This window comes from Martes martes (genome assembly GCF_963455335.1).
Source record: "Martes martes genome assembly, chromosome: 2".
Taxonomy (NCBI): domain Eukaryota; kingdom Metazoa; phylum Chordata; class Mammalia; order Carnivora; family Mustelidae; genus Martes; species Martes martes.
This window is the reverse complement of record NC_137889.1, coordinates 74,013,922-74,086,010: the sequence shown is the minus strand read 5'-3', so window position 1 is coordinate 74,086,010 and position 72,089 is coordinate 74,013,922.

Here is a 72,089-nt window from a genome sequence, read left to right as displayed (position 1 = left end):
AATACAGTAAATTCCACCCAAACTTATTGAAAGAGGGCCACCACTGAATCCAATAAACCAAGAAAACTGTTAGGACAACTTTTTTTTTTTTTTTTTAAGATTTTATTTATTTATTTGACACAGAGAGAGAGAGAGAGATCACCGGTAGGCAGAGCAGCACACAGAGAGAGAGGGGGGGAAGCAGGCTCCCTGAGGAGCAGAGACCCTCTCAATGCAGGGCTCAATCCCAGGACCCTGAGAGCATGACCTGAGCTGAAGGCAGAGGCTTAACCCACTAAGCCACCCAGGTGCCCCAAGGACAACTTTCATCAAGTCAACCTACTATATTAAATCTAGGAAAAGAACACCAAAGTTCATTACTTTGTCCTGATTCAGTGTCACATTTGATTCACCTTGTTCTAAAACCTTTATAACATATTCTCATATATAATCTCTAGTTCATGCCAGTATAATTTAGGAAAATATTTTAATTCTCTTGAGGTATAACCTGTTTCTTCCTTGGTTGAGTTTTTCACTTGTCTCTATCAGAAGATGCTCAGATTTCTCTAGCTGTAGGACTAGATAGAATAAGAATGGTAGATCTTGAGGAGAATAAGCATCTCGCTGAAAGGAAGGCTCAGAGTAGATTCAAGATTTTCAACTTTCTTTGTGTCCACCTAGATATCTCTACTCCTTACCAATCAGTGTCTTAATTTTCACTTAGGACACTTGGAAAGTCTGCAAATAGATCTTCCATTGTAATTCTATATCTAACTAAATACTTAAATGTTGAGTTTAATTTTTAGTCATATCTGCCCTGCTGTATACAAATTTGAAAAATATACATTCATACAAAAATAAGAGATCCTTTAAGATAGTAAGGAGAAGCTCTGAGACTGTCAAACCCCTGAGCATGTCATTTTCCTTTTGTATGGTCCCCAGTGCAGTCAGAAATAGCCATTCTACCCCACAGTCATCATAGTTATCATTACCACTGTATCAGTCAACTGCAGCAGCCACTTGGTCCCCTAAGATATTTATTTCAGTAGGCACTTTATCCCAAGTAACTGCAGGTGGTAATTTAATTAAATAGTACATGCCATGGCAATATCAGTATCCCATTTTCTACTGACAAGGAACTTAGCATTAATTAAATTCAAGGTCAAGGACGTATCTCAAAGAATTCTATAATCCCATCTTTGAGGCTTTCCTGGGATTATTCTTGTTACCTGACATTGTAATCATCAAGAATGTAGAAACTACATTAAGCATTTTGGACAGAGGGCATTTAAACAGAGAACTGGTAACATAGGTGTTTGAAGGTAAAGAAACAAAAAAGGAACATTGCAGTAACCCAGATATTGACAGGAGGGATATTCCATCCCTAGGTCCTAGGGTAGGTGAGAAATGACCAGGACTGAGAAGGTTAAAAGAGGAATCTTATTGCATTGGTCTTCAGAACTCAGTCTGCGGCATCCCAAATGGCTCCTGCTAGAACCTTTCAGGAGGTGCCACAGGGCTGGTCCTGGAAGCGCTCTCAGAATGTGAAAGTTGAAGCCAGCAGCTGCTGTTGACCAATACAAAGAGAGACAGGGAAAACAGAAGAGTATATCTCTTTTCTTTTCCCCTTGCCTTCTAATCTCCTTCTGTTACCTTCTATCTGCAAAAGTTAACAGGAAGCCATTTGACTAATTGGGAAATGTAATTTACAGAGTCCCAGCTCCAGCATCATAGAGAAGAGTATTGAATTATATTTAGAATCAAGAGAAAATGGGTAAATAGCTGACACAGGGGTCCCATCTCACCCAGAGTAAATGCCAAAGAGGGGCAATGATTCTACGTTCTGCATAACCTAGCCCCTCGTTAACCTTCCAATTTCATTTCCTGCTCATCTCCTCCTAACTCCTGTTCTTACCACACAGACTCGCTGCTCATTCTTGATCACCCTATGAATGTTCTCATCTCACAATCTTCACATTTGGGCTCACTCTGCATGAAATTGTCTCCCTGAATCCTTCAAGGCTATCTCCCTCATTTCTATTCTCTCAAAAGCTACTTTCTAGGGGAGGCCTTTCTTAGATGTTCCACCTAAAATTTCAGCTCATCATGGCATTTCAAATTTCCCTCCCCTGGTTTATTTCTCCCTTATGTACTTACCATTCTGTAAAATACTACATATTTTCCATATTTATCTTATTGTATATCTTCTCCAGCAGAATTTTAGTTTTAGGGCACACACACTTTCACTTATTTTGTTTCTGGATAAATCCCCAGTAAAAGAACAGTGCCTGGCACATATTTGACATTCAATAAATCTTTTTTATTAGTGAATACCCACTAATGTAGCCCTGGCCAACTCTCATCTGGAAACATCCAATGGTCTAACTTCTATCTCTTCATCTATTCTCACTGTAGGTCCATTTTCAACTCCAGTGTTATAGTGATTTTTAAAAATTAATTATATATTACAGTATATTACAGGCAACTAGAGGATAAAATCTTGTATTATATATAATTATATCCCTATTTCTTTGATCCAGTCATGGTCCTATATCTAAAGTTGATTTACTTAGATAAATTTGACTCATTCAGAGTTCCTTTAAGTCATTTAGATAATGAAGATTTCTACACGTGGCAACTTTATCAAAAGGTTTTCACTTGGGGCGCCTGGGTGGCTCAGTGGGTTAAAGCCTCTGCTTTCGGCTCAGGTCATGATCCCAGGGTCCTGGGATCGAGCCCTGCATGGGGCTCTCTGCTCAGCAGGGAGCCTGCTTCCCTTCCTCTCTCTCTGCCTGCCTCTCTGCCTACTTGTGATCTCTGTCTGTCAAAAAAATAAATAAAATCTTAAAAAAAAAAAGGTTTTCACTTGACTTGTAGTTCTAATTTTCTTACTTATGAATCTCTGCAAAATCTCTCATTACTTAATTTGGTTTTTCATACCATAGAAACCAAATGGACCATTCTTAATCTGGTCTTTGTTATATAGACACAAGATAGGAATGTATATATTTTATCTAAGACAAATTACGGTCTTGAAGTCTTGCCTGTGGACAAACATACATGTTAAATTCCAGGTTTTTATTTCAAAGGAGTTTATAATAAATTGAATATGCATTCCTCTGGAAAGTTCCTTGGGAATGAGACATAATATAATCTCACTTAAGGTAAGCACTCATGTAAAAATCAAAAGTCCTCTAAGTCACAAAATATGAATGTGTATTTTATATTTAGCATAGTTATTTGAAGGTTTAAAGAGAATAATTGTTTAACAAAATGTCTATCAACTTTTCTCTTGTTTCTAAAATATAGTAACATGTCCCCTTTTTTTGTTGTCCAAACTCTACTTCTGTGATCTCTGTAAAAGCTGTATTCTTTTAGATATGAACAGGTTAGTAGAGTCTGATGGGAGGGTCAGATAGAAGAGTCTAGGCAACGATTCAGCATATCTGCCTGGTTTTTTCTCTTGATTCTGAACTACCATATCCTTTGAGTTTTGCTTATGCTAGGCTGGGTGTGTATACCTTCTCTTAGACTGTAATCTCCTGGAGGTTAGGTTTTATGCACTTTGTGTCCACAGAGACTTTTTATAGGGTAGATATTAAAACTAGTTGATACAATTAATTTAAAAATTGGACAGAGAAAGAAATAAATGAAGCAGCTCTACTGACACATCAGTGAAATTTATCAAGCATAGCAAAATCTTTAGATCTAATGCAAAAATTGAATGCCCAGATTTATTGATTATGAAAAATTTGGTGTTCTTTTCAATGAAGTAGGCTCATAGATCTCATGAGTGAGTGAGTGACTGAGTGAGTTGGTGTGTGTGTATACGTGTGTGTGTGTTTAATGGTTCAAGCTTAATTGAAAAGAGGGGTATCGATAATTCTCAAAACAATGCTGTTTTTTTCTGGTACAAAATACAAACTGCTTTAAATAATTCTGAATAGGGGTGCGTGGGTGGCTCAGTGGGTTAAGCCTCTGCCTTGGGCTCAGGTCATGATCTCATGGTCCTGGTATGGAGCCCTGCATCTGGCTCTCTGCTCAGCAGGGGGCCTGCTTCCCCCTCCCCTCTGCCTGCCTCTCTGCCTAGTTGTGATCTCTCTCTCTGTCAAATAAATAAATAAATAAATAAATATCTAAAAAAAAAAAAATTCTGAATATAAATGCATGCCTGTTCATTTCCTACCTTCATCTTCTCCCCTGCAGATCTTGGGTTATAGACTTTGCAGGGCTGTCTTTTCCTCTGGCTCATGCTCCCTTACTTCCTTTAGAGCATATATTATGCAACGTATTGAAAGGTAAATTGCCTATTTTGGAAAGGGTGATTTCTTTATGAGACCATCTTGATCTCCAAGGAAAATGCAGAGTCACACAAAAATATGCACAAACAGCTGAAGTACAGGTTGATGTTAGTGAAACCAAACTTTTTTTTTTTTTATACTGGAAAATGTGAGTGAAGTTACTTTTTATAAAACTTCCCTGCTCTTTTCACAGCACAGTGCATAGTTGTATGAGACTGCATAAGCTATATTTTCACAGAGACTTTTCTTAAAATCAGCCAGTAATGATGGTCTAATCCTTAGAAAATACTTACACCTCTGATGAAAAAAAAATTAGTCCTCAACATCTAATGGTAGGGTTGTAAAAGAAATAACATAAGGGCATTTATTTTAAATACTGTTTCCAAACATGTGAGTATAACAAATATTTACTTTTTATCTTAGAATTATTTTCACTAGTTTAATCTAATTAGTTTTTCTATAATGATTTAACCTTGGCTTTGTGGGATTTATCTGGTTGGACAGCAGTCAAAATTTATGTTCTTTTAATGTTTACTGAGTGCTTACATATATATTGTCTTACAAAGTAGATATTCCTCTTATCTGCACTTCACAAATGTTTGATGATTCAATTTGCAGGTGTTATCCAATGATGTTAAGGTAAAACCCAAAGATCTAAATAACTTGGAATATTTAAGAGTTATATTTTTAATAAACTATTGGATACTTATATAATAAAATAAATGTCTTCAAATTTATCATTGTAAGCCACTTAAAGTAGGAGGCGAAATAATAATGAATCTAATTTAACTGTTTATATGTGATGTCAGTATTTCATCATGAAAGAGTTGTTGTTAAGCATTATATTTACTGGAGTGCCTGGGTGGCTAAGTCAGTTGTGTACGATTCCTGGTTTGGCACAAGCCATGAGATGGAGGCCTGCGTCAGACTCTGCACTCAGTGTAGAGTCTGCTCAGAATTCTCTCTCTCTCCCTTTGTTCCCCCACTTCCCACCCGCTTACAAGTACTTTCTTGCACTCTTTCCAAAAAAAAAAAAAAAGAATTATATTTTAATGCTAGTGACAATAGTCCAAACAAAAGACATATAGCTCTGTCTCATGTTAAAGTAATCTAAATACATTATATGTTTATAAAAAATAAAAAAAAAATAAAGTAATCTGAAGCTAGGAAGCTCAATGTGGTTGAGGGAAAGCACATTTTACATATTTTATATATATATATTGTATACATACTATATGTCAGGGAACTATGCTCTTTCTTTCTGTTCTGCTGTACTCAACACATGTTTTCCATTTTCAAGGACACAGGGTGGTTTCTGGAACTCCAGTCATCATATCACCATTTCTGTTAGGATACAGGGGAGAGAGAAAGAAAAGTCAACAGGTTTTTTCAGAAGTCCCACCCAACACCTTCTATCTGTATCTGACAGGTTATCCTAGTTGCCAGAGGCATGGGAAAGTTAAGCTCTTCGCCAGCTCATCACTACAGGGGTAAAACTAGAGACTAGTTACTAAAGAAAGGGAGAATGGATTGGGCATACAATTTGCTATTTTTGCTACTCATCCATTAAGGAACATAGGATTTTCCTGCTCTTAAGGACAGTATCTATTTCATCCTCCAAACGATCGCCCTGTCTGTAAACAATGCCCCTGTAAGGCATTAAAAAGGATCACAGATTAACTTAATCCCCTGATTAAAAGAAAACAAATTGAGTTTGGTAAGTCAGGTTGACCGTTGAAAATGGGAAATCATCTGCCCTCATTCAAAAGACTGTATGATAGCACCAAAACAATGAACTAGAACTCAAAAATGTGAAATCATTAGTAATCGCCGAGTGCATGGTGATTTACTAAGAAGTCTGGTAAAGAGTAGAAAGTTTGGTTAAATTCAATTTTCTCTATTAAGGAGTTTGCAGTACTATTTGTTATCCAATAAAAAGCTTATATTATTTTCCAGAGAAAATAAATGGCTATAATTTCTATCTATTTATTTAAAAATCTATACTATACCTCTTTAGGGATCACTTGCTGAGAGTATCTTGGGACCATTAGGGAACTGTTTAAATTATGACTATTGTTTTCTGGAATTCTGAGAGCTAAAAGGAATCAAGTCATCTTTCCAGAGTCTTACTCACTCCTATCATGGGCATGAGTTAAAATATTAAATCCATTAGACTACTGACATCAAGCATTCAGAAGAACAGTAAATTATTAAAAATAACATTAACTCACCATCTCAAAATTTATGTAATAACATGTGAAAACGTGCTAGACCACACAATACAGCACAATTATATTAAACAAAACAGGATAGAATTTAATATATAATTTTATTGAGAACTGGTTAGGAAAAATGATATAAATATTGCCTTTCATTTCTTGGAGAAGAATAACTGGCAGAATGTTTTGGAAAGATACATACACACATAAATGCATTTTTAGCCATATGTGAGTGTGTATAAATAGACATGGAGAGTATTAAAACCGGCACATTCTTTAACACAGTAATTCCATTCCTGGAAATCTCTCTTAAAGAAATAATCCTAAATACTGGAAAAGAAGAAAAAGCTTATTACTTAGTCTTCATGGCGGCCATATTTAGAAGTAAAAAACTAGAAATAGTAGTTGTTCAATATGCGACGATACCTAGGTAACTAATGGTACATTTGCTTATCGAAATACTGCATTGTTAGCTTACTAACTGAAAGGCTAGGTAAGAACTCTAAGGTATCACCGAGGTACTAATGGCTAGAAGCACCTGTCACCCCTGGGGGTGGGAGCGCAAGGAAGGAAATTGGACTGACTAAATTTAGTACCTTCATACCTTCTCACCTGAAGTTCAGACCTCCGAAAAGGCAGCCCCGCCCGTCAACGCTGATGTTTTGAGGTGTAGCATGATGAAGCTTTGTCTGCAATCGTTGAAAATGCAAAAGAAAGCACTGCTGCTTGCAGCTCTAGAATGATATTCAGGGCTTAAGCAGCAGATAGGCTCTCAGGGAAGCATCTTTCTCCTCTAGCCTTCCGCCCTCCCTGTAGCGCCCCCTCTTGGCAGAGTTTAGCAGGGAAATAGCGGGCCGATCTTGTCCGTTGTGCTCCTTCCATCTCCCGGCTCACCCTCTCCTTCATCAGCTCCAATGGCTTCTGGATTCTGGAAAATCTAGAGGAGTTGAGGCAGGGTGGGGGTGAGTGGGTGCTCCCTGGATCTCCAGTGCTGAGCAGGAGCCTGTGCTCAGCTGCAGCGAGGACATTCCACTCTGACAAACGCGCCCGACAACAGGTACCCAGGGCTGGCTAAGAAAGGATGAGCTTGGGCCTCACCAGTGCCAAGCTGAGTGTAGAAGTGTGGTTTGGAGATGAGAGGCAGGAGCTGAATAACTGGCATGCTCTTTATTTATTGCCTGTTCCTCCATCTAGGAAATAAACGCTTAAAGGACGGGGTGGCTTCTGTTCTTAAAACAGTGCCTGGCATATGGCCGGTGCTCCATAAATATTGTTGAATTAATGAAGAGAAACTCTCTGCTATCGAAGGAAGAGGGAGAAATACGGAAAAAAAAAAAAAAAAGAAAGAAAGAAATTATGGCATCTTTATTTCTGCCTCTTAGATTTTCCTAGTCCAGAAATTAACAACTAAAAGGTATAAGCCAAGGGACACCTGTCTTCTCAGTCATCCTTGTCCCATCTTTTTTTCACCGTTTGTGACTTTGGGAAATTACTTAGCATTAGGAACTCCAGTTTCATAGTCCTAAAAGTAGAAACAACACTTACTGTAAGGTCTGCTAAGATGGTCTATGCAGAACACCTTCTACCACGCAGGGCGTGTTTGTTCAGTGGATTGTGCTGGTGAAATCCCAGTCCACGTGCCTACACCCTTCAACTCTTGTGTGTCTGGCATCATTCCCAAGTCGACATAGGTTCTAAGTAATAACAGAAACTAACATTTATTTGTGTCACACATTATTTTAAGTGTTTTGTCTGTAATAACTCATTTTATGCTTCAAACAATGTATGAGGTAGGTGCTTTTATTTTTTCCAATTTTGATGAAGAGAAAATGAAGGCATAGAAAGCTAGGTAATTACTCTTAGGTTACATAACTAGCAAGTGACATAGCTACGATTTGAACCCAGGTACTCTGACTCCAGAGTCCAGCCTCTTAGCCACTGTTACTTTGTTTCTTTAATAAGACTACTAATAATCTTTTTTTTTTTTTAGCTTTTATTTATTTTTCCCCCCAAGTTTTTATTTAAATTCCAGTTAGTTAACATATAGTGGAATATTAGTTTCAGGTGTAGAATTCGGTGATTCATCACTTCCATACAACACCCAGTGCTCATCACAAGTGCCCTCCTTAATAGGTGATGGGTAATAGTCTTATTCTTAATGCTGATTCTAGGTATTTGCAGACTATCCTGTGTGATTGCTCATAGGCTCTTCACCTAGTTGGGCCAAAATTTTTTTTATTATGAAAAAAATTTTAAATTAACATAGAATATATTATTTGTTTCAGAGGTACAAGTCTGTAATTTATCAGTCTTACACAATTCACAACACTCACCATAGCACATACCCTCCCCAGTGTTCATCACCCAGCCACCCCATCCCTTTCATTCCCCTCCCCTCCAACAACTAGTTTAGTTTGTTTCCTAAGATTAAGAGTCTCCTATGGTTTGTCTCCCTCTCTAGTTTCATCCCATTTCATTCTTCCCCCATGATCCTCTGCCTTATTTCTCAAACTCTACCTATCAGTGAGATCATATGATAATTGTCTTTCTCTGACTGACTTATTTCGCTGAGCATAATACCCTATAGTTCCATCCACGTTGCCGCAAATGGCAAGATCAGCCAAAAATTTCAAGATGAATTATTGGCTTTAAAAAAACCCCACATCTGAGTAGACTGGATATGCCAAGAATGAGGAGAGGTGGTGTCTCACAAGGGTGTCTGGGTAAAGCTTAAATTCTGTCAACCTATTTATAAACTGTTATCCCTTTATTATGGAAAAGCCCTATAATTGGGTATCAGAAGATCCTCTGTAAAAGCTTGCCCCTCAGGCAAGGTTTAACACTGGTCTTAGAAGCTCAATTAAATATGATCAAAACAGTATTTTGAAAAAGTTTTACCTTAAAAAAAATTGCAGGTAAACACTTCATAATGTTAATGCAGTTGATTTTGGATGGTAATGCTATGGGTAATGTTTTTCATTGTCTTTTCCTTTAAAAAATATTTTTCTGAAATTTTCTAAATGAGAATAAATTATTTTAAAAGGAATATTTATTTCTTAAGTATGAGAGGAAACATATTAAAAGCAGAAAATTTAGATTAATAAAAAGAAAGGAAATTATAAATAATCACACCATTATGGGCTAAAACATTTTTTATATTTTTGACACTTTTTCTAGTGTAAGGACACTCATATACCTGCATATGTATGCAGAAATTTTTAGCAAAAATATTAGGTCATATCATTCATACTGGTTCATACTCTGTTTTTCTTTTCATGTATCAGAATGCTGTGATTATCTTCCTCCATGAATAAGTGCCCGCATATATCATACTTCACAATATGTTTATGTATATTAACATAATTTTTAAACAGTCTTGTGTTGTTGGATATTTAGGTAGACATTTTATAAGTATCATAGCCTGAAATTTATACATTTGTTTGACCCACTTGTCTGGTGAGTTCCCCAGGATAAATTCTAAGAATTAAAATATTGGGTCAGTGGGCATATACTCTAAGTCTTTCATTGCATCTTGAATATTTGTCCTCCAGAAAGATGACCCCAAACAACCCTTTTGCCTAGCAGTATAGTAAGATGCCTGTTTTCTTAGAGACTCATCCTGCTCTTTATCATCTTTCTCAACAAGAAACGCTAAACAGAATCAACAGGCATTATTTTGTTTCTTTGATCACTGCTGAGTTTCACGTGCTTTTGTCATTTGTATTTTGTCTGCTCTGAATTACCTGTTTTTGTCCTTTGTCCATTTTATTGGTTGAATTTTTTTTTTTGGACTGATTTGTAAGTGTTCTTTATCTTACAGTATTTTTAATACATTGCAAAAACTTTTACCACATTTTTTACTCAAAGCTATGTGAATTAATTATACAGAAGTTCCCATTTTCACATATTTCATACATTGCATCTTAAAATAAGGATAAAATGCATATCCAAAGGAGTCCTGTGGTGAAGTAAAATCCCCAAGCAGAAACAAGAGCATGAAAATCCCTGAAATACAAGAGACTCTCCTCATTTGGCACTGAAGTTACAGGAAAAGACTATGCTGGGCTCATGACAGACTCTCAGGAAGAAAAGCCAAGAATTCAGTCTGGTTGGGAACTGTTCCTTTGGCCACAGGGAAAAAGTTTCTCTTCATCAGTTTCTTCATGAGACAAAACTAGAGATTGATATCAAACTCCACAGTGTATCCTTCCCAGTTCCTCTCTGCCTGCTCAGGGTCATTCATCCTTTAGATCTCGGCTTAAGACCACTTCCGCAAGGAAGTTTTCCCTGACCTTGCCCCCAGGTCAAACCTCTTTCTTGTGTGTTCATGAAACCTCTTTTTTGTGCGTTCTCCTCTGCAGCATTTCTCACCATTGTGATTTTACATTTATTTACCTGGTCGTTTGATTCATCTCTCCTTCTCACTCACAGGAATGGATACTCCCTGAGGGCAGAAATTATCTAGTTTTGCAAGTTTTCATGTCTCTGCACTTTCAGCCTGTCACATAGGAAATGCATGACTAAGATTTGTTAGGCAAATGGATTGCATATAAATATGCATTATAAATTATAATTAACATCCATGGAGAGAGAATTCGGCTATTCTTCATTAATGCTTGGGACATTTTTATGAAGTGCTGACTTTAAGAGCCACGTAAGATATTATTCAATAGAGAAATCTAACCTTGGGAGACATAGGTAAACAAGGCCTGTTTAAGTAGAATGACTTTCCATTAAACCCTTCAAAGGCTTTCACAAAGGCTATTGATTGATTAGACCCATAGAGACCTAGAGATTAAAGGAAAAATGTCCTCTGCACTATGCAGCCCCAAATGATAGCCACCAACCACATGTGATTATTGAACAGTTGAAAGATGACTAGTCAAAATTGAGATACACTGTGTGTGTAAACTGTACACGGTATTTAAAAGACTTACTATGAAAGAAAGAGTGAAAAAAAGCCGCAAAAATTTTTAGATGTTGAAATGATATTTTGGCTACATTAGGTTAAGTAAAGTATATTACTAAAATTAATTCCACCATCTCTTTCTACTTTTTTATTGGGTCTATTAGAAAATTTACAATTTAATATATGACTCATAATATATTTCCATTGGGTGGTACTGCTCCTTACCATAATTCACAGATACAAAAGACTTCACCTAAGTAAGAGTAGCTTTACACCTCTTTCCTATTTAAAATAATTGAAAACTCAGAATTCTGCAAAAGAGAGAAGTTTGAGTAATAAAAACATGTTGTAAAAATCTAAGTACTGGAGCTTACTGAATGGAAGTCTTCCAGTTGCCACCCAACGTTTATTTTCTCTTATTTTATCTGCAGTTTAATGAATTTCCCTATTCACTTTCTACGGTCTAAGAAATGAACTACAAGTGTTGAGCAAGGTAGCCAACAGCAAACGCATATATGTGAGGATTCAGACTCTTACTCCTCACATCTTATTAGGCTGACAACCTGGTACAAAGGAAAATAATAACAAATACTAGATAGAGCAACAAATCTAAGTCGTGAAGGGGGCAAGATGGCGTGCTTTGTGCAGGAACAAGAGTGTTACCCCTTCTGTGGTCTAGTAGAGCTTCGTGCACTTACTGATGTGAGAGAAAGCTAAATGACTGATCAAAGGGCAAGTTACTGATGTGAGAGAAAGCTAAATGACTGATCAAAGGGCATACTCCATTTAAGAAAATGGGATGAGTTCAAAATTATAAAAATAAAACCTGGAATTTTGGTGATGTTATCGACTAAGAACAGCTATTCACCTAAGAAAAAGGGGAACACAGTGACAGGTGGAGAGAGGTAGAAGGAGATAAGAAAGACAGAGTTTGTGCTCTGGTTAGTCATAGTTTTATTAAGAAGGAGCTGACTTTACAAATCAGTCACCTTTTATTGTATAACAGAAGGAATTTTAGGACAAATATAGATTAGATAAAGAGGGTTGTGAAACAATATCTTAATATTGATATCAGTTATTGTAGTCCACCTATTAGTAGGAAAATATTCTGCCCTGCCTCCTGTGTCAAGTACCATCCTCCCTGTGCTTTTATGACAAGATTCTAATGGAGCCTTTGGGTTATTATATGCTTTGGCCTGAGCGAGTGAATGACCGTTAGGACCGTTCACTGACTTCAAATCACATGTTATCAGTGAAACCTTCACTGCTGAGTTTCCTTTCATTGTATCTCCAGGCTGACCATTTCCTGTCAATGTCCTTAGAACGGAGAATATACTGAAAACTGGGGTCAGCCACTATGCCGCTAACTCTACACTTCTGGCTTTGAAAGATAAAGCAGTTTTTATTTTGTTTGGTTTCAAAATATTATTTTTTTCTTAAAAAAATTAGATTTTTCTGTGATTTGTTCCTTGTTAAAAATCAGCAAGATACATTTTAAACAACGTATAATGTCATCCAAAGATTCCCTCATTGCAAAATGAATTAATTTCTTGTTGTGTACAGTATGCTTCATTCAAGAATTTTCATGCTCTGTCCAGCATAGTCTTTGAGACTGCATGAAAAAGGAGCAATTCAAGTCTGAATATGACCCTTGTAATATGGGGACTTATGAAAACATGGTAAACTGTATAATGATGTGCTCCTGGAAAATTAACTAATTTTTTTAAAAGCCTACAGTGTACTAATTAGAAGTATAAAGCAATATCTTTTGGTTTTACTTTTGCAAATTTGTGTTCACAAATGTATGTTCTTTTAGGATATATTTCATAGGTCATTTATTTCTTCATGTTATCTTTAAAAATATAGTTGAGTCATTATTTTGACCATGTGGGGGGAAATGAGCATATCAATATGTAAAAGAAAGTAAACATAACCCCAAATATAAATATCAAACTAAGAGGACCGTAACTGTGCCTGGTGACCAAGGACAGTTAGCACAGCTGCTTGAAAGTGTGACAATCATCCTCCCCCTTGAGATTTCTCACATTATTATTAGACTGGCTAATGACCAAGGTGTGAAGGATTAGGATTCTGGGCTCTCAGTAATTAACAGTATACAACCTGTTTTTATTGGAATGACAGAAGGAGATGGAAGCTCCTTACATGTGGGAGGAAATGGGATGGCAGGGTACATAGTTAACTGCTTATTTTTGAAAGGGCTTGTTATTGTGGTGTTGTCATTCCTACTATTAAAGCGAGTTCCTTCCCTGTCAGCTTCAGAACACACTTCCTGCTCCGTGAAGAGAGAGCTATCTTCATGAACCATAAAATAAACTGAGAGTTGTATAAAAGGGAAAAAAAAATCACTTGAATCGAGAGGTAAAATGATTCAACAATTTTATACGGTCCTGTGGTGAAGGATGTTCCTCATCAGCATCTCCAACGTATTTGGCATTAGGCACAAGCAAGGCTGGATTCCCACACAGTAGATTAACATAATTCTGACAGGGATGAGGAAGGGCTCTTCTCTGGGGACAGGGCCTGGACAGGGGTCTCTGAGCAAGTCCAGCCCAAGGACACAGTACTATAAGAAGAAGAAAGATAGTAAATGACAGTAAGTGAAGGGCTGAAGAAAAGATGTCCTACCTTTTGTTTTAGTTTCAGTAGGCTCTTGAGCAGAAGTGAGAGATAGGGGAAAAAATATATCTGTTGTATGGATGTTTTCCAATTTATTTTTTGCTATTATTATTTTGTTTTTTTCATTTGTGCGCTGATTTGGGGTTGGTTGATATTTTAAATGAAGCCAGTCACTCTCTTTCCTCACAGATTGAATGCCAGTCGAACCACTTTAAGCTTCTAAATGGAAATTTTTGATTCTCTTGCAGTTATCCACACAAGTATGATTTTTCTTTCTTTTGCAAGTTCCAGGGTCTCTGCCTCTCTGTTACATGCACTCCAGGGACAGATGGCAGAGGAAGACACCACCTGTCTGACAAAAGACACTACCTGGTTGGTGCCCTGAATGTCATGCTGAGAAGCAGTAGCTGTCACTGAGGAAGTATCAATTGTTATATAATTGTACAGTCAAGCACTTGGTCCTATTCAGTTTTGCTGATAATTACGTAGTCCCTCATATTTTTAAACTTGATGTATATGTTTCAGCAAACTGTGAACTCCTAGGGAACAGAGATGCGCCATGCTTGTTTTATGGTCTCCAAATGACAAGGAACATAAGAGAATTGAACAGATATTTGATAAATTGTATTTAACAGCAGACTAGGATTTTCATGACTCCACCATTGTATCTCTAATGCTTAACACAACTCCTGACGTACAAAGTGCTTCATAAATATTTGTTTAATGGACAAATAAATGAATTTTCTAAAATCATGAATTGGGTTGTCAGCTGAGAGTAAGGTTGCCGTGAAGGACAAGAAGGTAGGAAGTAGAAAAAGCTTCCTGTTCATGGATGTTATGTCACACGAAGACCATGTTTTTGCCATTGGTTTTCTCTACCTTATTGATCGATGGTTAAAGGTAAGGGCAGATTCAGAGAACTCTAGTTGGGATCTAGTTACACTTTAAAATCTTTAGGGCCATGGGACGTCTGGGAGACTCAGATGATTAAGTGTCTGCCTTCAGTTCAGGTCATGATCCCAGGGTTCTGGGATTGAGCCCCAAATCTGGCTCCCTGCTCAGTGGGGAGTCTGTTTTCCCCTCTGCCTCTCTCCCCTGCTCATGCTCTCTCTCTCTCAAATGAATAAATTAAATCTTTAAAGAAATAAATAAAATAAAATAAATAAAATGTTCAGGGCCAGGATATATGCCACCAGCCTCTACCCCATTCCCACCTCCCAATTCCCTCATTGGAGGATGGACTTGGGCCGAATGCTTCACTTGGTTTTGGTTAGCTGGACCAGCTGATATTTTCTGGTCAAGTAATATTATCCTTTATGAAAGTCATAGCATATGGCTTTCATTATTTTACACTTTAAATTCAGAGGACAACCCCCCCCCCAAACCAAAAAAACCCCTCTTGTCTGTAACATTTTTTACAAGTCCAGCTATAGCTCCTGACTACCTGAGCACCTAGATTCATGCACAAGACTCACAGTTTCATCCACAATTCATTAGTTCGATTTCTGCACATGATTCCTTCTACCCTCTTCACACACACTAGATTAGAATTAATGCCATGCTTTAGTCATATTTCTGTATCCTGCTTGGCACGTGGCATGTGTTCATCAGCATTTGTTAAATGAATGAATGAATGAAAGATCTGGCATCTTCTCTTACTACTAACACATATTCTTCTCGTTGAGAGGAGTTGCGGTTTTTCAGAATACACCCATTTCTCCTCTGATTCATGTTCATGTTCTCTATTTTAAGACCTCATGCTGGGAAATCCCAATTTCCTATGTCACAAGGTTGATATGACTACTCAAAAGCTTCTTAACCTTGGTTTGTTACAGCAAGTTCCCAGCATTCTGATTCATGATCGCCTCATTAAAATCAGAACAAAATATACAGACACTCCTTAGGATATATTTTTTTTTAGCTCTCCTTCTGCCCACCAAATTGAAACTATAATTAGAATTTTTTTTTAAAGGCAGCTGAATGGGTATTTCAAATTACCATTTGACTTACCTAGAGATAAATAGGATGGAAAAAGCAGTCTAATCACAATCAAGTAATATATTTAGGAATATAATTAGGTATCCATTTTAAAAACACAAATGCAAATGATAAATATATTTTTAAATGCCCTTAGGATATAATGTCCAGCATGATGACTATAGGTAACACCGGTGGATGATATACAGGAAAGTGGTCAAGAGAATACATCCTAAGAATTCTCAAGGAGAAATTTCTTTTTTCTTTCCTTTTTATTGTATCTGTTTAAGATGATGGATGTTAACTGAGCATATTGTGGTAATTACTTCACAATATACATAAATCAAAACATCATGCTGTCTATCTTGAACTTATACAATGATGTGTGTTAATTACTTCTCAATAAAACTTGGAAAAAGGTCTTTAACCTTTGAGTTTATAACTTAGGTCTCTTATCATTATAATTATTTTCCATTACCAGAAAGATAACATTTTAAATTAATGTGCCCTTTAAAAGTTTTTGCTATCTTTCTTCAAAGTAGGTGATCAGATAAAGTAGCACAGGATTTTTTGCCTCGTGTTTAGAAGCAATTAGAACAAATGAACTGACCTGGGGAGCTCTCAAAGATACTATTATGGAATTTTCTGATTCTAATATTATCCCCTTTGAGGTCCCCAAGACCATCCTTTGAAATGATTGGAATATTTTTCTTTTAGAAACTTCCTACTTTTTGTTTTAATCTGCAAATCTGATTTCCTGAGGCAGTTTCTGAATACACTCTTTTTTGTTTCCAGGTTATAACAAGAGGAGTTGAAATAATTTATCTTGGAATAACTTTAAGAACTTTCACAATTATAACATAGGTAAAACTTGACCTTGGTCCCATCCCTCTGTCTATCCCATCTGTTTGGCCCCAACCCTTAAGGCCTCTCATGAGCCAAAGGACCTCACTCTGAGCTAGCTATTAAATAGCCTGGAAGAGATGTTGGCTGGTAACCTCAATTGTATCACTTCCAGTAAAGTATTTTATTACAGGATTTTATAAAAAGAATATCCTTGAATCCAGAAGAAACAGTTGCTAGTGATGATATTTCTTGGGGCAATATTTTAAACTATCCTACGATAGCCACCTGCTTCAGTCAGACCCTGTGAACAGATACTTCAGGAAGTGCTGGGCCGGTGGCAAGGTTGAACAGATGTAAAAACAGACAAATATTTTTCACAACAGGCATAATGTATGAAGAACAGATAATAGATACTCTAGTTCCCAAATTAAAAAAAAAAAAGCCCCTGAAAATTACCCACATTTATGTCTCAAGATCTTCAGTGGGTTGTTGTGTAGATCAATATGAGGGATAGGTTATAAAAGAAGCAAGAAGGAGAAATGGATTTTTGGTGTACATCCATTTACATACAGAACAAGTCAACTACCAGACTCTAGAAAGCTAAACAATTTTCTGATGGAGAGATGTCTTATGGCAAGGGTTCCCAAACATTGTACAAGTCATCACTAAGATTTACTGAATCAATAGCTATTAGCTACAGAATCACCTCTTGGACTAAATGCCCAAAGACTTTAGATTTCAACTCTTCAACTTTTCTAGTTGAAAACTAAAATTACCTGTAAAATATACACCTTTTAAATAATTTATATCATATTTTAAGAGGTAAGTTTTCTAGAATATTTTGTACATACAAAATTTTTCTGTCTGTATCTTTGTGTATATAATGTTTTAAATTTGTAGATACTCATGTTTATTTGCATTTTATTCATAAAAATTAAAAACGACTTCCACTTCATATATATACATGTTAAAAATACAGAAAAATGTTCATAAGTGTAAACAATAAGTACAATATACATGAAGTTAATGTTAAAATACCTAATATTTACAAATCCAGGTTATAATGTGGATATTTGACATCTGATTTGTTTCCCTTGTAATTCCACAAAAATGCTCATAAAAATCCAAAAGAGAGAAACAATGACTCGAAACTGTTTTTATTTTCTCAATTTTAAATTCTTCTTTTTGATTCATTTAAGCAGCTCTTGACGCTATTGTATTTTATTTTTCTTCTTTCTGCAAACAATGTATGTGATACAGATTTAATGTATAAAGCATACTAATAAAATGAATAACCACATGCTCTTTTCCTATCCCATCTCCTGCCTCAGCCTGTGGGCATAACCACTATTCTGAATTTTGCCATCATCCCCACCCTTTTTAGTTTTATTGCCTATGCACGTAGCCCTAAGCCCTATGTTGCTTTTTCTTTATCTCTTTAAGAATGTTAAAATGTTAAGCCACTGGGTGGCTCAGTGGGTCAAGCCTCTGCTTTCAGCTCAGGTCATAATCTCAGGGTCCTGGAACCGAGTCCCCCATCGGGCTCTCTGCTCAGTAGGGAGCCTGCTTCCCCCTCTCTCTCTGCCTGCCTCTCTGCCTACTTGTGATCTGTCAAATAAATAAATAAAATCTTAAAAAAAAAAAAAAGAAGAAATGCTAACACATAGTCTTCTGGAATTTGCTTTTCCCCCCAACAATATATCTTTAAGAATCATCTCTTTTGTATATAACTGATTTACAGTATTTTGTTGTATGCATAAAGCATAATTTACTTATCCATACTCCCACTGATGAACATTTGGCATCTCCCAGGTTTTTGATATTGTAAACTGGTGCTAGGCACATTCTTTTACTTTTAGTGCACATGAACAAGACTTTCCCTAAGGTAATGACCCAGGAGGGTTGTTGAATTGTAGTGTATGAATATCCTCAATTTTACTAGGATATGTTAATTACTTTTTTCTAAATCTTTTGCTGACACATCCTCTCCAATACTTGGTATTACCAAATTTCTTTTTCCCAGTTTAAGAGAGTAAAACAGAATCTCATGAGGTTCTTAATTTGCATTTCCCTGATCATTTTTAAGGTTGGATACTTTTTCATGCATCTATTTACTATTCTTGTTTCCTCTTCTGAGAAATGCATGCAAATATTTTCTTCCTATTTTTTCTGTCATATCTGTCTTTTACTGATTTGTAGAACTTAGTATTATGCATACTAAATATTTATTGGTTATGTGTTGCAAATACATTCTTCTAGAGTGTTACTTGGTTTTTTACTTCATGGTCTCTTGTGATGAATACAAGTTCTTAATTGTTAATGTAGTTTATCAGTCTTTACTTTTGTAGTGGTGTTTTTCGGACTTCTTTGAGAAATTCTTCACTACTCTGAGAAGACTGGATTTTCCCATGACAATGTTTTCCTATTTTTTGCTCTAAAAGTTTTGCCTGTCTTTCACAGTTAAATCCTTAATCTATCTGATAATTATTTTCGTATGTATTGTGAGATTGGGATCCAATTTCATTTTTTCCACATGGATACCCAACTGTCGTAGTGCTATTTATTGAATATCTTTCCTCTCCACAGTTATTAAATATATTTCCTGTATCACATAGTAAATGTGCAAATAAACATGGGTTGATCGTGGGTTATCTAGTGTGCCACACCATGCTTTCAAATTAGTATGGTTTAAGAGTAAATCTGAGTAAGTATGAGGCAGGTTCTCCCAGCTTATTTTTCTGCTGAATGAGTGTTTGTCTTCTTGGCTGTTTGCTCATCTGTGTTTATTAAAGTTATCCTGTCAAACTCTACAAGAAACTCCAAGGGATTTTGTTGAGAGTTATATTAATGCTATTGATAAATTTGAGTGAGAATTAAAACTTTTTGATATTGAGTCACCCTAGCAATAAATTCTGCTCCTCTAGGTCTACTTTTTTTTTTTTTATTTTATTGATGTGTATTTGATCCACAATGTTACATTGGTTTCAGGTGTACAACATAGTGATTGGGCAAGTCTATACACTGCTTTATGATCACCACAAGTGTAGCTGCCATCTCTCACCATCCAACACAATTACAAATCTTTTTGACTATGCTCCCTATGCTGTATCTTTCAGCCCTGTGACTTATTATTTATTGCATAACTGGAAGCCCGTATCTCCCACTCTACTTTACTCATTTTGCCCATCTCCATAACCCCCTGCCCCTCTGGCAATCATCAGTTTGTTTTCCGTTTGTATCGGTCTGTTTCTGCTTCTGTCTTTTTGTTGTTACTGTTTGTTTCTTCATTAGTTTTGTTTTTTAGATTCCACATATAAGTGAAATCATATGGTATTTGTCTGACTTATTTCACTTAACATAATACCCTCCAGGTCCATCCATGTCTGTGCAAATGGAAAGATCTCCTTCTTTTCATGGAAGAGTAATATTGTGTATATATACCACATCTTCTTTATTCATTTGTCTCTTGATGGACACTGAAGTTGCTTCCATATCTTGGCTACTGTAAATAATGATGAAGTAAACATGGGGGCCGGGGGACTGACGTTCACACCTTTCAAAAACTTTTATATTCTCTCAATAAAATGTTTTTCAGCTTTTGTTAGAATTATTCTTAGGCATACAATATATTTTCTTTCTACAGTAAATGGTAATAGTCTTAAAATCGGATTTCTTAGCACTTGGTGCTGATATACAAAAATACAATGGGTATTTTACTATTGATCATATCATTAGCCAGCTTGCTAAATTTTTATTTCTAATAGTTGGTTAATGTGTGGGGGAAGCTTTTTTTGTTTTTGTTTTTATTTTTATTTTTTTTTACAAGTAGTTATGTCATTTAAGAATAATGACAATTTTGTTTCTTTGTGTAATATTTATTTCTTTTTGTATTGTTATTCTGGCTAAGACTTCCGGTACCATATTTAATGGTATAGTAAAATTATGTGTCCTTAACTTGTTCATGATTATGAAAGGAATTTTCTTGATGTTTAACCATTAGCAATGATCTTTCCTTCAGTCTTTTGGTGGCCTGTTATCCTATTAAAGAAGTTCCCTTTTATTTCTAGTATCTAAAAATTTTTATCATTTGCAATGCTGACTTTTAACAAAGTTTTGGTCTGTCTATATTTGGTCTTCATATGGTAAATGATATTTATAGTCTTTTAAATGTTAAACTATCTTGGATTCCTAAGGTAAATAGAACATGGTCATTTATGAATTATGTTTTTTATTCACTGTTGTATTCCTTCTGGGCCTCTTGCATTTTTATTAATGATGGAAACAAGCCTATAATTTTCCTTTCTCATATAATTCTAGCCTGATTTTGGTGTCAACATTATATTAATGTCAAAGAAGGGTTGGGGAGAATTTCTTCCTCATCAGCTATCTTTGAAAACATATGTATATAATATAAATACATACAATAATAAATATATTGTATATAAGACCAAACAACAGGTACTTTAAAAATTTGGTCCAGTTTGTCTGTAAAACTATTTTGGCCTGGTGTTTATTATATGCATATTCTAACTACTGATTCAGTTACTAATATATATTAAAAATATTCTTTTTTGAATCAGTTTTGTAGGTGTTGTTTTTCTCAGAACTTGTTCATGCTACATATTTTCAATAACTTATAGTTTTTCTTGGTATTTTCTTACTCTCTTTGAATCTCTGCTCTAACTATAGTTTTTTGTCTTTTTAATTCCTCTGATTGGTTAGTTGGTTCTGCTTTCTCTTTTTTTTCTTAAATAACCTCTCTAGAGGTTTTCCTTTTCATTTGGTTGATCCTCTTAGGTCACTTATTTCTGACATTTAAAAAAGTGTCTCCTGACTTGTAAATTCTGTTCTGTTTTCATATGCGGGATGAAATTAATTTTCATTTTCCTTTGACCATAACACTTACACTATAAACATCTGTACTTTGAAGTACTATTTTCATAGCAATTCACAAGGTTTGATATGTTATATTTGTAAATTGTTGCATTCCAAGTACCTCAAAATTTCCATTATGATGTCTTTTTAACCATAAGGCATTTAGAAATGTGTTTTTAGGTTACAAATACTTGTTGTTATTGTTCTTTTGTTATCATATGCACAGTGTCCAGAGAACATGGTCTCATAAAATGACTTTTAAAATAAGTTTAGACCAGATTTGAGCCTAATGTATGATTAATTCTTATAAATGCTTTATATATACAGTAGATAATGTATGTTCTCTAATTATTGCCTGTAAAAATCAAACTTGTTAATCCTGTTGTGCAGATCTTCTCTGTATTAATTTTTGACAGTTTGAATTGTCAATGATTGCGTGGAATTTATTGAAATTTCTCTCCTGATGGTGGATTTGACAATTCTTTCCTTTTCTTCAATATATTCTTACTTCCTATATTTTAAGATTAAATTTTTTTCTACAGGGATCTGAGTTTAGATTTGTTAGATCTTCTTGATAAATTCAAATTTTATCATTATTTTATGTTTTTAAATCTTTGACAGTGGTTTGATTTTAAAGTCAATTTTGTCTGATAGAAACCTAGCTACCTTATCTTTCTTTCTTTTTTTTTTTTTTGTAAATATTTTATTTATTTATCTATTTGACAGAGAGAGAGATCACAAGTAGGCAGAGAGGCAGGCAGAGAGAGAGGGAAGCAGGCTCCCTGCTGAGCAGAGAGCCTGATGTGGGGCTCGATCCCAGGACCCTGAGATCATGACCTGAGCCGAAGGCAGAGGCTTAACCCACTGAGCCACCCAGGTGCCCCATACCTTATCTTTCTTTTGATGATATTATTTTGGTGTATTTTTATTGTAGCCAGCTTTCAAGATGGCCCCTAATGGTCTCCAACTTCTAATAATCACATTGTTGAATAGTCCCCTCCCACAATGAATAGAGCTGACCTGCATAGTCACTAGGGTGTTACATAAATGGCAGTGGGTAGCTTCAGGCCCAGATAACAAAAGACACCACGGTTTTGTGGATCACCTACTCTGAGGGAGGCCAGGTTGTGAGGGTACATCTGTCAGCCTCAGACCTTGAGATAACTGCAAGCCTAGTCTACATCTTGACTGCAATTCTGTGGGAGACTCTGAGTCAGTACCAGGCAGTTCAGTCACTTCTAGATTTCTGATCCTCAGAAAATGTGAAATAATGCATGTTTGTTTTAAAACCATTAAGGTTTTTAAAAAATATTTATTTATTTATTTAAGAGAGAGAAAGAGAAAGAGAGAGAGAGAGAAAGAGCGGGGGAGAGGAAGAGGGAGGCCCCACCATACACAAATTTTAAGACATCTGACCCCCAGAACTATAACATAATAATTTTGCATTCTTTCAAACTACTAAGTTAGTGATAATTTGTTACAACAGCTGTAGAAAATTAATACATAGCTGTTATATGTTCTGTATCTAACTACTTCAATATCTGAAGTACTTAAGAGTCAAAAGTGATTGTTTCCCACCTCTGCTGGCCATTACTTTTGTGATTTATTTCTTCTTCTTTTTTAAAATTTTATTTATTTATTCTTAAAGGGAGTGAGAAAGCCAGGGGAGGGGCAGAGGGAGAGGGAAAGAGAGAATCTCAAGCAGGCTCCATGCCTAGTGCAGAGCTCTATCCCACAACTGTGAGATCATGACCTGAGCAAAAATCAAGAGTGAGACACTTAAGCAGTGGAACCATCCAGGCACCCTGATTTATCTCTTCTTATTCTTGGTGATCCTTTTACTTTGAACTTCTATTTTCTTGATCTTAATTTGTAGAGATTCTGTAGGCTTCACTGAGCATGTTTTTCTCTGCTTCTACCAGGGTTCTAGGGGCAATAAAAACCTGAAAATTAATTTAATTCTCTGGACAATTGATTTTTATATGCAGATACAGCTATCAAATCATTTCTTAAAAATTTAAGGGAAAAATAATATACATATATATCATTTGGAAAAAAAAAAAGCTTTAACTCCTGACCCAGTTTCACACTGTAATGGTCAGAGGCAAAAACAAAAACAAAAAAATTTTCTCTTCAGTTGAAATGTTCATGCAAACAAGATTATGGATTGTGATCTTTGTCTATTACATGTTTACATATGTCAAAAGGAAAGCTTGAATGAGTTGGAAAGAATCAGAAAGTGTTGATCATGTGTATAATTATTGAGAAATCTTGCATATGATTATAAATATTTTTATTTTATTTTTAAAAAGGTTTTATTTATTTATTTGAGAGAGAGAGTGAGAGAGAGAGAGCACAAGAGAACACAAGCTAGGGCAGAAGGAGAGAGAGGGAGAAGCAGACCCTCTGCTGAACAGGGAGCCCGATGCTGGGCTTGATCCCAGGACCCAGAGATCATGACCTGAGCAGAACAGATGCTTTGACTTACTGAGCCATCCAGGTGCCCCATTTGTGAATTTTTTTTTAAATTAATTATTTTTATTAACATACAATATATTATTTGCCCTTGGGGTACAGGTCTGTGAATCGTCAGGCTTACACACTTCATAGCACTCACCATAGCACATACCCTCTGCAATGTCCATAACCCAACCACCCTCTCCATACCCCCTCCTCCCCCCAGCAACTCTCAGTTTGTTTTATAAGATTAAGAGTCTCTTATGGTTTGTCTCCCTCCTGATCCCATCTTGTTTCATTTTTTCCTTCCCTACCCATTTGTGAATCTTTTTGGTTAGGACTTAACACCACAGGACTTGGTTATTTAAATTATAGATACCTATTTATTCAATTTTAGCCAGTTGTTTTCATTTATAATTCCACGAGATTTAGATAATGGAAAGCAAAAACATGAAAGACAATGTAAGTCAATGAATTTTGCCATCACAAATTTCGATGAAAAACTTGGAAGGAATGAATTTAAAGCCAATGATGGAAATTAGATTTTATTACTTTCACTTTTTATTATTTATTATTGACGATTTTTACCAACCAATTACAAGTTACAACCAAGTTACAAGATACAAGTTCTTCATGTATCTTTTATTCACAAATAAGGTAGAATTATTTATATTTCATATCAAATGGTTGTTTGACTAATTTTTAAGTGTAGTTCTCTAGCTCTATTTAATTGCCCTATGGGAAACACATTAAAATTGTCAGCACCGTCTCTTTTTACTTATGTTATGGTCTATTGCAAATGCAAATGTGGGCGTCTGTGGGAAATAATTTATAAGTGTATGAGCTAGAATTTATTTTATTTATTTTAAAGTACATGAATTCACTTTAAGAATGAAATCATCCTGTTTATTCTTCTTCATTTCAAGATTTAAGTATGATTTTTAACTTGCCCTCCTTTTTATTAGTCATAGCACATGTGAACATGACGTATAAACCTTCCAAAAACTGGGTCAAGTTCCGAGGCAGAATGTATATAGAGATGTATGTTATGTGCATGTGTGACTATCAGACAAAATAGAAGTCCATGATGATTTTGGCCTCTACAGTTGGCATTTCGGAACGGTCTTGCATCTCTTCCTCTCTTGCATGACTCAGAACGCCTTCTCCTACAAATATCCTGAAGTCTCACCTACACTGACTAAACAATAAAAAAATTCACTAACTTTTTATAATAGGACTTCAAAAGGTCAGGCAAAGTTCCAGGATGGTTGATTCAGTGCTCACCAAGGTCATCAAACACCAAGGTTCTTTCACCTCTTGTGTCTGTCTTTCAGCTTCCCCTTAAAGTGCTGGGAAACTGCCTACAGCTGTTCCAGATATCCCTTTTGAACACGAAAATTTCAGGAGGAAGAAGAGGAATGAGATTTCCTGTGATTTTCTCCGAGGATAGAGGGAACATTTCTTAGAAGGCAGACATCCTTCTTGTCTAATTGGCAAGATAAAGCAAACTGCCTATTCCTGAACTGGCCATTGACAAGATGAGTGTTAACCTTGAAACAATCAGGCTCACTCTGAAATCAGATGGTGGGGTTAGTTTTCACTGAAGCTCTTGCAGGACTGGGAAGGTCCTATTAGCAAAGAAAAAGGGAGAAAGCACTAATGAGCAGCGGACAAGTGTCAACTACATCATAAAATACTTGTTTTATGCCTTTAGATTTGTGATTATTATAAGAAAGTCACTTAATCTTTAAATTAAAACTTCTGATTCATATTCTTAATAAAGATTTGTATTGTAAGTGGCCAGTACCTGAACTGCTAACTCTTTTGCTATATGATTGAAATAAGTTCTTACAGCTGAAAAAGAGGATGAATTGGTCAACCAAACAATTTTACAGTGAATAAAATCATAAGAATGGAACACCAGAAGTATATCAACTCTTCTGAGCATTGCTGTCATTGTCCAGGCAAATGTTCAGATGCAACTGGAACTAAAAACAACCTTATTTTCAAAACAGAGTATTGATTCTTCTGGAGGAGGGAATGAGGGAGCCGCTTTTAAAGGTGTGGTAGTATTTGTTTCAGGTCATTAACATCCTTCACAGTATGTACTAGAAAGTAGCTTAGAAACTGGGTCTTAAACTACTGAATGACAGAATATGAACAAAGAAAAAGCAAAAAGTCAAGGAAATGGCTGAAAAAATATGTCCAAACAATGGAATAAGTGCAGCCTCTAAAATCACATTTTAAGGAATACTAAATGACACGGAGGAAAATGTATAATGCAACATGAATTAAAAATTAGGATATAAACTATTTATTTTATGATCCCATTAGTAAACTAACTGGAAAGCTGCAGAGATTTTTTATTATTTTCTCTATGCATTTTATGCTGGCCAAAATTTCAAAGTTGTGGTAGGCTGTAGTGGTACCATGTATTCTCTGTCCTCCTTATCAAAGAATTGTGCTTGTGTACCCATCCCTTGGATGACTTGCTTTGATCAATTAAATGTGTGTGGAGAGATGTCCACCCTGTTTAAGCAGAAGCTCAGGACTCCTGTGAGCCTGTGTCACTGCCGTCATCTTCCTGCTCTGAGCACAACAAGACCAGATAGGGGTCATTTGTCATTCTACATCCATGAGTTAAGAACACACATGGAGCTCACATGTAACGTAGAAAAGATATAAACCTCTGTCATTAGAAGCCATTGACATTTGGGGGCTATTTATTACATCAGACTAACCCAGCAAAAACTTCCTAATACAGAGGTCATGAGCTTTGTGTTTTAATTCGGAAAAATAAAAAAAAATATAAAATTACACTATAAAATATGAATGTTCGTTAAAATTACACCATGAACACTCTCAGGAGAAGGAACATGAATATGGCATTGCATGCTGGACCTCAGGGAGAATAAGAAGAAGAAAATTTGTTCTAAGTCCATTTGCACACTCCTACTGGGCAATGTTGAAGTTTTCCTTTCTGTTTGATATGAGCATCCTTTGTTCTTTTGGTTCTATTCTTCCTTATGAATGCTTCCACTGTCCCCAAGCAAGTATAAATAATCCAGCAAAATATCTAGATTACCACTCATTTCTTCACTTGTCATCCCCCATTCTCTCCTACCCATTTCCATCTCTGATTAGGAAGTTCACAATCACTGCTAAATCTAATAGCCCTATTTAGTGGTCATTTTCTTGGTTTTCCTCCCCTCCCCTCCCCTCTCCTTTCTTTTCCTTTCGCTTCCCTTCCTAACCTTTGATTCTGGTGTGTATCCCTGTCTTTACTGAAACTTTTCCTCACTTGGTTCATGAGACACTGTAATGTTTTGTTGCTCCTTATTCTGCTGGGACAACTCCTCTTTATTCAGTTGGCATTTCCTTATTTTGCCTTCTCTGATAAAAATGTGTGCCTTAAATTCTGTCTTTTTACTTCTTTTCTCTTCCTTTTCCAACAATATCTTATTTGTTGCACATAACCTTTTGTCCTGGAGACACACAGAGGAATGAACAATGTTTCTGTGAGTTGCATTATCTGTTTCACCAGGAAACAGTGGCATGGCTATAGTGCATAAAGGCTTTGGAAGATTGTATTGCATTCTGAGATTTGTATAAAATTACACTACAGGAGTTAAACCTGTCTTCATTCATTAGTGAAAAATCTACTCATTGTTGAAATTATTCTAAAAATTGTCCCATGGCAATTTTAATATCTAACCTCATTTTCTGGGGCCTTTCCTGGTATGATATATGATCACTATTTTTCATAAACCACACTCAACAACAAGAAATAGTACTGATCTTGGCAAGATTTAATAAGTTATGTAATTGCTGGAGATTCCAAATATGAGTTCATGGACTGTTACATTCGTGTAGAAAAAGAGCCAAAATCTAAGCTAACAATTTTATAGAGCCTGCAGTATGCTAAGAGATGTTTATTTTCTGTGAGACAATGAAAGCTTCTGTAAAACTTTGTTTGTTTTCCCAATTGCTCTATTGGAATCTAATTAATGGATTTTCCCATCTTTAGTATTTTTGAAGAACTAAAAATCTTCCCTGTAGTCAGAAAAATTCATATTCACCCTGAAATCATGTACTGTGGTCATCCATCTCCACACACAGAGCTGTCCCGAAGATATGAGATGTTTTATGCTTTGAGGACCCCTGGAGAAAAAGATTTTAGAGCTTACTTTTGGTGACTTAGTCCAATGACGAAATCCCCTCTGGAAATTATTTCTCATCTAACCTGCGTGTTTCACAATATGCTTAAATGTTTCCTTTTACTATGTCGTCACTGGAAATATCTGTAAAGGAACCTCTCTAAACTGAAAAACCATTTTTTAAATTACTCCTTGCCAACTTTCTTTAATCTAACTCAAGTTGTTTTTTAAAAATAATAAATCCTAATTCACTTCTGAGATACTCTGAATGCTTTCCAATTAAGGTTCTCATTGAATCCCCAATTTTGAAGTTATGTTTGAGATACGTTTGTTTTCTTAATTTACAGTCCTATCATTCAGATTATCTGATACTATGTCCATTTAAATACACATTATCATAAAATGAGTGCTTTTAGTTAGGCTCACAGAGAAATGCTTTTTGAACAAACAGACCCTCCATCAAGTTCACACTAATAATTGTCAAAACAAAATGGTCTAAGAAAAAAAATTTTTTCTGTTAATTTTTTTAAACTTCCTGACTTTTGTGGCTGCTGTTCTCCTTAGGCAGGATTATCACAGTGTAACATAAATAGGAGATTAACTTTACAGTCCCTCTCCATTCACCATAAAACTCCTTGACCTACTCAAGTCCAGTAGGGTCAGCGTTTTCTTTGGCCAGCTCGAGTCTTTGGCTGTGGTACCATAGGGCTCACGCCATGGAATACTGTCAGCACAAGGGATATCCTTTGGAAAACAACGCAAACTTGTTCTCTTTTTTTTGTTGCACACAACTGTAGGGAAACTCTCATTCCTCAATTCATTAATGTCAAAGAGTCTAAAGAAGTTTGTAAAGCCAAAGAAAAGCCTTGCTAATTAACCATTGTGTTGTAATCATAATCAAGATTTACAAAGTACTCTTTGTGCCAGGTAGCACAAAGATTGCACAAAAGACAATTTCTGCTGACAAATTTTCTGCCAGCCTTGTGTCTCAGGTCTCAATAGTTGGACTCTTTGTGCCAAAGCCTTCTGATTAATTAGGAAAATTCAACAAGCAATTATGAAAATAACGCTCCAAGTCATTTAGGCACGAGGTAGTGTTTTCCTGTTACATTTCAAGTAAACAAAGGGATATCGGTTGATTGTTGGAGAGGAGTTGATTATAACCTTTGACTCTAAATAATGAGTCTGTTTCTTAATTCTGTTTAATGGTTTAGAATTCCAAAGCTATGGAGTTCATTAGGGAAGCAGAGGAAGTAAACACATGGAAAACAGGGAAGGGACCCATTGACTCCCAACTGGTTCTTTTCCCTAACATTAATTGGCAGGTGGACTAAATCCACAGCCACTTCTCATCACATACGGAAGAACTAACAACTTTTAGCTGTTCCCGTGCTATTTTTCATCCTAGAAGCTGGTTGTATATGTGGTCAAATGAATCGATGATGGGAGCTTTGCTGAGGGACTTTGGGCTTCATATGAGTGGAATTACTGAGAGGCTGATAGAGACGGATGTTTTCAGTTACGATTTTAACTGGACACAATGGCTTCCCCACAGGAAAGCTCATGGACCCATAAACCTAATCCACTGCTCCCTTACAGGAAAGGAGCTGTTTATTACTACAGCCCATGCCACCTGCTCAGCTATCAAGTGTACATTTGTTCTCTTGGGAACGGCAGGGTGGGGTAGTTACTAGAAACAGGGCTGAAAGCCAGCAGTATTCCACTTCCAAATTCTGGCTGGCTCCTCTGGTGACCTCTGCCTAGTTCGCTCAATAAAACTAACCACTGCTTGTTTAAAACTGGAGCCAGATATGTGGTGCCTTGGGAAATATACACACTTCTCTGGTATTTTGGGGGCACAAAATGCATACAAAATTATCCTTGTGGCCAACAGATCTTTATTGGGCATCTTCTATTAACGTGTGAGAGATGAGTTAAAAAGGCATGTATTAGTACACATGGATTTACGTAATATGCCTCTAAAAACCGAATTTGTTATAGAGAGATTATTTTGTACATTGTTTTGTAAAGCTTGGATTTTTAGTTAAAAGAATTTAGTAAAGTAACATAAAAATCCGAAATGTACATTTATATAAATCTAACATTTCTGAAAATTGAGTTAGTCCTGTCATAGCTAATTGTCAGGCATTATCTATGCTACACAAACTCAAATTTAAAGATAACCATCAGTGACCAAAAAAAAGTCCAAAAGTTCTCCCCACAAAGAAACAGAATGCTACCATACGAAATAATTTATTTTTATTTTTATTTTTTACTGTTGTTATTAGAACAGAGTAAGAAAAAGGTTGCTGTCCTTCATATCATACATTTGCACAATTAGAATCATGATGGTGTATAATGACAAAATATTCTCTGTGCTTTCTAAAGTGGGCGACAGATCCTGGACACAGTGATACTCCACAAATGCGCCAAGTTGCAGAACACCCCTAATGGGAGAAATCACTGGCGGCTGACAATTGAATGTACTATCCTTGACTTCTGCAGTTGGTAGAGAGAGAGAAAACTGTCCCAGAAATTAGGGTTGTTGAAAGTATAGGTGTCCAGAAATGCTATGTGGAAGAGAAATGCTCCTTTCACACTTTAGTAAGTTTTGGAAATAATTAAATGGTCACTCCAGAGATCTCCAATGTTTTCGAAATACAAAAGCCAAGAAAACCTCCTAGAATTTTATTTTATTATTTTATAATTAATTCTTTTTTAATGTAAATTCAATTAGCCAACATATAAGACATCATTAGATTCAGATGTAGAGTCCAGTAATTCATCATTTGCATATCACACCCAGAGCTCACCACATCCCATGCCTACCTTAATGCCCGTCACCCAGTTACCTTAGGTCCCCACCCACCTCCCCTCCAGCAGTGTATGTTAAAATGCAAATCATTCAGCTTAGACTCTTTTTTTTTAAAGATTGTATTTATTTATTTGAGAGAGAAAGAGCACGAGTGGTGGGGAGGAGCAGAGGCAGAGGGAGAAGCAGGCTGCCTGCTGAGCAGGGAACCCAACTTGGGGCTGGATCCCAGGACCCTGAGATCATGATCTGAGCTGAAAGCAGACGCTTAACCGACTGAGCCACCCAGGTGTCCCCAGTTTCGACTCTTTGAGAATTTTAGTGTTATTGTACAATGCAAGAAAAACAAATTCAGTAATAAGAATAGTGAAACACGGTTGGAGCTCATAAAAACTCCACTCATTTAAACTGTTAGTATAGGAAGCAAGAAGTTAAATCCTGCCGAGCTGGCTGTGCCCAGTAGCACTCAGCCAGAACAGCATCTCCACCCCAAACCACCAGGCCTGCCTGCTGTTGTAGGAGTCCCTAGTTTTTTCAAATGCTTCATGAAGTAATGACTTAGTAGGAGGTGAAGATGGAAGAGAACATAGAGGTGGGAGCACAGAAGGTGAACGAACGGGCACTCTTTGAGTCTTGGCTACCTCACAGCTAGTTTTTTTTTAATGACTCAGTTCCACATTTTAAGCATGAGACCACCCAAAATATTTTTTTTTTTTAATCACAGCTGTCTTGCTATTGACAGCTTCAAGGCAAAGTAGGCAAGAGATGAGCTGAAAAGTAGATCTGAATTGATCCGAAAGTCATACCAGTCTTTTCCAGTCATTTTTCAGGGATGCACGTAAGGTGTAGATTATCTGAGAGAGCTCTCAGTCCTGCCCTATGCATGCAAACCTTTCTTTTGATGATTTTGCACATGGGTGATCATTGTTCTTTGATGTCATCAAATGCTCATCAAGAATGATATATTAGTTAGTTTGGGCTATCACAACAAAATGCCACAGAGTGGGTGGCTCAAACAACAGACAATTCTTTTCTCAGTTCTGGAGCTCAAGCTCAAGGTGCCTGAAGGTTTGGTTCCTGGTGAAGACTCTTGTGGCTTGGAAATGACTTCCTTCTCACTGTGTGCTCACATGGCCTCTCTTCATGCCCACTCTGGAGGAGAGACCGAGAGGGAGGGAGATCTTTGGTGTCTCCTCCTCTTCTTATAAGGACACAGTCATTTTGGATTAGGGCCTCAGCTTTATGATTTTATTTAATCTTAATTCTCTCCTTAAAGGCCTTATCTCCAAATAGAGTCACATTGGGGCTTGAGCATCAACATATAAATTTGGGGGAGACACCGTTCGATCCAAAGCAAATGATAAATATTGATTAGTATCAATCAGGCATATACCCAGGCCACTAGTACTGCCTGATTAAATTACTAATACTAGGTAATAATTGTGTAGATTAAACTAAAAGTCAATTGAGAGCATTAAGCTAAGTAAAATAAGTCATGTGGAGAAAGACAAACACTGTATGGTCTCGTTTATGTGTGGAATTTAAAGAAAACAAAAGAGAGCAGATTGGTGGGCTGCCAGGGGCAGGGGCTGCATTGAGAGAAAAGTGTAAAAGTGGTCAATGGGTAAAGAATTCCAGTTATAAGATAAGTTCTTACTTAATTACTTTTAAGTATAGATAAGTTCTTACTTATTACTAAACTTCTGGTAGTAATCATTTTACAATATGTTACATATCAAACCATGTTGTACAATCTAAATTAATACAATGTTATATGTCTCATTATATCTCAATAAAGCTGGAAAATAAAAGGAAATTTGCAAATAAGATCTCACTTTATGCTGTAGACAAACGTAATAGGAGACACTTCATGGTATTTATTCGAATCAGACAGACTGATTTAGAATCCCAATTCCTTTACTTCTTAGCCATGGGAACTTGGACAAATAGCTTGAAGACTTTGAACCCTAGATCTTTAGGATGAGAGAGAATTACTATAAGGATTAATATAAGGGATTTTCTATTAAGTGTTTAGCACAATAGCTGGCGCATAATATATAATCAGTAAATGGTAGCTAATATGAATTATCATTCCTATTATGCTAATGCAAATATCAAAGTCAAATTAATTTTATTAGCAAGTGGACATTTGTCAGAATTCTCTGGTCAGTTACAACTTTTGTATTCTTCATACAGACAAGAAAGAATTTTCCGGATCTGCTTTAGGGTTGTAATTCAGGGCAATGTTGTTTTTTCGGGTGTTTCTAAAACCCCCCCAAAGGCTTATTAACCTGCCTTGGGCTCTGAGATGGCACTGGTACAAATCACACAAGATGTCAGCTGCTCAGGTGCCTTCTTGAGGCTGTGCTATGAGAGAAGAGTCACCAGCCGTGAGAAACCAGAGTCCTGAGAGACCGTGGGTAGACAGCATCGAACTAGTGACTGATGTGTTCCTGCTTGCTCCGCCTAAAATCACATGTGCGCCGCGCAGGTCAAACACCACCTCAGCCCATAGACCAATATTTGCTTATACATGAAAGTGAAGATAGATGTTTTGATTTTCAGCTATAAACCTTTTATTTTTGGCCACATTGGCTTCAGGGCATTTTAGATCTTAGGAGCAAAGCTGTAGAAGATTTGATGTGATTATTTTTTAATTACTACTTTTCACACAGCTTTTGACATTTATAAGCAATTCGGTTCTTTCCTAAACATGGTTTTATAGATTTTTCTAGGTTTGGCATTGCCCTTGCTTCTTGGCACAGCTTTATGTTACTATTTTTAAAAATGAGAATGACAGTGTAGATACTGAAATGGAAACTTTGAGCCAAAACACAGTTTGCATTCAATTGGAAGAACCAAGAGACTGACATTCAAATGTCAATGGATTCCCCTACTCACTTTTTTTTTTTTCACATTGTAAGATTTATTTTAAAAATCTGGATTGCTATCACATTACACGATGTCAGTTTGATTTCCATCACAGTGAATATTTATAAGTGCATTTAATTTTAATTTCAGTTGCCTCTTAATGACTTTATTTTTGAACATATCCTTAAAAATTATGCTATTCAAATAATTTACCTCTGCTCAACCTTCCACCTCATAAAAAATTGAAGAGCAGGAGACTTAAAACCCTGTGCTACATAAGGGTATGGTGGCTATCATTACATAAATTTAATAAAGATATTTTACTTGCTAAGTTGCCATTGCAGTCTGGATACTGATATTTGCTTTTTCTGAAGCTAAACTTCATCTCCCTTTACTGCCTCTCAGTGACATTATTATTTAACACATAACCAGATGATATTCTGGTTATTTTTTTCCTTTTCCAAAACCTGATTTTTTTCTTCTGCTAAAACCTGATAAGGTTAACAGTTGTGTCTTATTGGGTTCACACTCAGGGAATTTACTTTCTGAAAAGAGGAAAATAAATATCAGGTCCCTTGGAAATGAATGCAGTGAAATTTTGGCTGGTCATCTTTTGAGAGACCAAGAAAAATGCTGTCAACCATCATGCTAAATTTGGAAGTGCAATGTCGTGCCAATGGGTATTTTAGCAAGGCTGATGCTATCTTTGGGCATTTATCAAGTACATAAATAATATCTCATAGCACATTTGGCTGTGTGCAAAGTAGATACAGAATTTATTCTTCACCCTAACAACAAGAAATACCACACATTTAAAAATGTATTAGGGAGAGTTCCTCCATTCTGTTCTATTTATTTTCAGGATGTTCATTAAGGAAGCACCTAAGCTTCTTTCAAAATGTCATAGCTTAGCTAACACCATGGGGTTTTACCCACCATGTGAACTTTAGGTCTGTTCAGACAGCTAATGGAAAAATAAATAATTTAATCTGTACTCATGGACAGCAAATCCTGTGGGTTAAACCAGCTGCAGGCTGGTGAAGCTAAAATTTCTTTCTTTCTTTTCTCTCTCTTTCTTTCTCTCTCTCTCTTTCTTTCTTTCTTTCTTTTTTTTTTTTTTCCCAACTGCCTGTCCTTCAAAACTCATTCAGCTCTCTCTTGTCTCTCTAGCTATTGCTTTTTTGGAAACTTTGGTGAAGACAAGGGCAAGTGTGCAAAGATAACTGAATGCATGATTAGGTCTATGGTGAAAATACAATCCACAGAGGAATGGCATTCTATTATTCCTAAAGATTTGGCATTTTGAAGCTCAGAAGTACCTTGGAAGAACTTGCAGGAAAAGATACAGATTTTTAGGCAAGTTAAATCAGACCCTGATTGTCTAATCTAGAGCCCTTTCCATTGCACCACAATGCTTCTTGCCTGCAAATGGGTTATTTTAATTTCCATGTTGACAAAGACCTATGATAATTTATGGGTATTTGCATGGGTTTGTGTATACCTAATCTTTTGTGTTTTGACACTGATGATTGAAAAAATGGCGGAGGGCCCTGTTGCCTTCCACTCATCCAGAGATTTCAGCTTTTGAGAAGGAGTCGCTTATTTTTTTTTTTTTTAAGATTTTATATATTTATTTGCCAGAGAGAGAGAGAGAGAACAAACAGGGAGAGCAGCAGGCAGAGGGAGAAGCAGACTCTCTGCTGAGCAAGGAGCCAGATGCAGGACTGGATCCCAGGACCCTGGGATCATGACCCAAGCCAAAAGCAGATGCTTAACCCACTGAGCTACCCAGGCATCCCAAGAGAAGGGGTTACTTTTTAAGGGGAGAACATTTTATTCCTCTGAAGACCTAGAAGGAGCTCTAGATTTGAGGTCTTGGATATCATGCTTAGTAAGGACCCCCAACAATGCTGGCAGGGCTCTCCTCCACATGCTCAGGAAAGCCCCATCGTGCGCCCTTAGTCCCAGGGCAAGTATGGCAAGGATGGGGATGAGAGCTGTTGACAGCCTTCCAAGTCACTTTTCACTAACTCGACAATAAAATTTATTGAGTATTTCATCTATTTTAAGCCGTACAATAACCCATGGCTGTTATCATCCTTATTTCACAAAGAAACTGAGTAAATTGTCCAAAATCATACAGAAAGTACACCTAAGAGTCAGACATTGACCCAGAAACAGCTGTTGAGCCTAAGCTTTTAACTATTTCTCTACTCCTTGTCTTTTCTATCCATAACCAGTGGCATCCAAGGCCAGCCATGTTCTAAGTAACGTTGATTAGTACCTTATATGTTTTAACAACTCTCATAATAAGGAAAGGAGTTTTCCAGTAGGTATGCTTTGTGATCCTAACTGAATAAACCATCATTTTTATAATTTTATAGAATTTAAGCAAAGAAATTGATTGTAATCCTTCATTTGTCCGTGTGGGGCTCTATTTTTTGTTTAATTAATATAAAGTTTTATGATTATCTGGGGACCTATTACTCAAGTTAAGAACTAGAATTTCTCACTTTTGTAGAATATTTTATTCTAAATATACTAAAATTTGTTTATCCGTTCTTCTACTGATGGATATTTGAAATGTTTCCAGGTTTTGTTTTTTAATGACATGGTGATACAAATATTCTTACATGTCTTCTGGAGCACATATGTCTTCTAAGTTATAACTCCAGGAGAGAATGTTGGGTTATAGGATATGAAAATATTAAAATTTTAAAAAAATGCAAATTGTTTCTTAAAGGAGTTGTACCAATTTAAACTTCCAGTAGTAATTTATAAGCAATACCATTGACCTATTTTTTCTTTAACATTTTTTATTTTTTATTGTTAAACATCTTATGGTAGTCAAATAAATAATAGATCACTGTGGCCTTGATTGGAATTTTGTTAATTACTAAGAAGTTGAAAACTGTATTTTAATTGGCTTCATGTGTTTATTTTTAGGATAAATGCTCCTATCTCTTCCTATTCTCCCACTGAGTTGCTTGCCTTTTTCTTATTCATTTGTAGGAATTCAATATGTAGTCTACGCCAATTACTTTGTGTTGGTTATGGTGTTTCAATCTTCTTAGTTATTGTTTTGCCCTTTTAAACATCTTTTCTGATGAACAGTTGGTTTTTATGTAGTCTAATTTGCCATTATTTTATGTTTAGCATCTTTTAGAGCTTATGTAAGATTGGATAACTATTCTCTGATTTCTTAAAAAAATGCTTTTGATATTTAAGTCAAATTTATTTAGATTTAACTTCTGTGTAAGCAATAAGGACACATTTTGATATTCCCTCTCACTGTTAACTATTTTCCCAGCTCAGTTTTTTCAATAGTCTCTCCTTTCTTCACTGATGTCCCATGGCATTTCTAACAGTACTAACATTCCTTATATTTTTAGATCTCTTAGGGACTCTCTAGTATCTTCCACTGGTTAATTTTTTGTTTGTTTGTTTCTGTGCTTGTTCTATACTTCCTTAATTCCTATAGTTTATAATGGGGCTTGCTATCTGGTAGGAAGTCTCTATTTCATCCTCTCCCCCATTTTAAGTACATTCTGGCAAACTTAACTGTTTGCTTTTCCATAAAAATTTTTTTAAAAAACATGGAAAATTCCATGAAAAATGTTATTGGAATTTTAATTGGAGTTACTATGGGTTTATGAGTCAATTGGGAGAATTGACACCTTTTATATGTCACTTTCTTAGTCATGAACATAAACCATCTCTCCACTTTTTAAGGTTCCTTTAATTTCTTTAAGTGAAATTTTATCCTTTACTTCATCAAGATCTTGCAACTCTTTTGTTAGTTATGTTCTTTGATACTTTGTAGTTTCTGTTGCTAATGTAACTGTATTATCTTAAATTATAGTTTGTATTTTTTTTCTGTTTCATAAAAATGTAATTGACCTTTGTATATCGATTTTATATCTGGCTATCTTGCTGACCTATATTATTATGTGTAATGATTTCTAAAGACTTTGTCAATATAGAAAAATATATAATAAGTGGATACTAAATAGTAACAATTTTTTGGCCCTCATTTAATAAAATAATCTTATGTACTTTTCTCCTTTAATCTGTTAATCTGGATGAAGACATTTATAGATTTCTAAAATTAAACTGACTTTACATTCTGGGTATAAACTAACTGAGTCTTGGTTTATTATCTTTGTCCACCCTCCTTGCTGGTTTAAGATTGTTATTATTTTTTTAAGCTTTTCTTCAACAATTATTATGAAAAAATTAAGCTTTCAGATTTTGTTTTTGTTCTCATATCATTGAACACATGTGGACATATTCCTAGTTTGTTCTCTAGAGAGTTTATCCAAGGTTAGAATAATCTATTCCTTGAAAGTAATAAAAGTATCCTATGAAATGGTTTGATCCTGGTGTTTTCTTTGTAGAAAGATTTTAGTTACTGTCTCGAGTTTATTAACAATTACAGCACTGTCCAAGTTTTCTGTTTATTCTTAAAACAATTTTTGATGCCATATTTTTCTATAAATTTATTCAAGCTTTCAAATTTATTTGCCAAGTTATTGATTATATTTTAACTTAGCTTTTTAAATATCTTGTATCTGTATATTTTTCTTTTAACCATAGTCTTATTCATTTATACCTGTGGTCCACAGTTTAGCTAAGCTACTCCACAGCGTCACTGTCTCAGCATCCATTTTGTTTGGCCAAGGGTCTTGCAGGGGTCTTGAACTGACACTAGCCCCTGGATAGTAGCCACAGAGACATAAGCAAATGTAAATTCCTAATATGACTTCCTCAACAGCCCCTGTGATCCATCAACAGTCTACCCTGCCTCCCAGCACCTGACTTCTCATGCTTCCCTTACCTGGGACTCCTGTGGAGCTTACCACACCCCCACTCTTTTGGTTCAAATTCACCAAACCCTCATAAATGGCATGTGTCTTAGATTTTGCCCCTCTCTCTGTCTACAGCCTGCTTTAACCCCTCTGAGTTGTGCCTTGAAGGGTGGTATGCATTTCCTCTAGGACCTGTGAGTAATAAACTGCTCAATTTGAACTTTTCTTATGGTCTGCTCACCATCTGGCACCTTGTGCTCCACTTAATAAGTGTTAATTTAATGAAGTCCTAACACTTTATATTTTTCCTGAGGAGTCTGAGAAAAATCACCATTGTACTTCTGTTGATCTTTTCTAATGTATTTTTTGTTTTCTCTTTCATTGATTTCTCATCATAGAGTTGCTATTTCATTCCCTCAAATTGCTTTGGATTTACTGTATTGCCTTACTCCCTTGACTTCTTAAGTTGGACTCTTATTAATTTTCAGTCTTTGTTACTTTTAAGTACTTAATGCTGTACTTTTCCTTTGTATCACAACTTTCACTGTACCCCCCAAGTTTTTATATATAATTTTCAATTTATTCAATTATAAGTAGGTATAAGTGTCTATTATGATATTTCCTTCAACACATGGGTTTATGGAAGTATATTTTCTAATTTTAGGCTTTCGGGGATTTTAATACTTTTATCTTTTTCTATTACTTTCTAACAAGATTGCCTGCTGATCAGAGTACATGACCTTTTTGAAATCAATTTTCTGATATATGTTGAGACTAACCTATGTTCTCCTACATAATGAATTTGGGGGACTTTTCATAAATGCTTAAGAAGAATGTGTATTCTCTAAACATGATATGCAGAACTTAAAATATGCCTATTAGATCAAATTTCTTATTTGTGCTCTTTAAATCTTCCTCATCTTTGCTGATTTGTTTGTTTGCTTAACCTATTAAAAATTCAGAGATGTGGGGCACCTGGGAGGCTCAGTGGGTTAAGCTTCTGCCTTCGGCTCAGGTCATGGTCTCAGGGTCCTGGGATAGAGCTGCCTCAGGCTCTCTGTTCAGCAGGGCGCCTGCTTCACCTCACCCCTCTCTCTACCTGCCTCTCTGCCTACTCGTGATCTCTCTCTCCATCAAATAAATAAATAAAATCTTAAAAAAAAAAAAGAAGAATTCAGAGATGTATTGACTTTTTAAAAGTTTGGTAGCAGATATATCAATTTCTTCTTTAAGTTTCTAACAATTTTTTTTTTGCATATCTCAAGTTTATTTTACCAAGTATAGAGAGTTTTTAGAATTGTATTTTCTTAGTGAGTTGCATTTCTAGCATTATGTAGTACACATACTTAAAGAGTTTCTGGGGGATTTTTTTGGCTTAAGTTCAGTTTTGCTCAGAAGTAAAATAAATATACTCTGGTTTTTTCTTGGTATTTGCCAAATACATATTTTTTTCAATTTTCATACATATATTTTATGTATATTTCTTGAAATAGACAAGAAATCCAACATAGAATTGGATTTTTACGAATCAAATCTGAAAAATTCTGTCTTACCTCATGAGTATATTTGAGCTTTTTTCTATGTCCTTGCTTCTGATTTCCAGTTTTCCAGATTATTATGTTTTTTTCTCTTTTTCTTCCATTATAAAGTATGACTGATTTTTTTGTTGTACTTCTCCCCATTTTCATTGTTTTTCTTGTTATTGTACTTGCTTGAAATGTGTAACTCTATTTCTATTCTTTTTTTTTTTGTATGTAGTCACCTTTGAAATTTTACCAAGAATTTTAACTTGACAAAACCTAAAGTCCAAAATAAATAAAATAAAAATAAAATAAATAAAATAAAATATCTTGTTGCATTAACAACAAGATATTTTAGAGAATTTTAGCTTCAGCAATTCAGTGTGCTTTTTTTTTTTTTTTTTTTTTTTTAATAGAGTGAGAGGTGGGGGGAAGGGGCACAGGAAGAGAGAATTTCAAGCAGGCTCCATGCTCAGGCAGAGCCTGATGCGGGGCTCAATCTCATAACCCTGAGATCATGACCTGAGCCAGAATCAAGAGTCAGACCACTTGGCCATCTAAGCCATTCCGGCGCCCCTTAGTGTGCTCTTTTTTTAAGCCCACAAATTAAATATCATCTTTTTTTTTTGATACAGAAAATATTGTTTGGATCTTTCTTTCTTTCTTTACTTTAAGTACATTTTTTAGAAGTTTCTTCAGAGCAGTTCTCTTGAAGGTAAGTTCTTACAGTTTTTATTTAACTACAAATGACTTTATTCTGCCCTCTGAGGTTTCTGTTGAAAATAGATTACAAAAGGACAAGAATGGCAGGTAGCAGGAAATCAGCTAGAGGCTCATGCCATAATTCAGGCAAGGGAGGATGGTGGACTGGAATAGGTTGATAAGGGTGGAGTTGGTGAGAAGTGTATTTGTTCTAGATGTATTCTCAAGGTCTAGCCACCGACATTTCCTGATTGGATGCAGCCTGTGATAAAAAGAGAAGAGTCAAATTTGAGAAGGAGTCAGGAGGATGTGAGAAACTAAAAAGATGGATTTTCTATTAAATAAGATGAGGGACTGCAGGTGAGTAACATTTGGGGAAGTGATTAGGATTTCTGTTTGGGCAATGTTCATGTCATACTAGAAACTCAAGGGAAATTTTAAATATGTGAGCTTGGAATTCAGGAGAAAACTCTATTTTCCAGTTCATCTACATGTATTTGACATTTAAAACAATGAAACTGGGGGTGCCTGGGTGGCTCAGTCAGTTAAGCATCTGCCCTCAGCTCAGGTCATGATCTCAGGGTCCCAAGATAGAGTCCCACATTGGGCTCCCTGCTCAGTGGAGAGCCTGCATCTCCCTCTCCCTCTACACATCCCCCTACTCAAATAAACAAATAAAATCTTTTTAAAAATTTAAAAAAATAAAATACAACGATGAAAATGGACCAGACCATCAAAGGAGTGAGTACATGGAAAGGAAAGGATTAAGAAGGAGGGCACATATTGCATGGAGTACTGGGTGTGGTGCATAATAATGAATTTTGGAACACTGAAAAAAAAATTAAATTAAATTAAGAAAGAAAAAAGAACTGAGTCTTACAAGACTTATCTTAAGAGGCAAGAAAAAAGTGGAGGAATCAGCCAAGGAGATTAAAAAGGTGCATCCAGTGAGGTAGGACAAAAAGCATCCTTGAATCCAAGTGAAAAGAGTAGGTAAAGAAGGATTTCAGGGGGGCGCCTAGGTGGCCCAGTGGGTTAAAGCCTCTGCCTTTGGCTCAGGTCCTGATCCCAGGGTCCTGGGATCGAGCCCCACGTCGGGCTCTCTGCTCAGCAGGGAGCCTGCTTCCTCCTCTCTCTCTACCTGCTTCTCCACCTACTTGTGATCTCTGTCTGTCAAATAAATAAATAAAATCTTAAAAAAAAAAAAAAGGATTTCAGGATCTGTGCTTCATGTTACCAATAAGACAAATATGTGGACAACAGAGAAGGGGACACTGATTTAACAATGTGGGCGAAGTTATTGGTGACTTTGACCCAGGCAGCTTTGGTTGAACAATAGAAGTAAAGGACTAATTGGATTAAATTAAAGTGATAGAGAATAAATGGAAATAGCAATTTGTGAGAACAGTTTCTCAAATTGACAAATCTGAGAGAAAAAATCTCATTTTAAGGAATTTTTCAGCGCAAAGGGAAATGGATCAATATCTGACAGGAGAGTGGGTAGAGATTTGAATCTTATTCTGAACAGAGTAGTACAGTAATCACTAGCCACAGTAACTGTTGAGACCGACATGTGATTAGTGCTGAGATGTGCTATAAGTATAAAACATATATCAGATTTCAAATATTTTCACCAAAGAAAAGGTAAAATACCTCATTAATTTTCATATTGACTACATGTTGAAATGATAATATTTTGGATGTATTAGATTTAAAACATATTATTAAAATTAATTTCATCTGCTTTTGAGTGTTATTTGAAATGCAGATACTAGAACATTTAAAATTACATAATGGCTCGCACTCTATTTCTGCTGGATGGTGCTTGTCTAAGCCATTACGTCATCTAAGCCACCTCTCTATGCCCAAGGGTATGAGGTGTGAGGGATGCAAAAATTAGGGAACTCCTCTCTGCTAGGAATTTAAACTCTTGATAAGGAAGCAATCTTATCCAAAATCTTCTTTTCTGGAACTCTATAATATTAATTTATGCATAATTAAGGATAATAAATGAAAACCTTTAGAATACGAAAGATATTTGAAACAACAATGAAAAAGCCTCCTTTCAGGACTTTGAAATGTTTGTTTTAAAGCTATCAGCAGGATTTCATGGAATGGAGGCCACAAGGACTTCGTTTTCTCAAGGTCTCATGGAAATTAGTAGAATTTCACAAAAGTGTTAGTTGCTATAAAATTGTATAAATATTGTGTCCTTTTAAATACATGAATGCATAAATATGAAACATTTCAGCTAATAAGTCCCTGAATATTTGTGCCATAGATATTTTAAAATTAATTTGATTTCATGGTACTTCAAGCATGAAAGGAATGCAATTTTCACTAGAAACTGCTTAATCTAGTTATTATCTGACTATTTGTATTCTTATTGGATATTTGATGAATGCTTGCTAAAGATACAGCTTCATCTCCTGCCCAGTAATTATGTAATTACTAAGGATAGAGGAACCCAGCTGTGTTTTGGTTTCATTGAACATCTTGAACTATTATTCAAACATTTTGGGTAAAATAAAATCTAAGATGCATTTTGCCGAGGACTTTTTCCATTTAATTTTAAACCCACGTACATTTCAGAAGGAATTTAACCCATATGTTTCTGATTCATTTATAATTAACTCATCAAAGTTTTTGCTAAGTCAGAACTGTATGATGTTCAAGAAGCTGGATAAGCCTCTAATGATGTTTGTTTGTTCATTTTTTTCCCCATTCTCTAAGACAATGTCACCTTTGTGAGACAAACACCACTTAAACCATTTGTCATAAAACAAAATCTACAGTGTTTTAGTTGTTTTTAACTGCACCCAACATGAAGTTCTCCTTTATTATTATAAAAACTTTTTGAAAGCTGAATTATCTTTAGTTTAAAAGAAAAATTAAAAAGCTTAGCGATAAAAACTTTGGACATTTTGTAATACTCCCTTCACTGGCAACATTAAACAGGGATTGAATATTTACTAAGTGACTATTTGGTATACTGGTTTTAATTTATATAGAGTAGGCAATGGCTATTACAAAGTCTGGCATAAAGTAGGTAGTTAAGAAATAGTTTCAAATGGATGAATGAAAAAGAAGATAAATGAATGATTGAATGTATTAAACTCAACTGAAAAATATCCTGGACCTTTGCTAAATGGATTTTACATTCCATTTAATAGGACCACTACATAGACAAAACAATGTAATAATCTCATACTGATAATTTTTTTAAATTGCTCAAATGTTTAAATAAAATACATTTATGTAAAGTGGAAAGTGTATACACTCATTTGCTCAATTATCTTGAATAAGGTACACATATATGCACATATTATATAATATGTATCATATATAAGCATATATATCATATATGTTATAAATGTATTACACATATCCATGTTATACTATATAAGCAAAATTTGTACATATCTACATATAGTATATAATACACACATACTAGAATTATATGTACTATATACTATTATGTATATAATTATTTGTTATATAATTGTATGTATACACATATTCTTACACTATCTCTTCTGATTATCACAGAGATACCATTATGTTTTCATCTGGTTTTCTATAGAAAAATACAGAAGGAAGAGGCTGCCTTGTATTTGTAAATAATTGAAATATATCTGGAAAATCTGGTCTTTTTTTGAAAAGATTTCCAAGATGAGGTATTACTATTGTACTGATTTTCTTGCATGCTTTGGCTATATACCAAAATATGTATTCTCTGAACATGTTCTAGATTCTACAGCAGAATTATACCTTGACAAGGTTTACTGCATACAAGAGATAATGGAAGTCATGTAAGACTCTTGAAATCTTGCCGGGCCAAATTCTTGAAACCACTAATATAGGGTGTTTGATCCACCACTGAGCTATCTCAGATCTTCCTTGTCCTTTCATAGCTCTCTCTGGTCTTTCTTAATTCACAAGACGTTATTGTTGTATAACTGTTGTAATAGGTTTATTTGTCCTTCAATTACTTTACACTTAAAAAACCATAAAGTTATAAGTAAATAAATCCCAGGACATAAATCCAATTTTGCTTTGTCTGTGTCCAGTAGCCTGAAAGAAGAAGCAATTTTTGTTGTTCTTTTTATCTTTGCACTCAAAGCTGAATTGTCATTGAACTCCCAGAAGAATGACAATTTTGCAGAAACTTGTGCTGCTTGATTTGTCTTACGAGTTGGAGGACATGGAGTTTAGATATTCTTAGAATAGTTTTCCTCATTTTCCTTTATAGTCTGTGTGTTATACACTTCAGGTGCATTGAAAGGCCCAATTTATCTAAATCGAGTTCCTGCTTTGATTCCTCAAAAGCTCAGATCTTTTCTTATTCATTACAACACATCATTTTTTGTTGTTGAAAGTGTGCCCAGAGACATATGCATTGTATGCCTTTTCTTAAACTACAAGATAAACAAATAAAGAGTGAATTCTGTTAAGTGAACAGCTGCTGAAAAACCATATTCTGTATCTATCGCCAGACTGTGAAATCCTCATCTCCTTCTGAGAACCGTTAGAACTTCAGTTCTGGTTTCCAGTGACATGTTACTGGCAGACTTGTACATGCCATAGGAATTTTATGTACACATGTGAAGCATGGGCTGTGGTTCTGCTGTCAGAAAATGAACTCTTCAAAGCCATGATCAATTTCTGAGGCTGACAGCAAACAGATTGACTTTCTGTATGCATAGCGTCATATGTAATGCTGTTCCATCTGACATCTCTTTTTAAGACTGAGATCCTGTTAATTTACTCCAGACTATATGCTCAAGACAAAAAGCCTGACTCTTCTCAATTACTTCAGTTTAGGATTCCAGTCCAGACGAACCTCTGTAGCAGGTGTAGTGTCTCCTGGTTTTGTAGAGCAAACTGTTGGCAATTCCTTTGTTAACCTCTCTAGAGTATTAGTGAGTGTCTTGTTAAGAGTCCCCCCAAAGCCTGAAGAGAAAGTCCCACCTTTCTCCCAGCCACCTGAAGCTATCCATGTGAAGAACTCACCCATACAGGGAATTAATGTAGCACACATTGGCCACACACACGCAAATTGGGTAGCTTTTCTTTTTAAAATAAGCATTTCATTGTGCTCTTTTGGTTTTCAGTGAAGAGCTGCCCAAGCACACACAGAGCTAAGTTGAAACTAACCTTTCCGCTCAACTCCAACAAAAGGGCAACCGTGCCTGCCAGATAGTGATGTACACAGCCATGAGCAATCCGTTTCCATGTCAGTGGGCATTTTAAACTTTTCAGAAACAATTTCAAATGTATTTTAAGATAGAAAATGATGCAGTGGATTGTGCTCTAAGTGTTTGCATTGGGCAGACAAACTCTTTTTTCTTTTTTCCTGCTTTAAGAGCCAACAAATTTAGGGAAGTGAAATCAAGCTATAAAATAATATTCTGTGCTCTGTGTGTGTGTGGTGGTGGTGGGGAGAATAGATTTTAGCCTAAATAGTAGAAAAGTTTTAATGAACTTCCAGCTTTAATTTGTGAGATAGGAAAATGTGATGACAAAACTGTCTCATAAGAAAATATGTTAGCTATTATATAAAGTATTAGTCAGAAAAGGAGAAGTAAAAAAAGTCACTGGACAAAAACAAGATCTATAATTTCTGGTCCTGTCTTTGCCATTACTCAGCCACTTAATTCCTCTGGCCTTTAATTCTATCGCATAAAATAAGGGTTCAATTTATACTGGCACTTCTAAAATAAGCTTCTTGGAATACAGCTCCTCACAACCCACCGTAAAAAGAGTTTCATGATCAAATAGGTTCAAGAAATTTAGATAATGGATTCTCTCCTTGACAAATTTAGGAACACATGAGGAAATCTGCATTTGAAAAAACTTTGAGAATTCCAGCACTCAAAAACCATGTAACATTCTTTGACTCAGTGTTTCTGAATCCTATTTGACCATGAAACATTGTACTATTAAAATGCTCGGAGACATACTCTGGGAATCATTGCTTTAAATACTTTCTAAAACTCTGTTGTTCTACATTTTATGGATATTTAGATTTCACCACCAAATTTCTAGCAATATTTTAAAAATTGATATTTTAAATTAATATAACAGTAATTTGATAGTTTATCATTTTGATTTCACTGTCTTATATACTGAATATCATATCTCAGAAGTGAATGTGAATGGCATTGAGATAATAAACAAGCTCTGGTCTTCAGAGTCCATGATCATGTTCTTTATCCCTGTAAATTTGTGTTTTTATCTCTTTGGTCTTCTAATTTATTGGCTATGTAGGGAAGCAAATATGACAACCCCAAAATGTGTCCATTTGGCCTACGGATTATTTTAGGCTGATTATTTTGAGGAAATAGAAGGATCAGGAAGAACCACTGACCTCCCTCCATAGAAGGCCTAAAATTTAAATAAAGGATCTGCTCTAGGAAGGAGCTATCACCATAGATAACTACAGTATAATATGAACTAGGGTGGTAGACAGGGAAGAACTTAGTGAAGTCTGTTTGTTAAAATTCCTCTCCATGGCCCATTGTTTCTGGGTGGCCCAGCAAACACTTGTGTTTACCAAACATTTATTCTTTCCATTCTTTCTATAAACTGCCTTCCTTCCCTGTGAAGCTCCAGACGCCTGCCCCTTCTCCTTAGTCTAAAATGACATTTATACCTCATTTCACCTGCCTGTCTTTGGAATCTCTCAGTTTTGTGTGGCTTCCCATATGTACATAATTACATTTGATTTTCTCCTGTTAATCTGTCTCCAGTTTTAGTTTAAGTCTTAAATCAGTCAGATAAACCTTGAAGAGTAGAGTGAAATTTTTCCTTCCCAACAAACACTTGAAACTTATATACCTATTTAAAGACACTTTGAACACTGCTGATTTCACTGTTGCATTCTTAAATGTCAAAAGAACCTAAGGTCCAGTGAATACTTGTCAAAGTTAGAACTCAAAGTTCAAATTCTTTGCTGTGTGGCTTGACTTGCTGGACTCTGTACCATCCAAATGACTGACATGATCCAAACACTTTAAAAGAAAGTAATAGATAGCTTCTGTTTAGTACTCTAGCCAAATCACTGAGATGCTTGGTTCATAAGCAAAGTTCACAGTGAAGGAATTGAGGAAATACTGCGGGATATGATTAAGTGCAGCTTAAGAATGGTACTCTCTATACTTACATGACAAGAGAAAGAAAAATATTTGGGAACACCCAAATCACATCAGATGTCACATAGCTTTATTACCTTGAAATGACTCAGGCAATAATTTGTCAGCTGCCACAATGGGCACCATGTGTCTGGTGATCTCACAAAGCTGACATATTGTCTTCTGAATCTGTTTCATAACTGTGATTCATACTATGAAAGATAATGTCCCCTTACATTCTTTTCCTCTCATGCTATTTCAGCCTTTTTAAATCAGTTCTCCACCTCAGATCCAGAATTAACCAACTAATTATACCAGAATGGCTAATAAACGAACAGAGAATACCTACATTACTCTTCATACAAGTTTCAGAAAACAATAGTTCATTGAAGAGGCAATATTTGACTAATTTTGTCATTGTACTTTAAGATAATACTAATTCTAAACAGTCTCCAGCATCCCAATATTACAAAGTGCTCCTTTCTTCGAATACGCCCTGTCTTGAGGAAAATGCTACTCACCTGCTGTGAATTTTCTGCTATAACTGTCGAGTTATAGCATTAGAGCATTAGAGTTGCTTTGCAGATGAGGAACTTGGGGTTTTATATCAGAGAGCTAGTATCAGAGTTGGAAATAGACACTGTCTTCTCTACCATGAAAATCTACTTTTTTAATTGCTCTTTCCATAGTTTCTCACTTTCAGAAAAGGAAGTTTCATAGCTTCTCAAATAAGGCCAAACACATTTCTTAGTCATTTGATTGCTACCTGTGTTTTTCTCCACATCAAGGATTCAGTGTAAGAAGCAGTAATAGCAGCAACAACAAAACTACATAGTATTGAAATGAATATTTAGGAATAAAAGGGTATATATTAGATTAAAAAGTCAGTATTAATTCATGGAAATAGAACTTCCTTTTCTTTTTCATCAAATGTACACTGAAAAGTATGCATAATGAGGAAGTTGAAATTAGTCTATGGATTCTTCTTTTCCATTTTACACCTAGAATTCAGTGATTACTGTTTAAATGAGTCTGTGCAGAGATTTACAGAGATGTAGTTTATTCCATCTCTGAATAGTTACCAGTATTCTAGTGGTACAAATTAACGTGAACGTATTACCACTAACGCCAAGTAGGAATTATCTCATATGTGTTGGCTAAAGCCAACAGTTGGCAAAAGAATATTGTAAAACCTCTCATTTAACCTGATGTTCGCACCTGTCATTGGGAAAAAGAGACATGCTTTAGCTGTAGTCTTGACCACTTTTAGGTGGAAAAAAATTATTATTCATAACCTTTTTTTAAATTTATAATCTTTCCATAGAAAGGAGATTCTGATTTTAAACTGTATCAAATTGGAAATATCATAAACGCAAGTAAAGCAGGAAAAACATGTGAAGTAAGAAATGAGGGCAACATTAAAAGCTAGACTGATAATCGGATACAGTAAACAGAACTAAATTAACAAAATAGTTCCCAGATTTTACCTCACAAAACAGCCAGATTTTAATTCATGATGCAATCTAGTTTTTGATGCATTTTAGCTGCTATGCATTTCACTACTATAAAAGCAGTAAATTTTGAGGCAGCTAAAAATGTGTGCCAAAATCCCACTCTACTCCCACCCTACACCTCTGCCAGGAGCTTTGTACATGTATACAATGTCAGCAACTCCAATAAAGCATCTGAACACCAAATGAAGGGAGTAGACAGAGGAGTCCATCCCGGGCACCTTGTATCTTGAAATGTCTCGTTTCAGTAGAAGCATATTTTTGGTCACGTAGGAGATAGGAAGAACCTGGGAGTGCAAGCTGGGAGTCCCAGCAATTTACATACAACTTTGAACTGTCAGAAAACATGCTGTAGTATGATAAGAAGCAATAGCGAAATATAGCACACTATCAAATGATGAATGTCTATATTGAGGACTATGCATATGGATAATTTCTCAGTGAAATTTTTGAGAAGGCTTGGATATCAAACAGTCTAATCATAACTCACACTCTTTAACAGCTGATGAACAATTAACCTAGATAAGATTAACCTTGATAAACACAGAAAAAAAGTAAACCATGTTAGAACCTATAAAGACTCTTAGAAATAGCAAAATAAAGTGAAAAGGATTACATTCTAGAGCTCAAAGAAAAGGATTACATTCAGAGCTCATATCTCTGAATGTGATTTTTATACATCAAGAAAAATTTTCAGTCAACTGTTAGGCATTCTCAGAAAATACAGGAAGATACAGTCTCGAAGAAATTGGAGTATGTTGGACAATGAGAAAAGGGTGAGTTGGAAAAGAAGAGGAAAGATAATAGGACGAAAAGGAAATGAAATTGAATAGATAACAAACAGTTCTAAAAAGAATAGAATGTAAAAGCAAATTAAAACCTACAAGATAGGCAGTAAAGAGAAGAATTGGTATTTCAGGAAACTCTAGTAACTTAAAGGGGACAAACATAAAATGATCTATAAAGTATGATACGTGAGAGTATTAAACTACATGGATAGCCATGTGGAGATGACAAAATTCCTTAAGGCATACATCAGGGTAAATACCAAGTGGCTCAGAGAAGCAAATGGAAAAATAAAAACACACACGTACTAGAAGGCATGGTTATATTTCCCTGTAATCTCAGAGCGGGGCAAATTTTCCCAACTATGACTCAAAATCTAAAAGCACTAAAGCTCTATGAGCAAATTTTCCCAACTATGACTCAAAATCTAAAAGCACTAAAGCTCTATGAGTTCAGGCCGTCTCAGTCAGTAGAGCATCTTAGGGTCTTCAGTTTAAGCCCCACATTGGGCATACTTTAAAAAAGAAAAGCAATAAATAAAATAAATTAAAAATCATTAGTTTAATTACATAGAAAGATTTTTTTAAATCTGTGCATGACAAAAAATAAGTCAAATAAAATAACAAAAGACACACTGAGAAATGTTTGGAAATTATATTGGAAGCATAGGATTGTTGTTTTTATTATATAAAGTTTCTAAGGAATAGAGTGAGAAAAAGACCAATCATCCTATTTTTTATAAAGGGCACTAGAGATGTTAAACTGACAGGTCACATGTAAAAAGGCAAGTGGCTTTTAAGTGTATGAAAATATTCTCAAGTCTTGCTGTCTAGGAAATACTTTGTGTAATGCTACAGCTGCCATAGATAGTGATTCTGGCGGCGGATCTGGGCAAAGTCCATTGAGAACATTCTGGAAAGGATTCACCATTCTTGATGCTATTAAGAATATTTGTGATTCATGGGAAAAGGTCAGAATGTCAACATTAACACACAAAAAGGATTTAACTCCAAAATTAGATCCATTCACAGTTCTGAATGCCACCTTCCCTAGGTCTCTATGGGGAAGAGGATCAGGAGGAACAAACATTAACAGGAATTTGGAAGAAGTTGATTCTGATCCTTGGAGGGCTTTGAGGAGGAAGTAACTGCAGCCATGGTGGGAACAGTAAGAGAACTACAGTAAGAAGTGGAGCTTGAAAGTGTGACTGAATTGTGACGATCTCATGATCAAACTTACCGGATGAGGAGTTGCTTCTTATGGCTGAGCAATGAAAGTGGTTTCTTGAGATGGAATCTACTGCTGGTGAAGATGTTGTGAAAGTTGTTGAAATGACAACAAAAGGTTTAGAATATTACATAAACAGAACTGATAAGGCAGTGGTACGGTTTGAAAAGATTAACTCCAATTTTGGAAGTTCTGCTGTAAGTCAAATGCTATCGTATAGCATCGCATGCCAGAGAAATCATTCATGAAAGGATCACTGGATGTGGCAAACTTCATTGTCTTATTCGAAGAAACTGCCACAGCCACCCCAGCCTTCAGCAACCACCACCTGATCAATCAGCAGCCATCAACATAGTGCAAGACCTTCCAACAACAAAAAGATTACAATTACTGCAGGTGCAGATGGATAACAATTTTTAGCAATAATTTTTTTATATTAAGACATAATGCTTTTTTAGACATAATGCTATTGCACACTTAATAGGTTGCAGCAGAGTATAAACATAACTTTTATATGCACTGGGAAACCAAAAAATTCATTTGACTCACTTGCAATATTTGCTTTATTGTGGTGATCTGGAACCAAACCCACAATGTCTATGAGATATGCCTGTGTATCACCTTCCTGGTTCCATCATTACTTATTGAGTAGAACAAAATCATCAATGTGCTTATTTTACACATGTATGAGTTACAATTTCACCTTTATTTAAAAATTATTCTTGGGCAGCTGGGTGGCTCAGTGGGTTAAGCCTATGCCTTTGGCTCGGGTCATGATCTCAGGGTGCTGGGATCGAGCCCCACATTGGGCTCTCTGCTCAACAGGGAGCCTGCTTCCTCCTTTCTCTCTGCCTGCCTTTCTGCCTACTTGTGATCTCTGTCTGTCAAATAAATAAATAAAAATCTTAAAAAAACATAAAAATAAAAATAATTATTCTTTAACATACGTTTCTATGATTTTTTTTTCCTCAGCAAACTATTTTGGATATGGGTTAACTTGGCTAAAACAATATTTTTAAGCAACAGAAAATATTGAATGACATGTAACATCTACAAGAGAAGTTAAGTGAAAAAAATAGGTTATGAAACAGAATGCACAGTTTTTTGTTTTTGTTTTTGTTTTTGTTTTTTGCCGACATGTTCCACAAATTTAACAGGGTTATCTCTTATTATCTCTGCCTTCTGGTTGCTACCTTGGGCCTTTTTGTTAGCTGACTTTTGAATTTTTTTAATGTGTCTCCTTGATCAACATCATTTCAAGTATGCACAAGTACTCTGTCTTTAGTCTTTCCCAAACCCACCTAACCCAGAGTTTGGCAAAATGTTGTTGAATGCTTGGGTGAACACAGGGGGGGGGGCGGGAATTAAAATGCAAATAAAAGGCAACAAGTTTTTTCATTTTTGTTTTTGTTTTTTGTTTTTGAGGGAGAGAGGGAGAGAGAGAGAGTGAAAGCAAAGGAGGGTGAGGTGGGGTGGAACAGAGGAAGAGGGAGAGGAATGGAATCCAAGGGAGAGAAATCCAAAGAGGGCAGGGGCTCCATCTCATGACCCTGAGATCATGACTTGAGCTAAAATCAAGAGTCTGACACTTAACTGATGGATCCACCCAGGTGCCTCAAAAGGTGACAGGTCTTAATGCCAAAGATTCTGTATCACTCTACATAGAGTCCACTAAGAATAATGCTCCAAAGGGGGCCATTCACCATTGGTTGTTTATCTTCTCAGCTGTGTCCTGCCGCAATGTTGCAGACTCTTCCACTTTCTTAGGAGAAAATGCTGCTTTCATGATAAACTCTACAAAGATTTAATTGTGTTTCTAGAGAATAGGTTCCTTAACATTTCAGTCAGAATCCTCTACATTTAGATTTCTTTATTACTGAGATAGTCAGAAGGAGCCAGCCTGACACCTTCATGTCTAATCTCTCCTAGAACCAGTAGTGATAATGCCCCAAACACCAGGTCTAGCTTTCAAACTAAGAAACAATTTAAAGACTGATTGATTGATTGATTATTTATTTATTTATTTGAGAGAAAGCAAGAGTGAAAGAGCACAAACAGGAGGAGCTGCAGAGGGAGAAGGAGTAGCAGACTCCTCACTGAGCAGGGAGCCTGATGCGGGACTCCATCCTAGGGCCCTGGGATCATGACCTGAGCTGAAGGCAGACACTTGACTGACTGAGCCACCCAGACATCCCAAGAAGAAATAGTTTCTCATGACTCTGATGGCTGTTTTTTTGTCTTCTACAGTGTTTAAACTCCACTTACCACATTCAGCAACAGGAAGAAATTTTTGACAACATAAAAAACAGCAGTTTCACAAAGTTCCATACATTTTTTAAAATATTTTCTTCAAGCTCCCAATAGGGTTAATAATAATAACAAGAACAAAAACTGCAGCCATGATAATGATTACAATGGAAACAACAAATACAAGTGAAAGAACATTTAAATGAAAGGGTTTGAGTGATTCTGACAAGGTTTCCATGTAACAAAATACAGTATTTAGTAAAATCTGCTTAGTTTTTATTAGTTATTATTTTTCTCTTAACAATATATTCTCAAAAAAGTATAAGACAGGCTATAAATCATCTGATGATCATTTCAACTGAATAAGTGTGTTTTTTATTTGCAAATAAAGATAAAATGCAAATCCATGTATTAATGTTTGATTTTCTGGTGAATATTTTTCCTGAACAACTGTTGTCTCTGCTCTGAAGGAAGTGTCTTGAGACTGCCAGGATAGTGATTGTTTCCCAGCATGTTAGGTTAGAGATGAGCTAGATGATTTAACAAATTTGTGGCTAAGTTTTAGCTAGCATACTTGAGCTTTCATTAAAATGCTTTGATGCATTGAGATCTTAGCATATGCTGAAGCCATAAAATCATACACACACACACACTTTTTACTTATACTTTCCAATTTCTTGTCTTTTTTTTTTCTGCTCCTGAAGTAGAGATTAAATAAGAAGTAGGTTGCCTAAATAAGTAAATACAAATATGATAAGAAGCATTATGAAAATATTAGTTCTAAGCTTAGTGCTTCTTATCATATTTGTATTTACTTATTTAGGCAACCAATCCCTACTTCAGGAGCAGAAATGCTTCTCTAACTTTAGATTGCTCTTCTCTCACTTCAGAAAGATCTCCAAATATTTAGAGTTTAGAAGGATTCCAACTAAAATGCTGGGTAGTGATTATAGTTTCTTCAACAAGTTTTAAAAATTTAGAAAGTTCTTTGTTGTACAAGCAATGATTAGAATTGCTTGCCATTTGATAAACATAAAAAAAAGATTACACATTATGAGCACAAGAGCATTGAAGGATTCAATGTATTTAATACTCTTTGCAATGAAAACTACAATTCTTATCTTGTTGAACTCCGTGTTTTTTTGCTTTTCACAAATTACTATTTGATTGCTTTCTTTTAATTTGATGATACAAATAAACGCAAAATAGGGAGTGCTGACTATCCTGATAACATTTCTATTGCACAGTCCTTTCTCTTCCTTTATTTTGTACTTTTTTTTTTGCAATTATTTACCTGATGGAGCATTTGTAAAATTATGTTTTTTGGAGATAATGACCAGCTTGGGGTGAGAGTACTCTTTAGGAAATATTAGGTTTAGGCACTTGTTTTGTGGGCTGCTATAAAGTGAAACGAATAATAAGAAAACTTTTTGATGAATTTTTTTTTCCTCAGTGACTTCTTGCATCTAAAAGGTGGCCCATATGTAAACAATGTATTTCTCATAGCTGATGCTACTATAGAGATAAAAATGTGTGTATTATCACAGCATAGGCTTGTAAGAGGATGTGCTAACAAATCCATGTGCAAAGTATTCATTACTGGCTCACATAAGGCTAGCAATGAGGGATTCAGTCATATTCTCTAACAGTCTGGATTTAAAACAGATGTACATGTGTGTATCATTGTCATCATTATTTGCTCACTGTTGATAGCAGAACATTGTCTGAAAGGCAATTTTATTTTTAGCTTATTTACATCACAGGCCTATTCTTTTCTGATTTGGCAAGCTCTTAGCATCCCACACAACTGAAATATTCGACTTGACATTTCACAGATAAACTATTATTTGAAGCAAATAATGTAGCATTCTTATGGAAGACATTTTTTATAATTCAAAGATGCTTGAACTTTTTCACATTCTAAAAACAGAATTACCTTTGTGTAGATTGGTCAAGGATTTAATATTATTTTATATGAGTGTGCTAGAACTACAGTCATTAGAAAATATATCCTATATGGAAATTGTGTGGACAATTTCATTCTATCATATACATTGTCACTGTTAAATAATAATGCTTTACAATTGTAATAGTAATGAAATGTAAGAACTATTCTTTATGGTCATAAATCAGCTTTCCACAATGGTGAGGGAGTGGGAAAGAGTTCAAGAGCTAATATTTGGTAGGTGAGGGAACTGAGGTTGAGAGAGAGTAGACTGTTTGTCTATGGTCATGAAAGATATAATGTAAAGTAACTACAATTCCAGTGTGGATTTGTTTGACACTGGCGCTTGGGTGACTCAGTCATTCAAGCATCCACCCTTAGCTCAGGTCATGATCCCAAGAGTCCTGGGATGGAGCCCTGCATCCAGCTCCCTACTCAGTGGGGAGTCTGCTTATCCCTCTCCCTCTACCCCTCTCCACCCTCTGCTTGCTTGCTCTCTCACATCCGCTCTCTGTCTCTCTGTCTCTCAAATAAATAAATAAAATCTTTAAAAAATAATAAAAAAATAAAATCCATACCCTTAAAAGACTTATAGTGACAGACAACTCAGCACAGGAAGGCACCATGTTTTAACCACTTGGGAATATATTCAAATGCAGTAGGACTCACCAGGTCAAGAATTGGGTCTAGAAGGCATTTATCACTTAAAGCTATTTTTTTTTAAGATTTATTTATTTATTTTACAGAGAAAGCACAGGCAGGTGGGACAGGGAGAGGGAGAGAGAATCTCAAGCAGACTCCACACTGAGTGGAGAACCTGATGTGGGGCCTGGATCTCAGGACGCTGAGGTCATAACCTGAGCCAAAACCAAGAGTTGGATGTTTAACTGACTCACAATTCAGGCACCCCCATTTTACAGCTTTAATGCACTTCATGTAATTTGAGTATTTAGTGTTCCCTTCCATGTGCACAATACTGAGAGTGCATTGTGGCACAATTCCATGAGCTCCATTCACATTGCGTTTTATGCCATGTGAAATCCTAGTACATCTCCTTCAGTGTCATCGACCTTATGGGATATACACAAAAATTACAACAGATGTTTGTTTAAAGATGCTTCTAATCTTTGTATACAGTTCTTCCACAAACAAACAAATAATAACATGGGGAATACAAAGGAATTAAAATAATTTATCATGAGTTAAATATGTGGTGAAGGCAGTTTTTAGCAAATTGCAGTGCAGGGTTTCTCCTTGGCAGTTTCCATTTTCCCTTTCTCTACTTGCTCTACATGTATGCCCATGAGTCATCACTGGACTCCACAAGTGTTCAGCATTGCAGTGGTGTTGTAGCCTCTACACTCCTTCTTTCTGCCTCAGATCCTATTAAAATTCTCATCCTTTTATCTAGCCTTTTTGGTGTGGAGCATTTCAGGGAAGGGACTGATACCTGATTTACCCAAAAGACTAGAAGACTTCATCTTTCCAGGAATGTCTGAATGTCAAGAAAAGATTTTAGTCTTTTCCTAAGAAGCCTTCCTAAGAAGAAATGAGCTTGATCTGGAAGACTGATTTTGATCTCAGAGGCAAAGGAGGAGGAAAACGCTTTTCTGGGAACCGGGAAGAAATAGGTTAACAAACTTCTTAAATGGGAAAACAGTAACTTTTTTAGGCTCACAGGATACACTATTTCTGTCACAATGACTCAAATATGTTGTGTAGCTCAAAAGCCACAAGACAATACATAAATGGCTGTAGCTCTGTTCCAATAAAACTTTATTTACAAAAACAGCTGACAAGTTCACTGACTATAGTTTGTTGACCCCTGCTGAGGTCTTAAAACCATAAATGGTCCATGTTTTTCTTTATTATTAATATCCTAATAGAATAGAAGTTTACAATAATAAAGAAATCAACTTTATTTTTTTTTTTTTTAAGAAATCAACTTTAAAAAGTGGAGTCTATACCTTTTCTCTAAGTTAAATTCTCTGTGCCTCTCAGCTCTTCTGAAGCTCTTCTAGGACCTAGAACCTGGCTGATGCACAATGCCAGCTTGTAATTGTTTAATTATAGAGTATTTCCATGTGCTGAGTACTTTATACATATCATTTCATTATGTCCTCACCTTGCCCTGAAAAACTGAGTCATAGTGGTCTTGGATTAGTAACATGCCAAAGATGCATAGCCAATAAAAAACAGAGCTAAACTCTACCTCTGAAACCCAAATCATCTGGTCTTGAAAGCCTGCTTTCACCTGTCCTTCCTTCAGGTCTCTACTGAGCTGGTATTAAAGATATATACTTTAAGTAGTAAATTGAAATGCCACCAGAAATATTTCTAGAATAATATGGGACAAAATGACAAATGTCCAATCCTTAATTCCAAACATTAAGATAATCTACTATCCAACCATGTCTAGAACACTGGTTAGGGCAACTTCAATTTCAGGATTACTAATCACTGAATCAGAAAAAGTCACCAGAAACTGCTCCATTCTCAGTGAGTACAGAATCTTAGTTAATCCTTTTATCCTCTTCAATAAAACTTGTTATGGCAACACAAAATAGTGATAAAGAGAAAATTGTCAAAATTATGATGTAGTTCAAAAGGCATCTTTTATTTTGTTTTTCTGTCAAATACCTAGCAAACACTTTTTAAACAGTCCTATTTCACAAACAACCTTGTAAAATTATGAAAACCCAGTAGTTTTCTACATTGGTGGTATCTCAATGTGTTAGGACTTGAGCTGCTAACACAAAAATATATTTTCCACTTTTGATTTTTTAGAAAAGTTTAAATACAGAATTCTATTTTATTTCTTTCCAACTTAATTTTCTTTTTCATTTTCCTTCAAGTAGAAAAGTGCCTGGGCATGGCAGAGAAACAAGAAAATCCCAAATCTCTTTGGTTTTCATGCTTCAAGTCTAGTGATGGGAAAGTATCTCTAAAAGGTGATAAACTGGGGCATGTGGCTGGCTCAGTCAGTTAAATATCTGCCTTCAGCTCAGGTCATGATCCCAGGACCCTGGGATCAAGCCCTGCATGGGACTCTCTGCTCAGCGGGAAGCCTGCTTCTCCCTCTCCCACTCTCCCTGCTTATGTTCCCTCTCTCTGTGTCTCTCTCTGTCAAATAAATAAATAAACTCTTAAAAAAAAAAAAGATGATAAATCCTAGTTTTGCCATAGGACTGAACAAGGGAAAGAGAATAGAGGACTTAGCAAGACAAAGCTCCCAAATAAAGGGTCAGGAACAGAGAGAGTGTTTATAATTACATAGAATCTATAGATCAGTTTGAAGAGGATTGAGAAATTCTTCCCCTATGATCCTTTGTTTTGTTTCTTAAATTCCACGAGTGAAATCATATGATAATTGTCTTTCTCTGATTGACTTATTTCACTTAACATAATATCCTCTAGTTTCAACCATGTCATTGCAAACAGAAAGATTTCTCGTTTTCGATGGCTGAGTAATATTCCATTGTACATACATAACACATCTTTATCCATTCATCTGTTGATGGACTTTTGGGCTCTTTCCATAGTTTGGCTGTTGTGGACATAGCTTCTATGAACATTGGGGTTCAGGTGCCCCTTCAGGTCAATACATTTGTACCTTTGGGGTACAAATTGCTGTACCTAGTGGTGCAATTGCTGTGTTGTTAGGGGAGCTCTACTTTTAAAGTCTTGAGGAATCTCCATACTGTTTTCCAGAGTGGCTATACCAGCCTGCCTTCCTATCAGTTTTGTTTTCATCTTGATTATATGTTCTACTTTCTTATTATCCTAAAGTGGTCTTTGTCAATTTTTTATGATGTTGCCTTTATAAAATAATCTGGAGTTTATTTTACAATCCACTTATCAATGCATCACCAGTTATGTGTTAAAACTGTATTTTCTCCACTTATGGGTTACCTTTATTTTTGGTGTATTTTTAATGAACAGTTTTGAGCTTTGTTATTCGAATAACTTTTCTTATTCCAAAGTTATAATATTATTCTCCTGTATCACTTATAAAAATGTTATAGATTTGTTTTTTTAATTTAGGTCTTGAATCCACTTGAGATTGATTTTGTGAATACTGAAAAGCAGTGATCCATTTTTTTCCCCCATTAATTGACCAATTGTCCTAAAGAATTATTAAAAAGTTGTCCCTTTCCCCAGTGACCTGCTTGACAGTTTTTCTTATACTAAGTTTGTATAAGTTAATGTGTGACAATAACACAGAATATTAATTAGCTAAATTAGTTTTATAATATGCATATTATGTTTTGATATTTAATAGGGTCAATCTCTTTAGCTTTTTCTTAATATTTAGGAGTTTCTTCATTACTGTGTTTTTATTCTTTCATAAAATTTTAGTATCAATTTTCAAAAATAACTTATTAGAAGTCTTCTTATAATTACATAGAATCTATAGATCAATTTGAAGAGGATTGAGAAATTTGTATTTTTTTTAAGATTTTTTATTTGTTTATTTGACAGACAGAGATCACAAGTAGGCAGAGAGGCAGGCAGAGAGACAGAGGGGGAAGCAGGCTTCCTGCTGAGCAGAGAGCCTGATGTGGGGCTCGATCCCAGGACCCTGGGATCATGACCTGAGCTCAGGGCAGAGGCTTTAACCCACTGAGCCACCCAGGCACCCCTAATTTAATTTTTTTAATTATATTTTTTTCTTATGCTAAATTTTTTTTAACTTTTACTCTTTTCTCTTTTAACGTTTTTTAACTAGTTTATCTTAATAATACCTTTCATAAAAAAGAAATCTTTTTTGAACTTTCATTATTATAGTCATATTTTATCCTTCATTGTATCTACCTTTATTTTTTATATACACATAGGGTTTTTTCTTCTAAAAATATTTGGGATACAACTTCTTTTAATAGATCAAAATATACCCTAAATCTAGCACAGGGCTTTGTTCTAGTCTCCAGCCTGAGCAAATTCTCTCCACTTTCTTTTTCTTTCTTTTCCCAACCAACTTATCAACTTCTTTTTTAGTGTTTTTTTTTTTTTAAATTTTCATCCTTATACTCATATTCCATCCCTTCATCGTGTTTACCCTTATTTTGTGTGTGTGTAAGTATATATATATATATATAATATATATATATATTATATATAGTTTTTCTTTCTTTAAAATTTTCAGAAGTAGTTTCTTCTAAGAGACCAAAATACTCCCAAAATTAAGTGAGTGGCTCTGTTATATTCATCAGTCTAATACATATTTTTTCTTTTTAATTTTTTCTTTATATTTTTAATTTTTTTTTCTGAACATCTTTTTACCCATCTTTACCCTTTTTACTTCCCTCCATGGGTCTCTTCTGATTTGGCTGCTGCACATTATCCTGGGGTCTTTGCCACCTTTTTAGTATTTTATCTCTCCTTCATATATTCTTATCTGGATAAAATGACAAGGTGGAAAAACTCACCACACACACACACACACACACACACACACAAATACAAGAGTCAGTACCAAAGGCTAGGGACCTAATCAATGTGGACATTGGATCTAGAGTTCAGAAAGATGATTCTCAAGGTGCTAGCTGGGCTCGAAAAGGGCATGGAAGATGTTAGAGAAACACTGTCTGGAGAAATAAAAGCCCTTTCTGGAGAAATAAAAGAACTAAAATCTAACCAAGCTGAAATCAAAAAAGCTATTAAGGAGATGCAATAAAAAATGGAGGCTCTTACTGCTAGGATAAATGAGGCAGAAGAGAGAATTAGTGATATTGAAGACCAAATGACAGAGAATAAAGAAGCTGAGCAAAAAAGAGACAAACAACTACTGGACCACAAGGGGAGAATTCAAGAGATAAGTGATCCATAAGATGAAACAACATTAGAATAATTGGGATTCCAGAAGAAGAAGAAAGAGAGAACATAGCAGAAGGTATATTGGAGCGAATTATTGTAGAGAATTGCCCTAATATGGCAAATGGAACAAGCATCAAAATCCAGGAGGTGCAGAGAACCCCCTCAAAATCAATAAGAATAGGTCCACACCTTGTCATCTAAGTAAAATTTACAAGCCTTAGTGACAAAGAATAAATCCTGAAAGCAGCCCAGGAAAAGAAGTCTGTAACATAAAATTGTAAAAATATTAGATTGGCATCAGACTTATACACAGAGACCTGGTAGGCCAGAAAGAACTGGCATGTTATATTCAGTGCACTAAACGAGGAAAACATGCAACCAAGAATACTGTATCCAGCTAGGCTATCATTGAAAAGAGAAGAAGAGATAAAAAGCTTCCAGGACAAATAAAAACTAAAAGAATTTGTGAACATCAAACCACCCCTACAGGAAATATTGAAAGGGGTCCTCTAAGCAAAGATAGAGCCTAAAAGTAGTAGACCAGAAAGGAAGAGAGACAATATACAGTAACAGTCACCTTACGGGCAATACAATGGCACCAAATTCATATCTCCCAATAGTTACCCTTAATGTAAATGGGTTAAATGCCCCAATCAAATGACACAAGGTATCAGGATGGATTAAAAAAAAAATCAATATGCTGTCTACAAGAAACTCATTTTAGACCCAAAGACACCTCCAGATTTAAAGTGAGGGCATGTAAAACAATTTGATGTCCATGCTAGTGGACATCAAAAGGAAGCTGGGGTGGAAATCCTTATATCAGTTCAATTAGATTCTAAGCCAAAGACTATAATAAGAGATGAGGAAGGACACCATATCATACTCAAAGGGTCTGTCCAACAAGAAGATCTAACAATTTGAAATATCTATGCCCCTAACATGGGAGAAGCCTACTATATAAACCACTTAATAACAAAATCAAAGAAACACATCGACAATAATACAATAATAGTAGTGGACTTTAACACCCTCCTCACTGAAATGGACAGATCATCCAAGCAAAAGATCAACAAGGAAACAAAGGCCTTAAATGACACACTGGACCAGATGGACATCACAGATATATTCAGAACATTCCATCCCAAAGCAACAGAATACACATTATTCTCGATTGCACATGGAACATTCTCCAGAATAGATCACATCCTGAGTCATAAATCAGGTCTCAGCTGGTACCAAAAGATTGGGATCATTCCCTGCATATTTTCAGACCACAATGCTCTGAAGCTAGAACTCAATCACAAGAGGAAAGTTGGAAAGAACCCAAATACATGGAGACTAAAGAGCATCCTTCTAAAGAATGAATGGGTCAACCAGGAAATTAAAGAGGAATTGAAAAAATTCATGGAACAAGTGATAATGAAAACACAACAGTTCAAAATCTGTGGGACACAGCAAAGATGGTCCTGAGAGGAAAATTTATAGCAATGCAAGCCTTTCTCAAGAAACAAGAAAGGTCTCAAGTACACAACCTAACCCTACACCTAAAGGAGCTGGAGAAAGAACAACAAAGAAAGCCTAAACCCAGCAGGAGAAGAGAAATAATAAAGATCAGAACAGAAATCAATGAAATAGAAACCAAAAAACAATAGAACAAATCAACAAAACTAGGAGCTGGTCATTTGAAAGAATTAATAAGATTGATAAACCCCTGGCCAGACTTATCAAAAAGAAAAGAGAAAGAACCCAGATAAATAAAATCATGAATGAAAGAGAAGAGTTCACAACCAACACCAAAGAAATACAAATAATTATAATAACATATTATGAGCAAGTATACACCAGCAAATTTGACAATCTGGAAGAAATGGATGCATTCCTACAGACATATAAACTACCACAACTGAACCAGGAAGAAATAGAAAACCTGAACAGACCCATAACCTGTAAGGAGATTGAAGCATTCATCAAAAATCTCCAAAGAAGCTAGAGTCCAGGGCCAGACGGCTTCTCAGGGGAATTCTACCAAAAATTTAAAAAAAGAATTAATTCCTATTCTCCTGAAACTGTTCCAAAAAATAGAAATGGAAGGAAAACTTCCAAACTCATTTTATGAGGCCAGCATTACCTTGACCCAAAACCAGACAAAGACCCCATCCAAAAAGAGAATTACAGACCAATATCCTTGATGAACAAAGATGCAAAAATTGTCACCAAAATACTAGCCAATAGTATCAATAGTACAATAGCCAATCCAATAGTACATTAAAAGGATTATTCACCACGACCAAGTGGGATTTATTCCTGAGCTGCAAGGTTGGATCAACATCCACAATTCAATCAATGTGATACTACACATGAATAAAAGAAAGAACAAGAACCGTATGATACTCTCAATAGATGCTGAAAAAGCATTTGACAAAGTACAGCATCCTTTCCTGATCAAAACACTTCATAGTGTAGGGATAGGAGGTACATACCTCAATATCATCAAAACCATCTACGAAAAATCCATAGCGAATATCATTCTCAATGGGGAAAAACTGAAAGCTTTTCTGCTAAGGTCAGGAACATGGCAGGGATTTCCACTATCACCCCATAGTACTAGAAGTCCTAGCCTCAGCAATCAGACAACAAAAAGAAATTAAAGGCATCCAAAATTGGCAAAGAAGAAGTCAAACTATCACTCTTTATCATCTTTTGGAAAACCCAAAAGATTCCACTCCAAATCTGCTAGAACTCATACAGGAATTCAGTAACGTGTCAGGATATAAAATCAATGCACAGAAATCAGTTGTATTTCTATACACCAACAACAATACCGAAGAAAGAGAAATTAAGGAGTCAGTCCCATTTGCAATTGCACCCAAAACCATAAGATACCTAGGAATAAACCTAACCAAAGAGGCAAAGAATCTGTACTCAGAAAACTGTAAAGTACTCATGAAAGAAATTGAGGAAGATACAAAGAAATGGAAAAATGTTCCATGCCCATGGATTGGAAGAACAAATATAGTGAAAATGTCTATGCTACCTAAAGCAATCTACACATTTAATGTAATCCCTTTCAAAATACCATCCATTTTTTTTTTCAAAGAGATGGAACAAATAATTCTAAAATTTACATGGAACCAGAAAAGACCTCAAATAGCCAGAGGAATATTGAAAAAGAAAGCCAAAGTTGGTGGCATCACAATTCCAGACTTCAAGCTCTATTACAAAGCTGTCATCATCAAGACAGTACGGTACTGGCAGAAAAACAGACTTGTAGATCAATGGAACAAAATAGAGAGCCCAGAAATAGACCCTCAACTCTATGGTCAACTAGTCTTTGACAGAAAAACAGAAAAGAATATCCAATGGAAAAAAGACAGTCTCTTCAACAAATGGTGTTGGGAAAATTGGACAGCCACATGCAGAAGAATGAAACTGGACCATTTTCTTACACCACACACAAAAATAGACTCCAAATGGATGAAGGACCTCAATGTGAGAAAGGAATCCATCAAAATCCTTGAGGAGAACATAGGCAGCAACCTCTTTGACCTCAGCTGCAGCAAGTTCTTCATAGGAACGTCACTAAAGGCAAGGGAAACAAGGGCAAAAATAACTATTGGGACTTCATCAAGATCAAAAGCTTCTACACAGCAAAGGAAACAGTCATCAAAACCAAAAGACAACTGACAGAATGGGAGAAGATATTTGCAAATGATATATCAGGTAAAGGGCTAGTATCCGAAATCTATAAAGAATTTATCAAACTCAACACACAAAAAACAAATAATCCAATCAAGAAATGGGCAGAGGACATGAACAGACATTTCTGCAAAGAAGGCATCCAGATGGCTAACAGACACATGAAAAAGTGCTCCATATCAGTTGGCATCAGGGAAATACAAATCAAAACCACAGTGAGATACCACCTCATGCCAGTCAGAATGGCTAAAATTAACAAGTCAGGAAATGACAGATGTTGGCAAGGATGCAGAGAAAGGGGAACCCTCCTACACTGTTGGTGGGAATGCAAGTTGGTGCAGCCACTCTGGAAAACAGCATGGAGGTTCCTCAAAAAGTTGAAAATAGAGCTACCCTATGACCCAGCAATTGCACTACTGGATATTTACCCTAAAGATATAAATGTAGTGATCCGAAGAGGCACGTGCACCCAAATGTTTATAGCAGCAATGTCTACAATAGCCAAACTATGGAAAGAACCTAGATGTCCATCAACAGATGAATGGATAAAGAAGAAGTGGTATATATATACATTGGAATACTATGCAGCCATCAAAAGAAATGAAATCTTTCCATTTGCAACCATGTGGTTGGAAGTAGAGGGTGTTATGCTCAGCGAAATGAGTCAATCAGAGAAAGACAATTATCATATGATCTTCCTGATATGAAGAAGTTGAGGGGCAACGTGGAGGGTTTGGGTAGTTGTTAAAGAATAGATCAAACAAGATGGGATCAGGAGGGAGACAAACCATAAGAGACTCTTTTTTTTTTTTTTTAAAGATTTTATTTATTTATTTGACAGAGATCACAAGTAGGCAGAGAGAGAGAGAGAGAGAGAAAGAGAGAGGAGGAAGCAGGCTCCCTGCTGAGCAGAGAGCCAGATGCATGACTCGATTCCAGGACCCTCGGATCATGACCTGAGCCGAAGGCAGAGGCTTAACCCACTGAGCCACTCAGGTGCCCACCATAAGAGACTCTTGATCTCACAAAGCAAACTGAGGGTTGCTGGGGGAGGGGGTTAGGGAGAGGGTGGTTGGGTTATGGACATTGGGGAACTATGTGCTATGGTGAGTGCTGTGAAGTGTGTAAACCTGGCGATTCACAGACCTGTACCCCTGGGGCTAATAATACAATATAAGTTAATTAAAAAATTAAAAAAAATTATTGGTATAAAAGCATTTATAATATACCTTTGTCATCTCTTTCATCTCTTAGAATCTATAGTTATGTACTTTTTTATTTCTTTTGTTGTTTATTTTATGTTTTATATATTTTTTTCCTTCATAAACCTTGCTAGAGGTTTGTCATAGAGCCAACTAGAAGCTTCCTTGATTCTCTTTGTTATATGTTACTGGCCCATATTACTTTTTATATCTTTATTGTTTCCTCACTTTTGAGGTTTATTCTACCATCTTTTTTCTCATAAATTGAGTGATTACTTTAATAATTTAATAATTCTTACTTTCTCCTTTTCTAGTTGAAGTGTTTTAAGGCTATAAATGTCCCTCTAAAAATTACATTAGAAATTCTTTCTCAGTTTTTGCTATTTTTGTTCATTTTTAAAGTATGTTATGTATATTCCTCTTTCCCTCATTTCTTCTTTGTCCGCAAGGTGTTTAGAATTCTTTTCCCTCTTTTTTTAGTGCTGTTTATCCCAACTCAGAGGATTGACATCCTTGATCGTTTGTGGAAATTTGACCATTTAATCTAGTCATTGGTTAATGTTTATCCTTTCTTTCTGTTACAATTAGTTTTGTACATGTAATTGATTTTTAATTGGATTATGACAAATAACATGAAAAATACCAAACCTTTGATATTCGTTAGTGTTTATTGATGGCTCAAGACATGTTATTTATTTGGATGCTGAAAAGGGCATGTTTTATTTAACTGATAAGCACAATATATACATATATCTTTAGATAAAGTTTGTTTATTATACTATTTAATAGTACATTGCAAACAATACTATTGTGCTATTAAATTCTTAGAAATCTTCACAAAACATACTTTTCTTGCTTTGTCTACCAATTACTGAAAGAAGTATTTGAAATATCCCACTGTGATGGTTTATCAAATTTCTCTTTCATTTTTATAAATTTTTGCCTAAATATTTGGTGCTATATTACTACAAAGTTATATATAAAAGTTCAGAATAACAATATTCCTTATAAATTAAATAAATTAAATATTTTTCATACAGGTATGTGTGTCTAGACCTTTTTTGTCTTAAAATCTATCTAGTATTGTATTAATATTGTTTCAAGTGTTTTTTTTTTAAGATTTGCTTATTCTCTCTCTTTCTATGTTTTACTTTAGAGAATTATTGGAAATGAAAAAGAAAGATAAATAGGCAAATATATATTCTTTAGCTGTCTTTTCTTTTCTACATTTTTCTTTACCAACTTTACTGAGGTATAATTGAAAAATAAAATTATATATATTTAGATATGCAGTGTGATTACTTAATATATGTAGGGTACTTATATACACATTATGAAATTATCACCACAATCAAATTAATTAACACATTCATTACCCTATATTGTTACCATTAAAACATTTTTTCTTGTAGACGTCTTTGATTTTTCTTTCTCTTTTGCCTTTAAAATCCAGTCTGAAATTTTTACCATTCAGTGGAAGAACTAATGCAAACACCACTGTTGTGATTGCTGACATAATTGAATTTATTTTTACCATTCTTACCTTTTGAGCTTTCTATTTGCTCTAATTTTTATGTTTATTTCCTTTCGTCCTTATTTGACTTCTTTTGGATTATTTTCTCCCAATTACTTTTCTTTTTTTTTTTAATTAAATTTTTTATTTATTTTCAGCGTAACAGTATTCATTGTTTTTTCACCACACCCAGTGCTCCATGCAATCTGTGCCCTCCCTAATACCCACCACCTGGTTCCCCCACCCTCCCACCCCCGCTCCTTCAAAACCCTCAGGTTGTTTTTCAGAGTCCATAGTCTCTCATGGTTCACCTCCCCTTCCAATTTCCCTCAACTCCCTTCTCCTCTCCATCTACCCTTGTCCTCTATATTATTTGTTATGCTCCCCCAATAAGTGAAACCATATGATACTTGACTTTCTCTGTTTGACTTATTTCACTCAGCATAATCTCTTCCAGTCCTGCCCATGTTGCTACAAAAGTTGGGTATTTGTCCTTTCTGATGGAGGCATAATACTCCATAGTGTATATGGACCACATCTTCCTTATCCATTCATCCGTTGGAGGGCATCTTGGTTCTTTCCACAGTTTGGCGACCGTGGCCATTGCTGCTATAAACATTGGGGTACAGATGGCCCTTCTTTTCACTACATCTGTATCTTTGGGGTAAATACCCAGCAGTGCAATTGCAGGGTCATAGGGAAGATCTATTTTTAATTTCCTGAGGAATCTCCACACTGTTCTCCAAATTGGCTGCACCAGTTTGCATTCCCACCAACAGTGTAAGAGGGTTCCCCTTTCTCCACATCCTCTCCAACACACGTTGTTTCCTATCTTGCTAATTTTGGCCGTTCTAACTGGTGTAAGGTGGTATCTCAATGTGGTTTTGATTTGAATCTCCCTGATGGCTAGTGATGATGAACATTTTTTCATGTGTCTGGTAGCCATTTGTATGTCTTCATTGGAGAAGTGTCTGTTCATATCTTCTGCCCATTTTTTAATATGATTATCTGTTTTGTGTGTGTTGAGTTTGAGGAGTTCTTTATAGATCCTGGATATCAACCTTTTATCTGTACTGTCATTTGCAAATATCTTCTCCCATTCCGTGGGTTGCCTCTTTGTTTTGATGACTGTTTCTTTTGCTGTGCAGAAGCTTTTGATCTTGATGAAGTCCCAAAAGTTCATCTTTGCCTTTGTTTCCTTCACCTTTGGAGTATAGGGATAGAGGGAACATTCCTGAACTTCATCAAATCTATCTATGAAAAACCCACAGCAAATATCATCCTCAATGGGAAAAAGCTTGCAGCCTTCCCATTGAGATCAGGAACACGACAAGGATCCCCACTCTCACCACTCTTGCTCAACATAGTATTAGAAGTCCTAGCAACAGGAATCAGACAACAAAGAGAAATAAAAGGTATCCAAATTGGCAAGGAAGAAGTCAAACTCTCTCTCTTTGCAGATGACATGATTCTTTATATGGAAAACCCGAAAGACTCCACCCCCAAATTACTAGAACTCATACAGCAATTCAGTAATGTAGCAGGATACAAAGTCAATGTCCAGAAATCAGTGGCTTTCTTATACACTAACAATGAAAATACAGAAAGGCAAATTAGAGAATCGATTCCATTTACTATAGCACCAAAAACCATAAAATACCTCGGAATAAACCTAACCAGAGAGGTTAAAGATCTGTACTCGAGGAACTACAGAACACTCCTAAAAGAAATTGAAGAAGACACAAAAAGATGGAAGACCATTCCATGCTCTTGTATCGGAAGAATAAACATCGTTAAAATGTCTATACTGCCCAGAGCAATCTATACTTTTAATGCCATTCCGATCAAAATTCCACCGGTATTTTTCAAAGAGCTGGAGCAAATAATCCTAAAATTTGTATGGAATCAGAAGAGACCCCGAATTGCTAAGGAAATGTTGAAAAACAAAAATAAAACTGGTGGCATCACGTTACCTGATTTCAAGCTTTACTACAAAGCTGTGATCACCAAGACAGCATGGTACTGGCATAAAAACAGACACATGGACCAGTGGAACAGAGTAGAGAGCCCAGATATGGACCCTCAACTCTATGGTCAAATAATCTTTGACAAAACAGGAAAAAATATCCAGTGGAAAAAAGACAGTCTCTTCAATAAATGGTGCTGGGAAAACTGGACAGCTATATGTAGAAGAATGAAACTTGACCATTCTCTTACACCGTACACAAAGATAAACTCGAAATGGATAAAAGACCTCAACGTGAGACAGGAATCCATCAGAATCCTCGAGGAGAACATAGGGAGTAACCTCTTTGATATCAGCCACAGCAACTTCTTTCAAGATATGTCTCCCAATTACTTTTCATCCTTATAATAGTTTGTATGTTTAACGGTTTATTTTTATTCCTTTCAGACTTGCATTATTAAATTTAATAAGCATATTTTTAAAAGTTTATTGTTAATAATTTTACCCTATTCTTGAACTCTCATTACTCCCTCAATTTTACATTCTATTCTTGTCTATTTTTCAATTCATTAAATTAGGCATTAATGTTATGTTTTACCCAGATATTTTCAACTTAAAATTCACCCACATTGATCATCATTCCCTTATGTACCTTAGGCTATTTACTTGGAATCACATTTGTTTTCCTAGAATCATCCAAAGTTTCCTTTAGTAAGAATCTGTTGGTGTCAAATTGTCTCTGTTTTTCTGAAATGGTTCTATTTTGCTTTCAGTGTTGAAAAGTAATCTAACCATTTGATTGACAACTGATTTCTCACAGTCCTTCTAGTTTTGATAGTTGTCAAGGAGACAGATACCACCTTAAATATCATTTCTCTGTAGATAACTTGCCTTTGCCTCTGGTGGCTCTTAAGACCCTTTCTTTGCCTTTGGTGCTTTGTGGTTTGCCATGATGAGTCTGAGTATGATTTCAACTGTGCTGGGCTCTCTGAATCTGAGCATTGCTGCCTTTTGACAATTTGGAAAACATCTTTGTCATTATTTCTTCATAATTACCTGTCTTCCATTCTTTCTCTTCTCTCTTCATTTTATCTTCCATGTCTCTTTAATCTGCAGTTTCTCTCTCTATGCCACATTCTAAACAGTTTTTTTCAGATTTATCTTCTCATTTACCAATTCTCATTTTGCAACAGTGTGATCTGTTTTCAATCCAAGAATCAACTTTTTAGTTATATTTTTGCTTCTAAAAGTTCTGATTAGCTCTTTTTCAAAACTACTTGCTCTATTTTCATAATTAGTTGCTGGTTGTAACAGTGTATATATTTTCAGTGCCTTGTTTCATTTATTTAAGCATAAGTAGAAACTATTAATTTTAATATATTTTAAAAGATAGATTTGTTTATTTACTTATTTGAGAGAGAGAATGCGCATGTGTGGTGGGGAGAAGAGGTAAAGGGAGAGACAGAATCTCAAGCAGACTCCCCACTGAGCACAGAGACTGCCATGGGACTGGATCTCAGGACCATGACCTGAGCCAAAATCAAAAGTCCAATGCTTAACTGACAGAGTTGCCTAGGCACCCTAATAGTACTATTTTATATTCTTATCTAATTACTCCAATATCTAGAGTATCTGAAGTCTATGCCTTCAGTCTTGTTTCTACTGCTTCTTTAGATATTTTGTGATATTTTACTGTACACTCATGTGTTTTGAGAATTTATCTATGGGAATTGTCTAAGACTTCAGCTGAGAGTGAGTTTGTCCTAAGAAGATTATTTATACCAAGCATTTGAGGGCACTTTCAGCTCCAGACCAATTTAAAATAAATTTTCAACTTGAGGCTTTAGAGATCTGCTAGTGAATTCTGACCACAAACACCAGTGAGTCCTAATATATGGTTCTTAGTTATCAAGATTTTTTTTTCCTTTTACTCAGAAAAGACAAGCCAATTTTCTTGTGATATATTTCCGTCC